The sequence below is a fragment of the Centruroides vittatus genome, unplaced genomic scaffold, assembly GCF_030686945.1.
Source record: "Centruroides vittatus isolate TY-2023 unplaced genomic scaffold, ASM3068694v2 contig_828, whole genome shotgun sequence".
Lineage (NCBI taxonomy): Eukaryota > Metazoa > Arthropoda > Arachnida > Scorpiones > Buthidae > Centruroides > Centruroides vittatus.
Genome location: NW_027122539.1, coordinates 111,631 through 162,515, shown reverse-complemented (window position 1 = coordinate 162,515; position 50,885 = coordinate 111,631). Strand labels below are relative to the sequence as shown.

The 50,885-nt window shown below is 35.1% G+C and overlaps 4 protein-coding genes and 1 long non-coding RNA gene across 5 annotated transcripts; 3 read left to right on the top strand and 2 right to left on the bottom strand.

Annotated features, from left to right (window-relative positions):
* Positions 1-5,717: 5,717 nt before the first annotated feature.
* On the top strand, positions 5,718-7,910 carry LOC136982434 (uncharacterized). The gene has a single exon (XM_067278920.1). The coding sequence runs from the start codon at positions 5,718-5,720 to the stop codon at positions 7,908-7,910; it is 2,193 nt and encodes a 730-aa protein (XP_067135021.1).
* Positions 7,911-19,639: 11,729 nt separating this feature from the next.
* LOC136982440 (uncharacterized) lies at positions 19,640-23,931 on the bottom strand. Its single transcript, XR_010881894.1, has 2 exons — positions 23,747-23,931; positions 19,640-20,000 (listed from the first exon to the last, which is right to left on the bottom strand). It is a non-coding gene; the product is annotated as an uncharacterized lncRNA (long non-coding RNA).
* Positions 23,932-32,175: 8,244 nt separating this feature from the next.
* LOC136982433 (uncharacterized) lies at positions 32,176-33,606 on the bottom strand. The gene has a single exon (XM_067278919.1). It carries the CDS (start codon positions 33,604-33,606, stop codon positions 32,176-32,178), a length of 1,431 nt encoding a protein of 476 aa, XP_067135020.1.
* A 1,336-nt stretch (positions 33,607-34,942) lies between these two features.
* LOC136982432 (uncharacterized) lies at positions 34,943-37,300 on the top strand. The gene has a single exon (XM_067278918.1). It carries the CDS (start codon positions 34,943-34,945, stop codon positions 37,298-37,300), a length of 2,358 nt encoding a protein of 785 aa, XP_067135019.1.
* A 339-nt stretch (positions 37,301-37,639) lies between these two features.
* On the top strand, positions 37,640-39,997 carry LOC136982431 (uncharacterized). Its single transcript, XM_067278917.1, has one exon. It carries the CDS (start codon positions 37,640-37,642, stop codon positions 39,995-39,997), a length of 2,358 nt encoding a protein of 785 aa, XP_067135018.1.
* The last annotated feature ends 10,888 nt before the right edge of the window (positions 39,998-50,885 follow it).

Sequence of the window (50,885 nt, the reverse complement as noted above, 5' to 3'; positions counted from 1 at the left end):
ATGGACAGAGTGAAAAGCATATTTCCCGTTAATTTTATGGATTTTATCCCAGACTGCTTTTGAGCTGGTGGAAGATGTTATGCAAACAGCGCAGATATCCTGCCGTAATAAATAATGACAATGTCGGTTTGCTAAAGGTTAAAATTAGGTGTTTAGTTGGAATTAACTTGCCTTCTCGACAAATGAAGATACGTCAAACAGCAGTTATACCTTGATCCAAAAAGCCAATCTGAATATCTGATTCATCTACAGACATTAAATCGATCTCTGATATCACTCCACGTGATAAGTTTAGACTTCCGTGTGGGGTGAAAGCGACTTCCATGTCTGCGAGGGTCTTTATTGCCAAAAGTTTTGCTGACTGTTGAGGTCAGGTTGTTTCTACAAGCAGATCTCCTGACCTCAATTTTTGTATTTTTTTCAGGTTTCCAACTGCAGATTCAAACAATTTCTGAATCAGAAAAGGGGAACGTTTTGATAGAGGTGTCTCTCCAGTAGCACGAACTATTAACAAGGATGGCTGACTAGCCATCCTTGTTAATAGTTGTAGTGTTTTTGTTAGTGTTTTTTCGCTTGTCTTTAGTTTTTGAAATTTTAGAATCCACGATTCAAAAATCGTGCTCAATCGTGCAATTATTTTGACTCCTAGTGACCCCACCCACCATGGGACCCAAAGAGGAAATGCTGTCACATAAGAGACTCCCACAAACTGTCACACCGAGGTTTCCCAGAAGCTATACCCTCACAATGCAGTCAAAAAAAGCTCATCATCTGATGTGTCCGCACGGTCTGCATCGATCAATTGACTCCAGGCCGAGTTCAAGAATGACTCAACAACCAGCCAACTGACTCAAATGGAGCCAGATTTGATCCTGCTGTTTATTCAAAGCAGGGGCCAAAGCAGAGTGTTAGAGATGCTATGTTGCCCCTCAACTACCAGGATCCCTGTTTCCGGCATACGAGTCACCACGCACGGCAAACACGTGTGGGGGAATCCAGATCCCAGGCATGGTAAAGAGGAGTTACTAAACCATCCCAGGGACGTCCCGACAACAAAAACCCAAAATCGAGGAAAGACAAAATGAAAACAACAGCAACAAAGATGTGAATGAGAGTGACAAGCTATCATTGTAACAGAACTGGATCACACTTTCAATTGTGTCTGCAACTGACCCAACTGCAATGGTCAGTCTTGTTTTCTAAACATGTGAATTAAATTGTCTAAATTATGTGAAATGTACCTAAGGCTTATTTCAATTGGAACTGTTACTTTGCTCAAAAAAATAGCAAAGTATGTCATACTTTCTATGCAGTGTTTAAAGCAAAAAGTGTTGTAAATATTCGTGAACTGGTTGAAATTATTAAATTGAACAAAAACTGTAATTTTCCGAAACTACTTGTATTATCATGTTTCAAGTGTCAGAAAACTGCAACTTGATCGTTCATAACTGTAAAATTTTAATCCAACTGTTAATTTAATTGCACACAGAAATTTCTTGTAGAACATTATTCTATATTATACAGATAGGACAATTGTTTTGTGATTGTTATATAAGTCTTGTAAAAATTTTAACTGTATAGGATAGTATTTATTATTTATAGTGAAAACTATGTCCTGACATGTATGAGGACATACTGATGACAAATCGAAAGATTAAAATGTATTTATGAGAAAAATAAAACAAAGTAATGGTTTTAACAGTTTTTTTAATACCAATTTATAATTATTTTAACATTCACCTCAGACAAAGTCAAAAAAGTGAAAAAAATAACTATGAATTTTTATCAAAGGTTCATCTAAAATTTATTTTTAATAAAATTTTAATTAATAATTGTGATTATTTAAAGCCAATCTTAATTGTTCTCATTATTAAGTTTTTTCTTTTTATTAAATTCATTCTTTACTCCTTGTTATGTCTCCATGTAAATAAATTTTACTATTATCATTTTTTTTTTTATTTTTCCACAATAACCTGCTAAGAAATTTAGATACGACATAGAATCAAGTAAACAGTGTTTCTCGAAATGCTGAGAATAGTATGTGAATTCAAGTCACAAACCCATATTACCTTAGAATACTCATGGAATCTGTGCATATATTGTTGTTTACATTTTTAAATCCTATGAAGCATGGCCATGAAGCTACATAGTCCTCAGCAATGAAGATCACTGCTTGTGGGTAAAGAGTGTAGTGAGTGCTCATTTTCTTTCAGTTGTCTATAAATGCCATGATGTAAAAGTGTTTTGGATTAGTTATATTCAAAAAAAATTAACTTGGAAAAGTTAATGTACTGTTTCATTTCATCCGAATTACTAATTAGGTTATTCTTTATTTTTCAGAAGCGATCTGGTATTAGTATTATACCAGATTACATGGCAAGTCTCATAGTGGACAACTCCACTATGAAAAAGGACAAATTGAAGACATCTAATGCATTGTTTCTTGAAAATTTCATAAAGTTTTTAACTTTATAATATATTATAAAATCTACATAGTAACATGTTATCATGTTACTAATGTGTTATTTCTGCTGGAAGAAGTTGAATAGTATCAACTACCTGAAGTTGGCTTTTCCTGCTCCCCAGACAGAAATATATATTGTAATATTAGAATTCACATTGTCAAACATTCTTCAATAGAATCCATTTTAGATACGATCGTAAAATAATAATTCTTCACAAAAACGATAATTTGATTCAAAACAGTTTTGAAATCACATAATCTGATCATGCTTTTGAAAGATACAAGTGTGTTGAATTTTAAATGTCAAAGAAAAACTACAACTTGTAAAGTGTTCAGTTTTCACTTTTAGTTCCATCTTCAGTTCTTACAAGTATTGAAAACATTCTAACATAATCGTTGAATTTGTTTCCTAAACAGAAAATTGTTTTGAAATCATATGTGAGAGTTGCTAAGCTAGACAAGTCTACACGAAATTGACCAGTGAAAAAGTTGAAAAATACACCAAACTTAAAATAAAAATAAACTATACCTGTCTTTTGGTGTTAAAATCATTACTTCAAAAGTTTTTAACTAGAAGAAAATACTTCTAACATTTCAAAATGTCATCTTTAGGCAGTATTAAATTATAATTCAATTATTATTTGAACAAGTATATTAAAAGATTCTAAATGAATGGTTTAAATCTTACCACATAGTTTTTACAGAAATTCAAACAAATCTAGAATAAATTTTTTAAAATAAATTAAGAATAATAGTAAGCATATCATCAATGAATACAAAAGAATGAAATAAAATTAAAATTTTAGCTATCCTAAAATATGAATGTTAAAATTATAACAACATATTTTCATGTATCTATGTTAACCTGTTAAAACAACCGGTTATATATGCATTTCCTAAAGTTTTCTAAGCTGGTAATAGACAAATACCTTCACTAAAACCTTTAAACTATAGCAGCAAAAAATGAGTTATGACAAAAAGTATTTAATAAGCTGGTAATAGTTATTTAATAATCTATTACCAGCTTAGAAAAATTCAGTACTCTGTAAGCAACGACGGCTAAGATACATCAAAGATTAGTGTTAGACCTTTCAGGGGTAAAGGCTAGACTCAACTTATTAGAATGCCAAAGAAACAAAGTTTTCCCTACATCTATTTTACGTATATGTCTACAAATGGGATTTGAATCTCTCCTTCCAAAATTAGGCGTATTATGGCTAAAGAAAGCCATTAGAACAACTAGATAAGAGATGTACACCATGCTCAAAAATTTGGTTATGTTTGAGAACAATCGCTTTGAGCAAGACCCAAACACACTGTATGAAGTCAACAGACTGACAATATGTCTTGTGCTCTGATAACCTAACACCCTATGAAATAGATATGGCAAAAAGCTGAGATGATCTACACAAAGCAGAAAAGAAACAGAAAAAGTGATCAGATATGCTGTTAATTTGTTGGGACAGTATCTCTCCTCTAAATTTTCTCACCAATACCATAAAACTAGGTTCCATGTATGCTACAGAATATGCAGCACTCAAGCCTTAATGTATGATACCAAATATTGATCCAGTATGAAATAAAGTTAAATAGAGTAGAGAGTCGTTAATCCGAATCAGTTGGAGACCGGGGTTGTTCGAATTAATGATTTGTTCAGATAACCGATTATGTACAAAAAAATATATTAACCTGTTCCATGTTCAAATTTTTCTCCGTTGCGTATAACTTCGTGTTGAATTTTCATCAATTTTAAGCCTAATAAAAATTTTTATAATAATAATCGAGGCTATTGTATCGTTAAAAATTATTTCTTTATTTCGTACAAACAAAATATATTGAAGAATATAAAAACATGAGAATTATACTTTAGAAGTAAATCTAGTATCAAAAACATTTGATTCAGCACGACACAGTCCGACTGAAAATCGTTTGAATAACCGGCGATTCGGATTAACGACACTCTACTGACTACATACAGCAGGATGTTAAACAAATACATTATCGACACAGAATGTGAACTAATCAGCGAAAAGTATAGAGACAGATTACAAGCATGGGTTGCCAAATTTACACATTCCTCCCTTCCCAAAATAAATTAAATTCGAATGGCACAAATATTATTGTGCTCCAGATACCTCTAGGTTGTTTGCTTTTGCCAAAACACAACCAGTAAATCGTTACAACCAATAGTAGACAAAGCCAGATCACCCACAAGCGAATTTTTAAAAATATATAATGTATTCTTTTAGCGTTCGGTAACTTCGCCGGTTCGAAGGAGATTTTAGATCGGCACGAATTGACGGTGCATGCGCTGAAAAGCTCACACGCTACGTGTGCGCTTGTCGGCGTGTTTGAGTGTTTATGCGCTTGTAAAGAGTGACCCAAATTTCGGGCAAGTCCAGGGTGGGGACGTTGCATGCCTCTGCTGTTATTGTGAGGATCGCTTCCCAGATGAATATTATTTTTCTATTGTTGGAGCTTTTTAGGAGCGCTGTTTCTGACCAAAGTGGAGTGTAACCTTGTTGTAGAACTTTTTTAGTCAGCTCTGTTGTTTGCCTTCCTTTATTTATATCATCCTGGTGTTCCGCAATACGGCAGGCGATCATTCTTGTTGTTGCCCCTATATATTTCTCTATTTCTCCTGTTGTTGGATTTTGTAGTGGCACCGCGTAGACCCCCGATTTTTCTAATGCGCTGATTTTGTCTCGGTCGTTGCATATGGTTCTGCGTAGGCTGGGTAGAGGGGTCAAGGGGAGCACGAAGCCGTACCGCCGGAATATACGGCTGATGAGTATGGACTGTGCTCCTAGGTATGGTAATGTTGACGGTACTATTGCCATTTCTTTTTTGTTGTGTAGCGTGGTGAACGGGTGGATGGAATCGTTCACTCTACGCAGTACATGCGTAAATTTGGCGCCTGTGAACCCAGCGTGTAATACTGCCATTCGTATGATTTCCAATTCATCATTTATTAGGTCCTGCGATGAGGGAAGCAGTATCGCCCTTCTGATGAGAGCTGCTATGGCGGCATTGATATACCGCGATGGTTGGAAGGCGTCAGCTGGAGTGATGTGGGGAATCATGTCGGACTTGTGGTATACCGCAAACCGTGGTCCTTCCGGCGATTTCTGTATCTGCATATCCAGAAATGCTATTGTCTGGTTCCGCTCCTTTTCCCAAGTGAATTTGATGGTGGGATAAACGCTTGATAGTCGCTGCATAAATCGGATAAATTCTTCCTCTGAATTCTCCCATGCTACTAGGATGTCGTCAACATATCGTAGGTATAACAGGGGGTAGAACCTATGTGGCACATCTGGGATTTTCCAAAGTCTGTGACCCCTCCAAGTTGTACACTCAGATAGGCAAAATACAAAGTATAGCTTCGGTCGCAACTCAAAAAACTAAAAAGAGGCTGAGCAAAAAACTCCAGTGGCTACTCAAGTTTTCGTATGCACAAAAAACAGTGGCAGTACCAACTCCGTATCATAACTACACAGAAGAAAGTGTGCCCACGATTGTGCATAACATGTTGCAACGAGGTCCGAAATATATCCCCCCTCCCTCAAGCTCCGATTTTGACCAGCTGGTCCCGGCCGCCCTAGCGGCCATAAAGTCCTGCCAACCTACACCCATGCATCAGCAAATGGAACTAGAGGTCTTCACGAAGCTTGCTACAACAAAGCGATCACAAGGTGCACCAAAAAACCGTGGAAACCACCAGGTAGTAACACGATTCTTAGCCACGAATGGTCTCAGGCTCTTAATGTCAGATAAGGACAGAAGATTTGTCTTATGCAGAGAGAACGATTTTACTTCTAGAGCGAATGACTTTCTGTTGCATTCATGCTCAGTGGAGATGGACAGAGATCCAACGCCAACTGTACTGCGAAAGGCAAGGAAAATTACAACACTGCCAGGACTAGCACTGACTTTATCTGGTCACCTTGAACCTCCATCAAATGTTGCCTGCCCTAGGCTGTTCTTTCAGCCCAAAACGCATAAAGAGAACTGGCCGTTACGACCTTTAGTAAACAAAAGGTCGCATCCAACTTACCACCTGGAAAAAGCCCTGGCAAAATTTCTACGAGAGCTGCTCCCGGAGTCACCATTTGTCACTCCCTCCTCCATAGAAGCCAAGACCACCATCGAAGCCAACATCACAAGAGCAAACATCAACATCTGCACCTTCTACAAAATGGACGTGATATCGCTATACCCTTCCGTCCCCACGTTTGAAGCCGTAATGCTAGCCAATACTATGCTCCTTAAGAAAGGTCTCACAGTTCAGCAGGTACTAGATATTCGCGAAGCGTTGATCTTCGTCACTGAAAACAATTATTTCCGCTTCAACCAGAAAATCTATCTCCAGAAACAGGGTGTCCCTATGGGCTCCCCTCTCTCTGCAGTCTTGGCCGAGCTCGTCATGAGGGACGTGGAGCAAAAAACTTTCAACGCACCGCTCACTATTTGCTACCCCCTGTTATACCTACGATATGTTGACGACATCCTAGTAGCATGGGGGAATTCAGAGGAAGAATTTATCCGATTTATGCAGCGACTATCAAGCGTTTATCCCACCATCAAATTCACTTGGGAAAAGGAGCGGAACCAGACAATAACATTTCTGGATATGCAGATACAGAAATCGCCGGAAGGACCACGGTTTGCGGTATACCACAAGTCCGACATGATTCCCCACATCACTCCAGCTGACGCCTTCCAACCATCGCGGTATATCAATGCCGCCATAGCAGCTCTCATCAGAAGGGCGATACTGCTTCCCTCATCGCAGGACCTAATAAATGATGAATTGGAAATCATACGAATGGCAGTATTACACGCTGGGTTCACAGGCGCCAAATTTACGCATGTACTGCGTAGAGTGAACGATTCCATCCACCCGTTCACCACGCTACACAACAAAAAAGAAATGGCAATAGTACCGTCAACATTACCATATCTAGGAGCACAGTCCATACTCATTAGCCGTATATTCCGGCGGTACGGCTTCGTGCTCCCCTTGACCCCTCTACCCAGCCTACGCAGAACCATATGCAACGACCGAGACAAAATCAGCGCATTAGAAAAATCGGGGGTCTACGCGGTGCCACTAAAAAATCCAACAACAGGAGAAATAGAGAAATATATAGGGGCAACAACAAGAATGATCGCCTGCCGTATCGCGGAACACCAGGATGATATAAATAAAGGAAGGCAAACAACAGAGCTGACCAAAAAAGTTCTACAACAAGGTTACACTCCGCTTTGGTCAGAAACAGCGCTCCTAAAAAGCTCCAACAATAGAAAAATAATATTCATCTGGGAAGCGATCCTCACAATAACAGCAGAGGCATGCAACGTCCCCACCCTGGACTTGCCCGAAATTTGGGTCACTCTTTACAAGCGCATAAACACTCAAACACGCCGACAAGCGCACACGTAGCGTGTGAGCTTTTCAGCGCATGCACCGTCAATTCGTGCCGATCTAAAATCTCCTTCGAACCGGCGAAGTTACCGAACGCTAAAAGAATACATTATATTTTTTAAAAATTCGCCAACGAAAATCTTCCGTTATTCGGTTTGGAACGTTCGGCACGTGCCTCTTTCAAATTTGTTCTTTCCACATTCGCCTGAAGACGACGATCGTAATTTTTCGTCGAAAGTGCTTGCAATAAAAAGAAGAATCTACGTTAACGCTGAACTCAGTGCTAATTATCAGAAATATATGCAACTTTGGCGTGAGTTAACTTTTATTATTTTCTACAAGCAATGGAAACTGCGAAAAACTGTTTCTTCACGTTGCTGAAATTACAGATAGAATGGCAAAAATTGCTCGCCCAACTACATTTCCTACTAACGTGCAGAGCCAAAAGAGTAGTTCCCAAATGCATACAACTTAAGCGCAAAAAGTTTCCGGAGTGTATTCGAGGAACGCTTCCGAAAGTAGAACAGTCCCTTTTGACCAAGCTAATTAGAAATAAACGTAAGTGCATCGCGGAAGCGGAGAAAAGAACCTATGTGGCACATCTGGGATTTTCCAAAGTCTGTGACCCCTCCAAGTTGTACACTCAGATAGGCAAAATACAAAGTATAGCTTCGGTCGCAACTCAAAAAACTAAAAAGAGGCTGAGCAAAAAAACTCCAGTGGCTACTCAAGTTTTCGTATGCACAAAAAACAGTGGCAGTACCAACTCCGTATCATAACTACACAGAAGAAAGTGTGCCCACGATTGTGCATAACATGTTGCAACGAGGTCCGAAATATATCCCCCCTCCCTCAAGCTCCGATTATGACCAGCTGGTCCCGGCCGCCCTAGCGACCATAAAGTCCTGCCAACCTACACCCATGCATCAGCAAATGGAACTAGAGGTCTTCACGAAGCTTGCTACAACAAAGCGATCACAAGGTGCACCAAAAAACCGTGGAAACCACCAGGTAGTAACACGATTCTTAGCCACGAATGGTCTCAGGCTCTTAATGTCAGATAAGGACAGAAGATTTGTCTTATGCAGAGAGAACGATTTTACTTCTAGAGCGAATGACTTTCTGTTGCATTCATGCTCTCATCAGAAGGGCGATACTGCTTCCCTCATCGCAGGACCTAATAAATGATGAATTGGAAATCATACGAATGGCAGTATTACACGCTGGGTTCACAGGCGCCAAATTTACGCATGTACTGCGTAGAGTACACGATTCCATCCACCCGTTCACCACACCCACAAGACATTTAAAGGATACAGTACACCATTTACTAACATCACATTTAAAAAATTATGAATTTACAATTCAAACGTGCAAGATCGTCTGGTAGAATTATGAAACATTGGACTAACTAATAATAAACACATCTCAGTTTTAGATTTTATATCCTTATATCCATCTATTAAATTAAAGCCTTGCTTCTGTACTGGGATTTCTTATTCCAGGTAGTGAAAAGCACTGTACACCACCATCAAATTTTAGAATTGGAACACACTATGCTACACCGTGTTTTCAATACGATAATAAAATTTACTTGCAGAAATGGGGAATAGCTACGGGCAGACCCCATCAGATGACCTATGAGAACGAGTGACATACAACTTGTAACACAATATATCAGGGAAAAACAAGCATTGTAAGCACAAGGCAAGAATTAAAGCAAATAAAAAAAATAGCGGTAGCGCACATTTTCCCTGGAACAGTAGTACAAGGTTAGGAAAGAATTATATTATATAAATAAGTGATCACCCACTTCCAATTTTAACAAGGGCAATAATAAGGGTTTGAACCGTACAGGAAAACATATACTAATTAATTACGACCAGAGATTAAAGGCTTTATACAAAAAAAATTGCTACTTATAGAGGATGTTCAATAACATACAGGCTAGGGTTTCTCAAACAGAATCCTAGTTGTTTTTTTAACCCAGGAAATATACTGGAAAATTCTTCTCATCCCGAGAAATGCCCCAAATTTCTTAAAAGTTCACTTTTTTTCTTATATTTATTATTTTCTTACTTTTTTTCTTCCTGTAATATCTGGAATAATTGTGCTTATGGCAACTTAATTTTTAACCATGCCCAGTACCTTCGATAACTGCATAATGCCAGGTTGTGCAAACAAGTACAAACTCTTCAAGTATTTATAAACCTGATTATTAAAGACAAACAACATGCCGAATTATTGGGTTATAAGCTTGATGTTTCTATTAAACGTTTTCTGTCCACGCTCGAACTGAGTTCGAGCAAGTTACATAACGTTACAAAAAAACGAATTTTTGGTCCCTGAGAAAAAAAAAATTTTTTTTCCATTTTTCAAATGTATTTTGTCTTCAAATTGTTTAAAAAAATTTTAAAAAAAGTTTAAAAAAGTTCTAGTGCACAGATTTTACTTCGGTAAAGTTATTTCAAGCTATTTTCTGATATCAAAAATGACATCCAATAGCTTTTTAATTTTTTCAATTAATAGATTTTATTATATATACGTTTAATTAAGTCAGGGGGTCGGAAATTTCAATTAAAATTGTAATCTTTTTAAAAATATTTAGAAATATACTGCCACCTAGTATTCGCCCACTTTTTACCTTTCTCCTCCTGAGACTTCTATGAAAATGTCCTGCGAAAGACAACACCAGCTGTTCTCAAGGTATTCTAGCTGTAAACACAATAACTCATCGATGTCAAATTTCACACAAAAGTGAGACAGGAAATTAAACTTTGAAGCTTTCTCTTCAAAATTTCTTTTACTTTCAGTTTACATAAAACTGAAAAAAACGCATTTCTTTCGTTTTTTTCAGTTTTATGTTTAATAACATTAAAATTAAAAATTCCTGAATCGAATCAAGCAAAAAGGAATTAAAGCAGCCAAGATAGACAAGTCAAGAAAATACTAGAGCAAAAGTAGTACTACAATCTTAAAAACAAATTAGAAATCTCCCAGGCTACAGGTGAAAAAACACATAACATTCATCTCTTAAATGCATTAAAGACGATTCCAAACATATGAATTGAATCAGAAAGGGCATTCTTGGTAGCAGAAATTTTCATTAGTTCAATCACTCGATCTGGCTGTTATTTGAGTATTGATCATCTTTACTTTTTAAAATCTTATTACAAAATACTATTGTAAATTTTTATATTATGTTTTATTTAAAAAGCAAAAATTACCTTTTAAGTTAGTAGTTTGATCTAAGTTTTTTTTTTAAGTTTTCAACTCAATTCAAAGCATTTTGTTGTTGTTGTATGCAGTTTCCAGCAAACTTTAATAAATATTTTTTTTTGTGAAAATTTCTACATAATTCAAAGTTAATTTTTAATATATATCTTACATATCATTATTAATATAATTTGGGAGGTTGCAGAACGTATTATATATCATTTTTCAAAGTAATTTAATTATATCACTTGATTTAAAGGTATTTTGTATATCTTAAAAATAATTAATTCTATACCAGGATTTCTCGCAATCATGGTACAAGCAAAAAATCAGGAAATGAGAAACCCTAATACAGGCATAACTAGTCAGTTTGTAAGTTATTAAGAAAGAACAAAGATGCCACTAATGCCTACAATGTACCGGGGGATGTAGTATACCTGTGAAAGATGACAGATTTTATAGAGATCTGGTGTACGTTGGTTCAATCAAGAGATTGCTTAAAAAACAAAGGAACATAAATATGATATACAAAACAAAAGGCAGACCACCTAGCAATATATCCTTCTGACACTGACATTGAAGCTAAACTATGACAAGCCAGTCTAATTAGACCCACCCTTCGCACCGATCAAATCAAAATTTTAAAAGCCCTGGAAATTTTTAAAACTGAACTAAAGGAAAAATATATCAATGAGCTGCTGCAAACTAGCACTTTGCAAGAGGAAAACGCAAACAAATGTGTACTGGCACAACCGATGACGTCAAAGGCTCTACCACTTTCTTCTTGCCTGCGCGGTTTGTCCTTTGATAGCACAGCAATACAAAAGTACGCTCAACTGTTACCAGAGTTCAACAGCTAGAGCAGTCATGCTAGCAGAAGAGAGTGGAGAAGATGGATGACTACATGAACATGTCACACGTTGAAAAAAAACAGTAGAATTTTATCTCTGTACGTAAATTACATGATCAATACATTCAATATTGAAAAGAAAATACATAGTATAAACGTTGTATATAAATAATTAGTTATATAAAAATAGTTTTTAGTTAGTTAAGCCTAACAAGGCTTAACTAGCCGAAAACTACAGTAAAGCATCGATTATCCAAATGTCAATCAACTGAAACGTCAATTAATCAAAAGCTTTCCAGTCAGCAAATCTAAATTTCCACTAGTGCTGTGGCACTGCAATGTTTGGCTATGTCTTGGGCCACTCCATTATTATTTTTGTTGGTGCGAGTGTTTTAGCTGGCAGCACTGACGCGACCATGAGAGGGTACTTAAGAACATGCCAGGATTTGAACAAATTTCAACCTGGGATAGGTTAACGTATTTTTTCGTACATAATCGGTTATCCAAAAAATCGATTTTCCGAACAACCCCAGTCCCCAATTGATTCCGATAATCGATGCTCTACTGTATTTTTATATAACTATTTCTTATCTAACTTATATTTTTATATAACTGCTGTTTCAAAATTTGGAACGAAAACTGACTGATTACACGTGCAGGTTATAATAAAAGGTTAATGTTATCTACAGTGACTAAAATGGCCTGCTTCTGACTGACCTCCTGGAGGGGAGCCGCCATGTTTAACGTCACTAGTTATTTATTCACGGTAGTTCTTGAAGTAAAAAAAAAAAAAAAAGGAAACATCTACTAAAAATATAGTTAATCAAACGGAAACGAGACGAACCTAACCAAAGTGCCTCCAGTTTAGTCACCATAGGTAACATTTACCTAATAAAATCTTTGTTCTATAGTGTAACGTTACGCAAGCAAACATTGTGTAGTTTGCAGCTGCTGCATGCTCGCGTGGCTTACCTTGCAAAAGCAGCTCATAGCATCATGTGGAAAAAGGCAGGGCATGGGAGCACGACCGAGCGTACGCTAGCTGTGGCTGCCTGTAGTTTGCAGTGGCTCTTAACAAGGTGGCAAACATTTCCCGTGCATGGCAGTCCTTTTTCAATGATCCAGAAAAAATTTATAAAGAAATAAAAAATAAATTCATTTCAGATGTATAAAAAAAATGTATTACTTAACCTTTATTTTGAATTTAACATTATCTAAATGTGAATTTTCACATATACTTGTTCTAATGTTTATGGTTCCTACTATTTGAAAATATTAAATTCAAACGTTTAGCACTCTCATAACAACATGACGCAAATCCTAAGGGGTTCGAAAATGTTTGTAACTTATTTAAATTAAATTATTTTTGCTGGTATAGTTTAAAAATTTTAGTGGAGTTATTTTATATGCATTTATCTTAACATTATGTAAAGTGTAATCATATCTCTGATAGTTCAAGAGTGAGTTTGTTACAGTATTCTAACATCGTTACATATACAGTGTGTTTGTTACAAAAGTATAGAAATACCATAAATTCTGTTTTTTCAAAATGTATTTTGAAATTATTATTGATAAAAAATAATGAATAATATTTCCATTATTTTACTTATTTTATCAGGATTTTTACATTTCATAAAGCAGCATAAACTTTTTATTTCCCACAAATACTCATTTTTTGATGAGTTACAGAAGTATAGGTAAACCACTTAAGTCTTGAAAATTAATTTTTTATAATAATTAAAATAAGAGTGGTTTAGGAAAGTCTCTGAGGCAAATTGCTGCAGCTGTAAATAGATCTATGAATGCTATTTGAAATCTTTTGCAACAAGGTGAAAATTATGGGCAAAAAAAAAAGTCAGGGCAACCTAAATGCAGTGGCGTAGCGTGGGTGTCAGCCACCTGGGTCGAAGGAAAATTTTGCCGCCCCTTATTTAGGTATTTTTACAAGATACTATTTACTGTGAAATTTTGCCGCCCCCTAAAAGTGCTGCCAAGGGCAGGCCTGCCGCTGCCACCCCCCTCTACGCTATGCCACTGCCTAAATGTTTAACTTTCAGAAATGATAAACAAATTTTGAAGCTTATAACAAATAAAAACATGTCAACAAAGCAAGCTGCTGCTGAATTACCAGTAGATTTATCTCATGTAACTGTTTGGAGAACTTTAAAAAACAATGACAACGTAAAATATTTAAAAATGACGTTTTAACCATCTTTAACTACCAAACACAAATCAATGCATTTAAACTGGGCTAAAGACAAGATGGAATGGACTGAAGAATGGCAAGAAATAATGTTTAGTGATGAGAAGTTTAATTTAGATGGCCCCCTGATGGGTTCGTATTATTGGCAAGATTTACAAAGAAAAAGCAGATTTAAAATGAGCCTGCAACAAGAAGATGGGTCTAACGATTTGAGATGGTTTTGGATGGAGAGGTAAAACTGATTTAGTATTTGTTGACAAAAATATGAACGCAGAAAAGTATCAAGAATTATTGTATGATAATATCATCGCATTTGGTGAATTAACTGAAGGTCATAAATAGAACTTTAAAAAAGATAACGCTCCCATCCATGCCTCAATGTCAACAAAAAATTGGTTTAAAAAAAATTTAAATCCCATTGAAAATTTATGGAAGATTTTATCAGCCATTGTTTATCAAAATGGGAAACAATATGAATCTGCAAATCAATTGAAAATTGCAATAATGCATGCATGGGATAAAATTAAAAATAAACAATTAAAAAAAAATTATAAATTCCATGCCTAACAGAATTTTTCAAGTAACTGTATCCAAAGGGGGTGAAACCAAATATTAAAAGTGTTAAAAGTAATTTTTAAATATATTTTAATGTAATTTTAGAAAGTGTACCTATACTTTTGTAACAAGTAAATAGTGAAAAGCTGTGATAACTTCTTTTATATTATTGTTTAAAAATAAGAAGCTTGAAAATGTTTTTGTAATTGTTTTAAAACATAAAACTGTTTCCTAAACAAAAATCTAAATAAATTTTGAAAAAACACAAAATTTGTGATATTCCTATACTTTTGTAACAGACTGTAGTGACTTTCCTCAGAAAAATAGAATTTAGACATCACTTAGTAGATAAGATTTAGCCCATAAAAGTGTAAACTATTTCCTAATACTATTCTGTCTACATCAGTAGTAATCCTATTATGTCCTAAATGTCAGAAAATTATCCAAATGTTCTTGAAAATCATATGCTAAGTCCCCTATATAAAAGGATTCGGATTCAGCAGATATTTGTTGCAAAGTTATCATGCAGACTCCTGATTTCTCTAAAAAACATTATTCTTATTGTTACAAAAAATTCAATGTAGAGATATTCAAGGTTCAATGGAAAGCATAATCCCTTGTTTCTTTAAAACAATAACTATAGAGTAATAGCCCCCTTAATATGAAATGGATGATTGAGAAAAATCATATTTGCACATTTGTCAGTAGTGTGTAAATCACTAGGTGGGACAGGTTATTTATTATCAACTCATGCAACATATGTTGTCTCTCAATTTTTACTACTAATGTAAATCCAATTGATTGTTGCACTGAAAATTTCTCAGGTTTCCAAGGTTCTTAGCCTCAAATGACAGACTTTCCTTATCAATTTTGCCTTATCCCAGATGATAAACACCCCAGGATTGCTCACATTTATTATATATAAGAAATTAATTCACTTAAAATGTATTTAAAAAATGCATTACTTAATCCTTATTTTAAATTTAACATTATCTAAATGTGAATTTTCACAAATACTTGTTCTAATGTTTATGGTTCCTACTATTTGAAAATATTAAATTCAAACGTTTAGCATTCTTCATTTGGTCCAGAAAGGGACCAAATCAGGCCCGAGATGTTGCTAGTTTATTATTAGAGACGTCCTGTTAGTGCTCTAATTCCACATGTCCATGCTCTCTTAGTAGAACCACTGTATATAACATCTTACGTACTTGAGCTCTACTAAGTATGCAATTTTAATTTGAAATAAGCATAAATAAGCTATACATTTATGTAATTTTCTTTATACATTCAGTCCAGTGTTAGGGGGTTACATTATTCATGCATTGCTCCCTGTCATGGCTAATAAGTCTGTCTTTCCATAGATAATTCCTGTATGTTACGTTACAGCTTCATAAATATCTAAGTTGGAACCACACATTCCGTATTTGCCAACTGCCAAATAATTGTCTATTTGTCCCCTTTGATTTGGCATAATACACCAGCAAGGAGTGGGAAACAGCAAATACTGAGTATTAGTTGGCAAATAGTCAAGAGTAAAACATCCACACTACTCACTATTCACCAAGATAGTGTTTGCTCAACATTTTGTAAATCCAAATATGTAGAGTCAACTTTAAGGTAGATTTAGTATATTTCAAAGCATAGTCATGCTAGACAACCTTATTTCCAAAACATATACATTCAATATGATTTATCAAATTCCCACAACTCTATTACCTAAATTATAATGTAAAATATCAAGCTAACAATACAAAAACAATTTGTACATGAGGCTAATTTATTTAATTTTATATATTATTAATTGCAATGTAGATTAACATCTACATTGCAATTAATAAAATATATAAAATAAAAATAAAATAATCTTTTTATAAAAAGACAAAAAAGTGTTAACTAGAGTGAACCAGTTGTTTGCATGGTACTCCCCACTGGAGTAACCAATTTTTATTAAACTGCTGCGCAATACTCCAGTTGGAGTAAGTGTCATTTTTCGTAATTAACTAGTTGGTGACGACTTAAGCACTGATTGGCTTTTACCTACAAAGAATAAGTCTGTTTCAATGAATAAGATATTTGTTACCACCCCGTATTTTTAAATTTACTAACAAAACTCCTCCTTTCCATGTTAAGTCTATGGGAGACCCTTGTTTTGTTCATTTGACAATCAAATCCTAGTTAGCATCCCCGTTGGGCTCTAATTGGTATATTATAGCTAAATGACTATCCTTTAACCAATAAGTGTTGACTTGGGTTTGTGGTGTGGGAACTTTCTTGGAAGAAGTTATACCAACTCAGAGCTACATTATCAGCTACAAATGTAAACAAACAATTATAAATCATTATTCTCATCTATTTTTAGCTTGAATTTAATAAATTTTTATGTATATTTATCCTATTTAACAGATAAGCATGTTTTTTAAACCATTCAGCCATAAATCTTTCAAAAAACAAAGTACTTCCGGTTATCATCGTACTTCCGTAATACATAAGAAATGCACGTATAGTCATTAATACAATAAAGTAATAATCACTTATTATAGTCTACAATTAGTACGATAGTATAAATAACATTTAAATAGAATCAAATACACATCATCAATAATAAAAGTGTATTGACCTAGATTTAGAAAGGCCACCACCCTTGCCGATCAGCTTTATAATCTATAGGCCATATTATTTCGCTACTTCGATTTAAAAAGCAGCAGTTTTTTTTATTTGACAGAATATAGACATATGTAAGTAACATATATTAATGGAATATTTATAAAAAAGGATTTTTTTTAATATTTTAAAATCTTAAATTTTATTAAACATACATAATATTTTGAAGTTAACAATTGTAAAGTGTAATACGTACGTGATAGAAAACCAAAAAAAAATCATATCTACAACAATTTTTAAGCGAGATATCGCAAATTAAAAAAACCACTTTAAAAATCACAAAACAACTATGCAATAACTGTGTTGTTTTGGATTATTGAGTGCACAGCTGACAGGTTAAAGAAAGGAAACAGATTGATGAATTAAATAAACATAAAATTAAAATTGATGGCTTTTAAAATCACTTATTAAAAAAAATCAAAATTAAATAATATAATCTAAAAAATTAAAAAGAAAAGGGGGGCACTTCAGACGTTCAATGGTGTTGGCATGATTTTTCAGCAAGTTTATCTTGAGAAAAAAGAAGGATTATTTAATGATGTTTTTGTGGCCAGCTCAGGCATATTTATTAATAATTACATAGATTATACTCATTATGGCTGAAATTGAACAAAACCCTGGGCCTTTACCACATTCTTTGTCAGAGAAGATAGCCTCCATTGACTAGTAGTAATAGTAATGCTGTTAAGGTGTCTAAGCCAGTAAATGTGAAAACTATGTTCCATAAACAACCTGTGACTTCTAAGGATACAGAGAGAAGTGAAAAAGTTTATGAAGACGACACGGAAAATAATTTTGAATCTGCATTAGTAGATTGTTTTGAGTATATGGACAAAGGATGATAGCCCAACTGCAGCTAGCTTATAACAGTTGTCAATTCAGGCCTCACATAGTTCTATAACTGAACAAATTATGGAAGTGAAAACAGAAATTAGCTTGATACATCAGGGATTTTAACACAAAGCTTGGTTCATTGGAACAGAAGGTTAACAAATTAGAAACATTATCATCTGATTTAGACAGGAACTTGGAAGCTCAACAGTATATCACAAATAATATTTTAAATATAACTAATCAACTTAATTTCATGTTATTTGGTTACCTGATGACTGATAATATAGACATTAAAGAAAGCTTAATAAACTTCTTTAAGGAAATGTTGAAATTGACTGAATTCAAGACACAGAAAATTACAGGTACTAGAAAACAATCTTCACTAGTGACTACCGGTACATATAAGATCAAATACAGCCTCTTCAACCTTCAAAATTCCGGTACACGACGACGAACGTTAACGAACTAACGCATGAGTCCAATTTGAGTCTTGACCAACACACTGTTGTACAATACGACAAAGATCTGCATTCCCTGTACAAGGAAATAGCACTAAAGAAGGGCATCAAGTTGGCATACTCGAGAACGCAATCTATCTACTTGCTCCTCAGAAACACTGAAGACAAACCAGATATTTTAAGAACACCAGGGGTGTATAGTATCTTGATAAGGGATCACAGGTTCCAAAGAGACTTGGAATATATTGGATCCACCAAGAGGTCCGTTCAAAACAGGATTTCTTAGCATAAGTATGACGTGGACAAAAAAAGATACTCCACCGCCCTGTCGACGTACACCACGAACCCCGATGTGAGAGCAGACTTCGATAACACCAGCCTCATTAAAAAGTCATTCGAAATGGACCACATCAGGGTCTTGGAGACCCTTGAGATTTACAAGGCAACCAAATTGGGGAAAATGTATTAATTTCAAGGACAGTAATGTCTTATCATATGCATGGCACTATACCTCTGAGGTGCATCCACATTGGTAGTTATGTATTATTCCTGAATAGATAGATTGCGTCATTATTACGATAGACTCCTGTCTATTAAATTTATTTTATATCTTTGATCGTTACTACACGCTGGAGATATTCAATGTTTTGAATTTCAAAAGCGTTCTATATTCATCGCATTCCATTTTGCAAGCGTCAATGAACCTGACGAAGATCTCGGTGGAGAATCGAAAACGTTAGTTCGTTAACATTCGTCGTTGTGTACCGGAATTTTGAAGGTTGAAGAGGCCGTATTTGATATTACAGGTACTTATAAAAAAGTGTGGGGGTCGGGAACCGTCAAAAATTAAATTACACAAGTTTAGGGTAGAGTACTGCCATGAGGTGTGTTTGTTGGACACACCTCCAATTGGATTCACTAAGTCGTCCAGGAATGAACCACTCAAGTGGATGAATGCTGAATCAAGTACAAATAACGAGTTTATTATCGAGAAAAAAGTTCTAGACAAAAATATAAAATCCGATTTAGGAAATTGGCCTATTCCTATCTATAAAAACGAGGGGGTACCTAATAGGGGTATCCAAAGTGCACAACTAACAACATACCAGGAAAAAATTTGTCTTCTCTTCTTTCTTCACTTTCTCTCTCTGTTCTCTTCTTCCTTTTTGTCTTCTCTCTCCTTTACTTGGCCCTTCACTAGGTCAGTTGTCTCGTCTGGTCAATCCCCTGAACGGCCAGTCAGTCAGTCTCTCTTAATCCTCTCTCTCTCTGTCAGTTTCGTCACTTTTCTACTTTATGTTTTGTTTTTGACCAATCATGCCTTAGATCTGGAAAAAAGTGAACAAATTTGTAAAATGTATAATTGGTCATCTAGTGGTCCTCCTCCTCTCTTGTCAACGAAGAATGATATGCGTCATATAACACCATCGAAAAAGAGGGAAACGACAGGCATTCCCCTCATCTTTTCCCCTCACATGTTAGATTTATAACAATTACTTGATAATTTTTTTGTTCTAATTTGTTTCTCTAAATTATTTTATGTCAATTTTACTAAAAATTTGGAAATAGGGCTCCCTAAAATTGGAAAAATTCCTTTACGCCACTGACTCATAGATAAGCAATCTCGATATCATGTTTACATACACATCTTTGCATCTTCCACATGTGGGTCTAAAGGGCATCCTGTCTGAATGCTAGCAGTTGTTTTTTCACACAACCATACAGAACAAAAAAGCTTAAAAAATAAACAGAGTTTAAAATACAAAAGAAAATGTGATTAATTAAAGCAAATACATACATTAGCAAAAAGATTAAAATAAAGTGACTAAAACTAAGATTATACAGATAATGTAAACAACAATTCACTTATATATATATATGTATGTATATATATATAATGACAATTTTTTTGGGGGGAAAAATGATGGGCCTCAAAAGAGGATGAACCCACAATCCTAAAAATCACTAAGTACTGTTCAAAGGAAAAATCAAATATCAGTCTATTACAGCTACAAAGAAGTATCCTGTGTTGAGAATTTAGCAATTTGCAACTATTTCCTAACCTCACTCTGAAGACTAGGGATTGTAGAGCTAAAATTCTTCCATTTTATATAGAAGCAAAAAAAAAGATATGCAAATTATAATAAATGATTATGTTATTTATAAGAATAAGAAAATTATAGCTTTATAAAGAACTGCTTGGTAAATACTAGATCTTTTTTAGATGTAGAAATCAATTGACTAATTTATTTAGTATTGTAAATACCAATAGTAACAACAACAATAAAAATATTGATGAATTAATTCATCATTAGACAGATATACTACGATTAACGTCATTAATTGGAATACCCAAAATACTAGAAATAAGTTTTCTTCTAATTATTTTAAGAAACTGAGACGTATGAAATTATAGGACTGGAAGAGACTTGGATTACTAAACTAACTGTAAAGGAGATCTCCTGCAAGCATCATTTAATTATCTTTTAGTTCCAGCAATAAAAAACCAGGAATTGGTACCCTGAAGAGAGAAATTATGTTGCTAAGAAAAAAATCCTTGGAAAATCTGGTTTATTCTTATTGAAGTACATACCGAATATTTGTGATGGTTAAATTGGAAGATTATAATTTTGATAAATATCCTAATGGATATTTAGCAATAATTGTTAAATTATACTCCTCCCTACGATACACTCCGTGGCCCATTTCAAGAAAATCGACAAAACTTTCTCAAACTGCTCACACTTTACATCATTGTGGTTAATTCTTGGAGATTTCAATGACAGAATAAGAAATGAATGTAATTCTAATTATAACAGGAATAATCAGATGGTTTATATTATAAGAATAAGTCAGGATACAGGAATCAACAAGAACAGAAATTTACTAATTAAATTTACTAATTAAATTTAAATTAAATTATCATTTTATTTTTAATATCTGTATGAGAGGATTATGCAGATAGACATACCTATATCTCAACAAAAGGTGCATCAGTGATTGACTATATTTTATGCTCTAAATTCATTTTGAACTATTGTGTTAGTTTCAAGGTCCTTGATAACGACTTATCAGATCACTTTCCAATACAGTTAATTATTAGATCAAGTACAAATTTACCAATTTTTAAAGAAAAGATAAGTAAAGGAAGAAATTTACAAACTAAATATAAATATCACAATAAAAAATTAAATATGTTATATTGTTCCAAATTATTGTTACAGGAAAACTGCTTCAAAAGTCATCACTGTAAATAAAAAACAGCATTTCATTAAGTACCAGCACTAATGATTTCAGAAAAAATATTAGAGCATTAATTAACAACTTTGATAAAAATAATTCAATTTCAACAAACGTTTTTGATTTAAAACTAGTAGTTGTATGTGTTAAACTATTCATCCAGCATTTGTAAGTAATTGTAGAAATGAATTTGTAATTAGAAAAAAAAAATGCATTTTGCAAGTAATTTTTCAGAAAATACTATACCCCACTTTAAAGAAATTGCAGCATCTTAACATCACAGAACAAAATAATAAAGAGTTTTTAAAAAATTTGAATACTCCCCAAACAATCATTCAGATGATACAGTAATTATGGAAAGTAATGAAGATTTTAAATATGAACATGAAAATTTTTGTTGTAAAAATAACAGCTCTTTAAAAAAGTATATGTTAGCATGCTGTCCTAATGATGCAGTCTTATCAACTATTTGCTCAGTTACTATAATATATATAGTTTTTTATATTAAAGAGATGTATGCTTTAACTCGGATGTCTAACCTTTTTTTCTCTCTAGGCCACATTGGAAGAAGTCATGGAGTTTTGGGCTGCAAGTATATTATATATACTTCTGGGCCAATCCTTAAATATACAAGTATATTTAAAAAATGTTTAACATGTCTAGAATATAGTAATAAGTATTAAAACTTAACACAAAAAAAGATTTTAAAAAATTTCTTCTGCATACACTTTCAATTTTTACTTAGAAATAGATAAATTAATTTACTTTTATAATAAAGAGACAAAAATTTATTTGAAAACACAAATATTTGTTTTATTTGGATCTCTAATTAATTAAAAATGACAAAACACCATTTTAAAGTGCATTTTTATTCGACTGATATATTTATATATAATGTGCGTCCCAAAAAGTAGCCAATGCACCAAATGATATTTTTTACGCCGAACAAAAAAAGGGTAGCCAAATCTGTCACAAAGTAGCCGAATCTTGCAATGCTGGAAGGAATGCTAAATAAAGCTGGAGTTGCAACTCAGGATTATAGACTCAAATTCAAGGAAAAGAGAGAAGGGACAAAAGATGGAGTGAGGAAGGTTGAAAAATTAAGGATTAAGGGTCAATATTTGCATAACAAAAAGATCTATTTAACATTACTCAATACTTTTTATCTTTTGGTCTTTCTCTCCTTTCCTCAAATTTGAGTCTATAATCCTTTGAGTCACAACTCCAGCTTTATTTGGTATTCCTTTCTCATTCACACATTTCTAAGTATTTGAAAATATTTCCTTTCCACTCAAAAATAAAATATGTATAAAGGCTTACGGCTTTGTGAATCTTCTTTATTAGGCCTCATTGGAACTTGCCTTGGGCCGCGAGTTGGCCACCCTTGATACAGAGCTTGTGCTCAACCATCATTTCGATGCAATCACGAACGTGTAAGAAATGTGTTGCTGCTCAAATCTGTTTACATCGGTTCACACTTGGAGATACGATTACTTTTTTATCTCTTACTACAATTCTCGACAAATGCGTTTAACAATCTGCCTTTTTTAAACACAGATACGCAGATTTTGTGGCGTAAGATAATTTAATTAGTCTCGTATCGTGTGCCTCAAACACGGCGTCGAAATGAAGGAATAACATGGACAACACCGCTTCAAATTAACGACTTCTCGCGTGTCCTTATTTAGTAACACCTCATTCAATGCTAGAATCTTATCAGGAATTGGACATTCTCCGTTATTTCGACAACTTTACGACGCGAAATAAATCCGTTTTATTCAAATTACTTTAAAATGTTACAAAAGTATTCATCTAGAAAGAGCGTAATACTTACAGAAAACGCATTTAGACTCAAGCAAAAGGTCTCCGGCTGAAGGTACAGTACGTCGTAGACTAATTACTTTAATTCATCATCTACAAGAAAAAGCGGCGACATTAAAAACGAAGTCTTCGTTCCTTTTTTTCTTTCGGGGTTTATATGGAGATTTTAACCATGTTTCGGCTTTTTCTCCCGACAAGCCCGCGTAACTAGGTGAAAAGTCCTGCACGGTATATGTAGTTTTCTAGGAGTTTCGTCACAGTTGCCAGATGTTTTTAGTGTTTCTAGCCAAAAATTTTCTAAAAAGTAGCCGAAAAGCAGCCAACACAAAAATTCTTTTTAAATAGCCCGAGATATGACAATAGAATAAAAAACACAGCATTCGTTTTTTTATCAATAACTTTAATCACAATAAATGTTTTCGGCCAATTTACAGGCCTTGTGAATTGATCGGATATTAGCATCGCAAGACTCAAAATTCAAGGTGTGACAATTTAATTGCAGGACTGGTTGTATAGCACTGCAGTGTCAGCGTGCTGAAACTTGTCTAAGCTTGTCATAATAGTTTAACCATCTGGCTATTTGTCTGCAAAGATTTGTTCGTGTCTCGTAACTCGTTCTTTTTTTGTACTCTATTCACATATTTCTGTGAGAAAGTGCTATCACGTTTTTTCATGGAACAAAAAGCGAACATTAAGTTTTGTTACAAGTTGGATAAAAGTGCAACAGAGACGTATGCCTTCATCAAGCAAGTTTATGGGAATGATGCCCCTATCCTGCTCTCATGTCCTCTAGTGGTTTGCGCATTTCAGGGATGGTCGGGAAGACCTTGAAGACGATGCTCGCGCTGGATGACCTCAATCAGTTCGAACACCAGAAAACATCGAAAAAATCAGAGACTTGCTGCGATATGACCGTGGAATGTCTATTCGGATGGTAGCGGAACTGGTATCAATCTGGAGACAACTCGCTTAATCATCACCGAAGATTTTGGCAAAAGAAAAATCTGCTCCCGCATCGTTCTGCATTATCTCACTGAGGTCCAAAAGCATCTCCGGCTGAAAATGTGTCAACAGCTCATTCAAGATGTTGATGTTGACCCCTTTTTACTGGATTCCATAGTAGCAGGTGACGAAACGTGGTGTTTCTAGTATGACCCGGAAACCAAGAGAGAAAGTATGAATTAGTGCACACTACAATTTCCACGGCAAAAGGTTAGTTGGTTGGTTAGTTCTAGTTTTTTGGCACAAGAGCCATACAGGCTATACTGCGCCATGACAAATGGTAAAATTAAACAAAGCTAAATATATATATCACAAAACGTCAATACAACACAAAAACACATACAAGTGCAAACAAACAGTACAACAAAAATATAAATATATACTAAATAAATAAAAAATAAATAAATAAATTAGTTAAATCTCTTTATTAATATTTATAACTTTCAAAAAGTTCAGTAACTTATCAAGATTTGACCTCTGGCCCAAAATCTCTCTCAAACTTGCATTTCCGAAATACTGTCCGCGACTCTGGTCAAAAGCAACACAGTTGCAAAGTATGTGTTTGACACTTAAAATACAAATGCAATACTGGCATACTGGCTGGTCATCACCCTTTAAAAGGTATTGATGAGTAAGCCGAGTATGTCCAATCCTCAGACGAGTAAGAATTACTTCAGATCTCCTATCATACTGTTTGTTGTGTGTCCAATTTTCTATTATAGGTTTGATCTCGTAAAGTTTATTGTGGACTTGTTCGTTCCACACATTTTGCCATCTCTCGGCTACTCGTTTTTTAACGACCAGCTTCAAGTCACCTCCTTCAATAAACATTCTATGCTGAGAAGGACTTGCTGACTTTGCAGCTGCGTCAGCTTCTTCATTCCCTCTTATACCTACATGGCCTGGGACCCAACAAAATTTTACAAGAATATTACTCGCAATAAGATGGCAAAACAGTTTGCGAATTTTAATCACTATAGAGTGAGAACTCAGGTTCATGTGAGATCAAAGCCTGAAGTGCACTAACTGAGTCAGTGTAAATAACACAGCGACGATGACCTTTACTAATTATATATTTTAAAGCTAGGTAAATAGCCTGCAACTCTGCAGTAAAGATGGAAGAATTCGATGCAATTTGTTCTGCCACGATCTCATCCTGGCAGACAAAGGCTGAGCCAACGTAATCAACCGATTTCGATCCATCAGTATAAATAGGAATTAAATTCCTGTCGTGGTGTTGAATTTCTGCAAAGTGCTGCCTATAGACGTAGTCCGGGGTGGATTCCTTAGGAAACTGCTTTAAGCTAAAGTTAACATTAATCACAGGAGTTGACCAAGGTGATATATTATCGACCTCGACCTGTGAAATGTTGCTTGTGTCCAGGTCAATCGTGCTGCTTACATTCTCCATTCTAATGTCAAATGTAGGGACACAACTTGGGCGAGCTGTAAATAATCTTTTCAGCTGAGTATCTGATACTCTACAATAAACTGAAGGTTTAGCCAGAGATTTCTGTTTAATGTAATAGAACAAAGACAACTGCTCTCTCCTGAGAGATAGTGGAGGCTCATAAGCATCCACGTACAAACTTTGAACAGGAGAAGTTCGAAATGCACCAGTGCACAAACGCAATGCTTGATGGTGGATTGGATCCAGCATCCGAAGAGTAGATTCTCGCGCAGAGCCATAAACAACACATCCATAATCCAGCTTAGAGCGAACGAGGGCTCTATATATCCTGAGCATCGAACATTTGTCTGCTCCCCAGGATGAGCAGCATAATACCTTTAAAAGGTTCAGAGATTTTAAACATCTACTCTTCAAATTGTGCAAGTGTGGTAAGAACGTCAATTTATGGTCAAACACGACACCCAAAAATTTTGCTTCATTGACCATTGGGATTTTAACCCCATTTAGGTGAATTTCAGGGTCCAGGTGCAAACCACGCCTTCGGCAAAAGTGGATGCACGAGGTCTTCTCTGCATTAAAAGTAAAACCATTGATCTTGGACCAATTGTCTATGCGATTTAGGGAGGTTTGCAGTTGTCTTTCAATAAAACTCATGTTAGTAGACTGACAGGAGATCTGAAAGTCATCCACATACAAGGAGTGTTTCACACTGGGAGGAAGACACTTAGCTATGCTGTTAATTTTGATTAGGAACAGAGTCACACTCAAAATACAACCTTGAGGAACACCTTTGTGTGAAAAGCCTAGATAAAGTGTTGCCAATCCTAACTTGAAATCTTCGATTCTGCAAGAAGTTTTTTATAAAAATTGGCAAATTACCCCGCAATCCGAATTTGTGCAGATCACGGAGTATCCGTATTGCCAGCAGCGATCATAAGCCTTCTCTATATCGAAAAACACAGACACTAAGTGCTGTCATCTGACAAACGCTTTGCGAATAGATGTTTCAAGGTTTACTAAATTGTCTGTGGTACTTCTGTTCCTACGAAATCCACTCTGATGTAATGAAAAGTAGTTCTTTTCCTCTAAGAGGAACATCAGGCGTCTGTTTACCATTCTCTCGAAAAGTTTGCAGAGACAACTAGTCAGAGAAATTGGTCTATAATTAGAGGGATTCTTGCTGTCTTTACCTGGCTTGGGAATGGGAATTATGATAGATAGCCTCCAAGAGTCAGGAAAAGTATGTTCTGTCCATATTCTGTTGAACAGATTCAAAGGGTTACTAAGGGAATTGTCTGACAGATTTTTAATCATGCTGTAATGGCAATAATCTCTAAAAAATTGTAAAATTTCTTAAAAATAAACGAGTTTCAAAAATTAACTCTTTTTTATCCGATTTCGAAAGAGCTAAGAACTGAGATGGACACCGTGAAATTAATAAATATTCCTTACTTTATTATTCATTATCCATACGTTGTTATTCAAATTATCCAACAATCCGATAACAACCAGCATAGATTTTGCCTCATCAGTGGATATTACACCTTTACAACAGTGTTACATTTATATTCTATCAAGTTTTCCCAGCATGCATCTACAGATAACCCGGTATTCAGATTGATGACATTTGCATAATTTTTGATACAATAATGTTCCGCGATGCGTCTTGTTACAAGATTTTCAATTTTATACAATTAAATATTATATAAATTGAAAATCTTGTAACAAGACGCATCGCGGAACATTATTGTATCAAAAATTATGCAAATGTCATCAATCTGAATACCGGGTTATCTGTAGATGCATGCTGGGAAAACTTGATAGAATATAAATGTAACACTGTTGTAAAGGTGTAATATCCACTGATGAGGCAAAATCTATGCTGGTTGTTATCGGATTGTTGGATAATTTGAATAACAACGTATGGATAATGAATAATAAAGTAAGGAATATTTATTAATTTCACGGTGTCCATCTCAGTTCTTAGCTCTTTCGAAATCGGATAAAAAAGAGTTAATTTTTGAAACTCGTTTATTTTTAAGAAATTTTACAATTTTTTAGAGATTATTGTTTTTAAATATACAATAACCGATCCCATTGCTTGATATTTGTTTATGCTGTAATGGATTTTATCCGGCCCTACAGCAGTATTCCCCGAGCGAGAGATTGCTGTACATAGTTCTACTTTGCTGAATGGCACATTATATTCCTCATTAGATGGAGAGTGGAAGTTTAGATATTGTTTTTCACTTTGGACTTTATAAGCCTGGAAATTTGTTGTATACATAATATTGCTGGATGAAGACGAAAATGTTTCACCCAACAAATCAGCAATACCTTTTATGACACTGATTATTGTGCCATTATTTTCCAGCATGGACAGAGAGTGAGAAGCATATTTCCCATTAATTTTATGGATTTTATCCCACACTGCTTTTGAGCTGGTGGAAGATGTTATGCTAGAAACATACTTCCTCCAGGAATCCCTTTGGCTTTGCCTCCTTATTTTTCTGGCATTTGCCTTTGCTTTTTTAAAAGCTATCAAATTCTCAGCAGTGGGGTATCTTCTGAAAATCCCCCATGCTTTCTTTTGTTTTTTAAATGCTGCCTCACAATTCTGATCCCACCATGGTTTCGGATGTTTTGGATATCTGGTTGACGTTTTCCCCATTGTTTTTTCGGCTGCCTGAATAATACTGGAAGTGACAACTTCTACTGCATCATTGATATCGGCAGTATTGACCATTTCCTCCGTGATGTTAGCCAAAGAGGAAAATGCAGGCCAATCTGCCGTTTCAAATTTCCAGCGTGGTGGACGGGCTGTTTCACAGCTTTCTCTGCCGCGATATTTTAAAAATATTGGGAAGTGGTCGCTGGAAAGTGGATTACATCCAACCTTCCATGTAAACGCTGAAAACAGATTTGGACTAGCTAATGTCAAATCAATGGCAGTAAATGTTCTTGTTGGGGCGTGGAAGTATGTCACTTCTCCAGTATTAAATAAATACAGTTGGTGATTGCCTATAAATCTCTCAATGGCCCTGTCTCGACGGTTTATGTCGGGACTGCCCCACATTGGGTTGTGGCCATTGAAATCACCGAGTAAAAGGAATGGAGTCGGCAGTTGTTCGACCAAGGCATCCAATTCATCTTCATCGACTCTGACATCTGGTGGCAAGTATATGGAACAAACTGTGACAGTTACTCCAATAGAGATTTTGACTGCCACCGCTTGCAGCTCTGTTGTTATTTGTACCGGTAAGGACGGGATGCGGTTTGAAACCAGTATAGCCACACCTCCACTGGCGCGAGTGTGGCTATCATCATCCTTACGGTAAAGATTAAATCCTTTTAAAGTAATTTTTTCTCCAGGTTTTAGATGTGTTTCCTGGAGTGCCATGCAGAGAGATGTGGTAGGTGATGTCATGTGTTTAACGTCAAAAAAGTTGTTGCGGAAACCACGACAGTTCCATTGGATTATTTTGTAATCCATTATGTGGTTGAGGCAGCATTCTTTATAAAAGTATCCCTCTTTAGTTTTACAGCCGATTTGCCTTTTGGAGGCGAGTTTGGTGGTGTAACCACCTTATTAGTCTCCTCATCTGAGAAGTCAGAGAACTCACTCATAGACTGAGTCTCTGATCTTTTAGATTTAGAGAGGGCTGATTTTAATTTTTGTTTGTTCAGTGGGTTCTTATTAGCTTTTTTAGAACCCACATTTCTGGTTACTATCCCTGCTTTAGGTAGGGGTGTTTTTTTCTTTATATTCTCCTTTACTTCTGTATCTGTAGATTGAGTTAACAAGCATCTAGCATGGCGAGTGAAAGATTCATTTGGTGAAACGGAAATTTCTGTCTGAACCGCACATGTCTTTGTGGACTTCAAAACAGAAGCAAATGTCTTTTGTTGTAATGATGCACTTTGAGTGACCATGCGCCGAGCCTCTGGGTAAGGTATGTTGTTAACTGTTTTTAGGCGTTGAATTTCTTTTTCTCTTTGCCATGCAGGGCATTTCCGAGAATAGGCAGGATGGGCATCCTGGCAGTTCACACAGTGTGGAGTACTTTTACATTCAGTACTGTTGTGGCCTTCAGTTCCACACTGTGCACATAAGCTTTTGCCTCGGCAGGAGGTCTGGGAATGTCCAAATCGCTGGCATTTGAAACAACGCAGCGGATTTGGAACGTATGGTCGAACTGGGCATCGAAGATATCCCGCAGTCACGAATGATGGCAATGTCGGCTTTCCGAAAGTGAGAATAAGATGTTTAGTCGGTATCAACTTGCCATCACGACGAATGGAGATGCGTCGGACAGCAATGACACCTTGATCTGCAAGACCGATCTGGATATCTGATTCATCTTCAGACATCAGATCGATCTCGGATATCACACCACGTGATGAGTTCAAACTTGCGTGTGGTGTGATGGTGACTGTTATGTCTCCTAGAGATGTCATTTTTAAAAGCTTTGCTGACTGTTGAGAGGAGGCTGCTTCTATCAGTAAGTCCCCTGACCTCAACTTTTGTATTTTCTTTAAATTCCCGATAGTTGATTCAAACAACTTTTGAATTAGGAAAGGGGAACACTTGGACATAGGTTTTTCAGTAGTACTATGTACTATTAGGTAGGTTGGTTGGTTAGATGAACTGACCTCCTTTGCTGGTAATACATCAGTCCTTGTAATTTTTGATTTTGTTGAATCCATGTTTAAAAATAACTATTCAGCTCCTAGTGACCCCACCCACCATGGGGCCCAACAAGGGGATGCCGTCACATGGGAGACTCCCATAGACCGTCACACCAGGGTTTCCCAGGAGCTATACCCTCACAATGCAGTCAGGAAGAGCACATCTTGCCTGACGTGTCCGCCCGGTCTGCATCGATCGGTTGACTCCAAGCCGAGGTCAACAATGACTCAACGACCAGCCGATTGACTCAAACGGAGCCTGATTTGAGCCTCCCGTTTATCCGAAGCAGGGGCCAAAGCAGTGTGTTGGGGACGTTATGTTGCCCCTCAACTACCAGGATCCCCCTTTCCGGCATACGGGACACCACGCACGGCAAACACGTGGGTGGGCGTTCAGATCCCAGGGATGGTAAAGAAGGGTTACTAAACCATCTCTGGGAGGTCCCCTCACCACGGACAGGAACCCACATCGAGGGGTCCACAGCAAAAGAATTTCTACTTTGAAAAATCGAAAACGAAGGTGATGCTGATCACGTTTTTTGACAGCACGGGGATCATTCACAAAGAATTTTTCCCTCAGGTCAGACAGTTAATAAGCATTGTTACGTACAAGTCTTGGATCGACTGTTGAAGAGAATTCGTCGGGTTAGGCCTCAGTTTGCAGCAAGAGGAAGCTGGGTACTGCTGCTCGACAATGCCTGCCCTGCACACTGCAACTGTTGTCAAGGAGTTTTTGGCCAAACGTGGCATTATGGAGTTGAGTTACCCAGGGCCGGATTTACCAATTCAGGGGCCCTGGGCACAAATTCGGTAAGGGCCCCTTTAAGAGTAGGCAAATTTGATGATTTGGAAAATTTACACAAAATACTGTACTGTACTTTCAAGTAGATTTTAACTAGAAAGTTGTAAATTTCATTTAAAAATAAGGTTATTGTGAACATACGTATATTTTATTGTGTAAAACTAATTATTTTAATTTAATTGAAAAATACCAATGTAAAATTTTTTAATCACTAACTCAACTCAGCTTCTTACTAAATATACTAGTTACATCTAATACACCTTATTGCTGAGAACATACATTTATTACGTATAACTAACGTTTTCGGCCCACTTTATGGGCCATCCTCAGGTTACAGTTGTTCGACTCTAATACAAAATCGAACACGTTCAAAATTAAATTAAATTAGAACATACATTTTAAATTTAAACAAATAGAACAAGTATAACACCAAATAATAAATAAGAAAATCCAAATAAAACACAAATGTAAATGAAAATAAAATACGGTGACTGGCCGTAAACATTAAGGAAAATTCTTTATCCTTTAACGCATATATCTATTGAGCCTCTGTATAAGCATTATTATGTGTGTTACTTTTTACCATGTACTTCCATGATGACGGTAACCCCGTCGCATCTTTATAATTTAAACATCTGCCAGACAAACCCGCTCTGTAAATTTCGCATTTCTCCGTAATGGATGATAACGTTGGCGAGTGTACTTTTGCAAGAATTTTGGCATCCTCCCATTGCACAACAGAACCATCGGCTTGCGCAATCCTGGATAACGCTGTTGAACACTTGTTTTTTGCGACATCATACTGGTGCTCTTTAATCCTCACTCTAAGATTTCTATTGGTGACCCCTACGTAGTCCTTATCAATTCCCAATTGCTCATTTTTGTATGGAATCGCATAAACTCCTGCCTGCTCTCTATCGCCAATTCTTTCTTTGTCATTTCTAATCAACTTATATACTGTGGGGGCCCTTTTACATAATATACTGGCGTTTTTGTGTCTCGATATTTGCTTCATAATAGGGAAGAGACATTTATTATAGGTAAACTTTGTGAAGTTACCCCCAGCTTCAGGTTTCTTCTTAGAGTTGCTCTTAGGCTTTACGTATGCTGTTATTAAACGCTCTATAGACCTTGTTTCAAACCCTAACTCCTTTGCCACCATTTTTATTCTACCTAGCTCATCCATCGTGTCCATTATATTCGAGCAATACAAAAATGCTCTTCTGATTAGGGCCCTAAATGCGGATAATTTATAAACGGTTGGGTCATTAGAATTTGCCGGAATATACATCGGATCATGTGTGGGTTTGATGTACACCTTCGTGTACAAAGTTCCATTCCTAAACTCAATGCCAACATCCAAGAAGTGTAGTTGCTTGCTACTAATTTGCTCAAGGTTAAGTTTTAAGCCATGCTGGTTAGAGTTCATTTGGTCTAAGAATCGTTGAATCATTGCATCATTATTCCAAATAATTAGAACGTCGTCTACATATCTTTTGTACATGATTATGTATTCATTATAGTTGAAAATCGTCATGCGTTCCATTCTTCTTACCACCAACTCACAGAGCAGGCCAGACATCGGGCTGCCCATAGGGACCCCTCTTAACTGCTTGTAAACTTTACCTTGGAAACTGAAAAATGACTGAAAGCATATCAGATCGACCATTGTCTCTAAATCTTTTTTGTGTTCGTATGCTTTTGGGTGCAACTCACATAACAGGTTCATTAACTCTTCAAAACATGAGGTAAGATTTATTGATGGAAACATACTCTCGAAATCCATAACAGTCCCAATTTCTTTGTCCATTAACGATATATCATGCAGGTTTTTAACTAAACTAAAAGCGTCTTTTGTGACGAATTGGTAGTCTTCAATTAATGGTGTTAAATGCCTATGCATACGTTTCTCCAGAATGTAGGTTGGTCCTTTACATTTCTCTACTACCGGTCTGACCTCTTGACGCATGACGATTTTCAACTATAATGAATACATAATCATGTACAAAAGATATGTAGACGACGTTCTAATTATTTGGAATAATGATGCAATGATTCAACGATTCTTAGACCAAATGAACTCTAACCAGCATGGCTTAAAACTTAACCTTGAGCAAATTAGTAGCAAGCAACTACACTTCTTGGATGTTGGCATTGAGTTTAGGAATGGAACTTTGTACACGAAGGTGTACATCAAACCCACACATGATCCGATGTATATTCCGGCAAATTCTAATGACCCAACCGTTTATAAATTATCCGCATTTAGGGCCCTAATCAGAAGAGCATTTTTGTATTGCTCGAATATAATGGACACGATGGATGAGCTAGGTAGAATAAAAATGGTGGCAAAGGAGTTAGGGTTTGAAACAAGGTCTATAGAGCGTTTAATAACAGCATACGTAAAGCCTAAGAGCAACTCTAAGAAGAAACCTGAAGCTGGGGGTAACTTCACAAAGTTTACCTATAATAAATGTCTCTTCCCTATTATGAAGCAAATATCGAGACACAAAAACGCCAGTATATTATGTAAAAGGGCCCCCACAGTATATAAGTTGATTAGAAATGACAAAGAAAGAATTGGCGATAGAGAGCAGGCAGGAGTTTATGCGATTCCATACAAAAATGAGCAATTGGGAATTGATAAGGACTACGTAGGGGTCACCAATAGAAATCTTAGAGTGAGGATTAAAGAGCACCAGTATGATGTCGCAAAAAACAAGTGTTCAACAGCGTTATCCAGGATTGCGCAAGCCGATGGTTCTGTTGTGCAATGGGAGGATGCCAAAATTCTTGCAAAAGTACACTCGCCAACGTTGTCATCCATAACGGAGAAATGCGAAATTTACAGAGCGGGTTTGTCTGGCAGATGTTTAAATTATAAAGATGCGACGGGGTTACCGTCATCATGGAAGTACATGGTAAAAAGTAACACACATAATAATGCTTATACAGAGGCTCAATAGATATATGCGTTAAAGGATAAAGAATTTTTCCTTAATGTTTACGGCCAGTCACCGTATTTTATTTTCATTTACATTTGTGTTTTATTTGGATTTTCTTATTTATTATTTGGTGTTATACTTGTTCTATTTGTTTAAATTTAAAATGTATGTTCTAATTTAGTTTAATTTTGAACGTGTTCGATTTTGTATTAGAGTCGAACAACTGTAACCTGAGGATGGCCCATAAAGTGGGCCGAAAACGTTAGTTATACGTAATAAATGTATGTTCTCAGCAATAAGGTGTATTAGATGTAACTAGTATATTTAGTAAGAAGGCTGAGTTTGAGTTAGTGATTAATTATGGCGTCACCGGCCTGTCTATATAGGAATTATAGAAAACTGGCTGTAAAGATTGTGAAGATTGACTCCAGATTAAAATTTTTGAAAGAGTGTCGGGTAAGAAGAGTCTATCCAATGTCCATTTTTAGAATTAAGTTGCCAGAAGAATGTATGTCCATGCGAGAAAGAGTAAGAAAGCTATGCTTAAATAGTTCAATTAAACGTGTAAAGAATATGAAGTACAGAACCATTAAAGAAATAGTGGAGCTTGAAGAGAATATATTTGAAAAGAACCCAGATATGTTAGCGAGTATCAATTTAAGAGTGGTTGGCTTAACTGACAGGATAACCATTAGTTTAAGGAAGAAATACAGAAATAAACTGCTGTGGATTACAAAAAAGCAACCGTCCAAGACTACGAGCACTTTGAAGCCAACCCCGTATATATTATGGGATCAGATTCAACTCCCGCAATGTGTGGAACGAATCCTGGAAAAAGGTCCTAATTATGTTCCGGACAGCAATAAGAACTGGAGAGGTGTGGTAGCCGAAATTGAAAGAGGAATTGTAGGTATGTGTGAAGTTGATAAAGACTATTACAGATGGAAGACGGTATTCAAAACTGAAAAATGCTGTAGAAGGCAGGGTAAAGAGTTGTGCATTAACCAAGCTAAAAAATGGTTGAATGCTAATGATATAGTGGTCACTAGGGCTGATAAGAGTAAGCATTTAGTCTTAATGAAGAAACAAAGGTACAATGAAGCCCTAGATGAATATATAAGGAAAACTGAGTGTGAAGAGGTGGACCGAACTGTTGTTGAAAGAATTGACAGAAAATTAAGAAGATTAGAAAAATCGCCCATAGCATCGTTGTTCCCTTTCCTAAAAGGGGCCCACATCACCTGCCCAGGCGTACCTAGGTTGTTTGGGTTCGCAAAGATACATAAAAGCGGTAAAGAGGTCAGACCGGTAGTAGAGAAATGTAAAGGACCAACCTACATTCTGGAGAAACGTATGCATAGGCATTTAACACCATTAATTGAAGACTACCAATTCGTCACAAAAGACGCTTTTAGTTTAGTTAAAAACCTGCATGATATATCGTTAATGGACAAAGAAATTGGGACTGTTATGGATTTCGAGAGTATGTTTCCATCAATAAATCTTACCTCATGTTTTGAAGAGTTAATGAACCTGTTATGTGAGTTGCACCCAAAAGCATACGAACACAAAAAAGATTTAGAGACAATGGTCGATCTGATATGCTTTCAGTCATTTTTCAGTTTCCAAGGTAAAGTTTACAAGCAGTTAAGAGGGGTCCCTATGGGCAGCCCGATGTCTGGCCTGCTCTGTGAGTTGGTGGTAAGAAGAATGGAACGCATGACGATTTTCAACTATAATGAATACATAATCATGTACAAAAGATATGTAGACGACGTTCTAATTATTTGGAATAATGATGCAATGATTCAACGATTCTTAGACCAAATGAACTCTAACCAGCATGGCTTAAAACTTAACCTTGAGCAAATTAGTAGCAAGCAACTACACTTCTTGGATGTTGGCATTGAGTTTAGGAATGGAACTTTGTACACGAAGGTGTACATCAAACCCACACATGATCCGATGTATATTCCGGCAAATTCTAATGACCCAACCGTTTATAAATTATCCGCATTTAGGGCCCTAATCAGAAGAGCATTTTTGTATTGCTCGAATATAATGGACACGATGGATGAGCTGGGTAGAATAAAAATGGTGGCAAAGGAGTTAGGGTTTGAAACAAGGTCTATAGAGCGTTTAATAACAGCATACGTAAAGCCTAAGAGCAACTCTAAGAAGAAACCTGAAGCTGGGGGTAACTTCACAAAGTTTACCTATAATAAATGTCTCTTCCCTATTATGAAGCAAATATCGAGACACAAAAACGCCAGTATATTATGTAAAAGGGCCCCCACAGTATATAGGTTGATTAGAAATGACAAAGAAAGAATTGGCGATAGAGAGCAGGCAGGAGTTTATGCGATTCCATACAAAAATGAGCAATTGGGAATTGATAAGGACTACGTAGGGGTCACCAATAGAAATCTTAGAGTGAGGATTAAAGAGCACCAGTATGATGTCGCAAAAAACAAGTGTTCAACAGCGTTATCCAGGATTGCGCAAGCCGATGGTTCTGTTGTGCAATGGGAGGATGCCAAAATTCTTGCAAAAGTACACTCGCCAACGTTGTCATCCATAACGGAGAAATGCGAAATTTACAGAGCGGGTTTGTCTGGCAGATGTTTAAATTATAAAGATGCGACGGGGTTACCGTCATCATGGAAGTACATGGTAAAAAGTAACACACATAATAATGCTTATACAGAGGCTCAATAGATATATGCGTTAAAGGATAAAGAATTTTTCCTTAATGTTTACGGCCAGTCACCGTATTTTATTTTCATTTACATTTGTGTTTTATTTGGATTTTCTTATTTATTATTTGGTGTTATACTTGTTCTATTTGTTTAAATTTAAAATGTATGTTCTAATTTAGTTTAATTTTGAACGTGTTCGATTTTGTATTAGAGTCGAACAACTGTAACCTGAGGATGGCCCATAAAGTGGGCCGAAAACGTTAGTTATACGTAATAAATGTATGTTCTCAGCAATAAGGTGTATTAGATGTAACTAGTATATTTAGTAAGAAGGCTGAGTTTGAGTTAGTGATTAATTATGGCGTCACCGGCCTGTCTATATAGGAATTATAGAAAACTGGCTGTAAAGATTGTGAAGATTGACTCCAGATTAAAATTTTTGAAAGAGTGTCGGGTAAGAAGAGTCTATCCAATGTCCATTTTTAGAATTAAGTTGCCAGAAGAATGTATGTCCATGCGAGAAAGAGTAAGAAAGCTATGCTTAAATAGTTCAATTAAACGTGTAAAGAATATGAAGTACAGAACCATTAAAGAAATAGTGGAGCTTGAAGAGAATATATTTGAAAAGAACCCAGATATGTTAGCGAGTATCAATTTAAGAGTGGTTGGCTTAACTGACAGGATAACCATTAGTTTAAGGAAGAAATACAGAAATAAACTGCTGTGGATTACAAAAAAGCAACCGTCCAAGACTACGAGCACTTTGAAGCCAACCCCGTATATATTATGGGATCAGATTCAACTCCCGCAATGTGTGGAACGAATCCTGGAAAAAGGTCCTAATTATGTTCCGGACAGCAATAAGAACTGGAGAGGTGTGGTAGCCGAAATTGAAAGAGGAATTGTAGGTATGTGTGAAGTTGATAAAGACTATTACAGATGGAAGACGGTATTCAAAACTGAAAAATGCTGTAGAAGGCAGGGTAAAGAGTTGTGCATTAACCAAGCTAAAAAATGGTTGAATGCTAATGATATAGTGGTCACTAGGGCTGATAAGAGTAAGCATTTAGTCTTAATGAAGAAACAAAGGTACAATGAAGCCCTAGATGAATATATAAGGAAAACTGAGTGTGAAGAGGTGGACCGAACTGTTGTTGAAAGAATTGACAGAAAATTAAGAAGATTAGAAAAATCGCCCATCGCATCGTTGTTCCCTTTCCTAAAAGGGGCCCACATCACCTGCCCAGGCGTACCTAGGTTGTTTGGGTTCGCAAAGATACATAAAAGCGGTAAAGAGGTCAGACCGGTAGTAGAGAAATGTAAAGGACCAACCTACATTCTGGAGAAACGTATGCATAGGCATTTAACACCATTAATTGAAGACTACCAATTCGTCACAAAAGACGCTTTTAGTTTAGTTAAAAACCTGCATGATATATCGTTAATGGACAAAGAAATTGGGACTGTTATGGATTTCGAGAGTATGTTTCCATCAATAAATCTTACCTCATGTTTTGAAGAGTTAATGAACCTGTTATGTGAGTTGCACCCAAAAGCATACGAACACAAAAAAGATTTAGAGACAATGGTCGATCTGATATGCTTTCAGTCATTTTTCAGTTTCCAAGGTAAAGTTTACAAGCAGTTAAGAGGGGTCCCTATGGGCAGCCCGATGTCTGGCCTGCTCTGTGAGTTGGTGGTAAGAAGAATGGAACGCATGACGATTTTCAACTATAATGAATACATAATCATGTACAAAAGATATGTAGACGACGTTCTAATTATTTGGAATAATGATGCAATGATTCAACGATTCTTAGACCAAATGAACTCTAACCAGCATGGCTTAAAACTTAACCTTGAGCAAATTAGTAGCAAGCAACTACACTTCTTGGATGTTGGCATTGAGTTTAGGAATGGAACTTTGTACACGAAGGTGTACATCAAACCCACACATGATCCGATGTATATTCCGGCAAATTCTAATGACCCAACCGTTTATAAATTATCCGCATTTAGGGCCCTAATCAGAAGAGCATTTTTGTATTGCTCGAATATAATGGACACGATGGATGAGCTAGGTAGAATAAAAATGGTGGCAAAGGAGTTAGGGTTTGAAACAAGGTCTATAGAGCGTTTAATAACAGCATACGTAAAGCCTAAGAGCAACTCTAAGAAGAAACCTGAAGCTGGGGGTAACTTCACAAAGTTTACCTATAATAAATGTCTCTTCCCTATTATGAAGCAAATATCGAGACACAAAAACGCCAGTATATTATGTAAAAGGGCCCCCACAGTATATAAGTTGATTAGAAATGACAAAGAAAGAATTGGCGATAGAGAGCAGGCAGGAGTTTATGCGATTCCATACAAAAATGAGCAATTGGGAATTGATAAGGACTACGTAGGGGTCACCAATAGAAATCTTAGAGTGAGGATTAAAGAGCACCAGTATGATGTCGCAAAAAACAAGTGTTCAACAGCGTTATCCAGGATTGCGCAAGCCGATGGTTCTGTTGTGCAATGGGAGGATGCCAAAATTCTTGCAAAAGTACACTCGCCAACGTTATCATCCATTACGGAGAAATGCGAAATTTACAGAGCGGGTTTGTCTGGCAGATGTTTAAATTATAAAGATGCGACGGGGTTACCGTCATCATGGAAGTACATGGTAAAAAGTAACACACATAATAATGCTTATACAGAGGCTCAATAGATATATGCGTTAAAGGATAAAGAATTTTCCTTAATGTTTACGGCCAGTCACCGTATTTTATTTTCATTTACATTTGTGTTTTATTTGGATTTTCTTATTTATTATTTGGTGTTATACTTGTTCTATTTGTTTAAATTTAAAATGTATGTTCTAATTTAATTTAATTTTGAACGTGTTCGATTTTGTATTAGAGTCGAACAACTGTAACCTGAGGATGGCCCATAAAGTGGGCCGAAAACGTTAGTTATACGTAATAAATGTATGTTCTCAGCAATAAGGTGTATTAGATGTAACTAGAATACCTGTAAAATTTTTTCCCGAAATTTTCCGATGTTTCATAGGTTTTACCCGGGTTTGGTTTTCTTTGCCTGTAGCCCTCATGATTAGACCACACTAGGCTCTCGCAGTAATAGGAAAAAAAAATTATGTTTAAACATAGTTTTGTGGGGGCCCTGGGCATTGACTCCAAATGTCCCTATGTAAATCCGGCCCTGGAGTCACCCTCCATACTCATCAGATTTGTCGCCTTGCGACTTTTTTTTGTTTCCAACAATCAAAATCACATTGAAGGGACGAAGATTCGACGACCTGGAGGACATACGCAATGTGACCAAGGAATTGAGAGCTGTCAACGGAAGTGACTTTACCGAGTGTTTTAAGAACTTGTACATGTACAAGCGTTGCGAGAAGTGCATTGCCCTCCACGGGATTTCTTTGAAACATATTAAAAGGGTTTTTCATTATATGTTCTTAGTGTCCTTTTATTACTCCAGTCCTGGAATTTAATTGTGACACCTTGTACATGCATACAATGTAATTTACTACGTCGAGAACACTCATTTTATCTGCAAATTGGATTGCAACGAATACGAATTATGCAACAAATGATCTTCCCAAGATACACTATAAAAAATTAATTTTTTAATGTAATATACTTCATAGTTATAAATTTCCTATTACAAAGGATTTATCAAACTACAGTAGAGTATCGATTATCCGACCCCCCGATTAACTGACTAATCGGTTAACCGACCGCGTTCTAGTCGGCAAATTCAAATGTCCGCTAGTGATGTGGCGCTACAATATTTGGTTATGTGTTGGCTATTTTAATATTATTTTTGTTAAATTTTTGCATGTTTTAGCTGGCAGCACTGACTCGACCATGAAAGTGAGGCTAGTATTTAAACCAGGCCTAATACACTATACTAATAATGTATTTTTTCATACTTTTCGGTTATCCGATTTTTCAGTTATCCGACCAACCCCAGTCCCCAATTGAGTCGGATAATCGATGCTCTACTGTACTATTATTTAATTAATTTGAAAGTTAACTAATTGATTTCTTTATTGAGCCAATACACATAGCATTAATTAATGATAGTAGATAAAGTGTGGGGGTTAATATTCTATAATTTTATTTCGAATTTTATGGTATTTTGTGAGCAAGAATTTTATAATTAGGAGACATTTTTAATAGACTTCTTCAAATCCTTAACTTTTATAAAAGATAGGAAAAACATATTTTCAGCAATCTTACTAACTAGTGTCTGGATTATTGAGAGTCATGGCAGAGATTCCTCGCCAAGTAAAAGGTCACTGACTGACTACATACATGGTATATAGGAATCAGAGTCGCCGATACTCTGCAGTTGATTTTTCCACCAGCAAACGCTTAATCTTTCAGACCATATCATTAAAAGCCGTCGGATCTTCGATAGAAAATGCGTTAATCGAAAGTTATTGCGAGTAAATGCGAGTAAATAACGTTAATGCTGGTCGCGGTTGAACATAACACTAACGCTGGGTAGAGTTAGACCACAGAATAGATACGTGTTTCTAGCACTTTTATACATACATGTTATTAATAATGTTGGTTTGTAAACTGCTAGGATAGGAACAATCTACTGTCGTAGTCAAAAGACATTTCCATGGATACTCTAATTCTAATAAGCTATAAATAAGATTTTTATAAAACGATTATAAAAAATGAATAATGGTTTTCCTACTAATCTTGCTACGTCGCCACTTGTCTCAGTGACTCGGTAATTGGCGATACGTAAATACTAGAGATAAACGAACTAGTTACTAGTTGTCTGTTCTTCTGTTCCTGCAGCGAGTAGAAGTGCAATATAAATGCGTTGAATGCAGTAATTGTTTTTATTATTGTTATATGTTCAGACAATAACGAAAAAGCATCATATAAAAATATTTTTCTTCTTTACAACAAGAAAAAATAAATTATTAACTTGTAATTAAATTTTATAATAAAATATTGAAGTTAATTATGTCGTTCAATATCGTAAATAATTTTTTCATTAAAAAAAGAAAACGTGAAGATTCTAATGATCAAGAAGTGGTTACTGGTAAGCTTTGCTACCAGTTACCAATTAGTAAATCATCAAAAATTGAGAAGCTCATTTTATCACACCAGATACCTTTATAATAATAACTTTTGTTTTGAATGTTTTTGTGTTGTTTGGAAATAAACTTACTTACTTTAAAAACTTTTATTTTTTTCAAAGACTTTTCATCCTTCATATCTTTACTAACCGTAAAAAAGCAAAATAATAATAATAATAATAATAGGGGTGCCGTGAATTTTTTTTAATAATTTCAGTGTGCCACCAGACAAAAAAGTTTGAGAAACACTGCTCTAAGGTATAATTTTACAGTTGTTTAATATATGACTGAATGAGTCACAAGTGCTTAGGTCCACCGAAATCCGTAACGAGCCAATGACGAAAATATGAAGATTTTTCAATTTTATAAGTGTTTTTATAGTCACTCCTCTACAAGAACAGATTTGGGCAAATATACTACTAAACATAGGTTACCAGGCATAGCATACCGATGTCTGCGGTAGGTAGGCCTGTGATCAGAGTGAATCTCGGATCAGGAAGCCCCCATCATCTCACAAGCAGAGCAAATGAATGCCTAATTTGGGTAAATGTTGTGGAACTAAACTATAAAAGTTTCCTACGACTTGCGGTTTAATATTGGTTAATTAATAATTTTTATATTAATGAATGTGATATTGCTGGGTGATGATTTCATGTTATTATTTCTGTATGGGCTATGTGTGATATTCAAGCATTTACATGGAGGGTTGAAATTTTCTAAAGCCAAAGTGTCAGGATGAACGCCAGTAATTTTTATGATCAACGCTTTTTATAAGCAATCAGTGCACCACATTATTATTACAAACTCTGATGTACTGTACGTAGATATGTTTTACAATAGTTTAAAACACTTTAAAATATAGGAATTGTCCATAAGTTACGTAACGCTATTTTTATACTTTTTAACAACTTTCCCACCTCTTGTAATGTTAATGTAGCATTACGTAATGTTTTTATTAACACTTAACCTCTTGTAACGATTACCTACATACCCACCCACGCATATCTGACTTACGTAATTTATAGACAGTCCTATGCAGAATATGTTATTACAATTATATAGACTAATTTACTGTAAACAGAAGCATCACTAGAAGCTCCATTCCCGGACCCATGTTCATTAATGTAAACATTAATGATTTAATCATCCGGATGCAAAAGTATTTTGTTGCGACATATGCAGACAAGATAATTACGACTAATAGCTCTGATACCAGTAAACAATTATACGAATTAACCATTAATGTCAATAGTTGGCGTAATTTATGCTAACTGTAGTTATCTTTTTAGCACAAATGTAGTAAAATTATTGGTAAACAGATACACAGTGTAACTGCTTTCCAAACAAAAACGTAATAGGCTGTAGAGCTTCCAGAGGTTTGCTTCTGTTTAACTAAGACATAATATAAATATTATATAATAAAATATATTTACTAGGATATTATTAAATTTATCATACGATAATGATGACTCCACAGGTTGCATTTGATCTCGATGCGTTGTCTTGCGTCATCGTCCTGAAACGGAAAAACATTAAAGTTTACATGATTCTTGACTCATAGGACACCTGTCATCAGAGCGAATCTTGGAGTAGAAAGTTCAACAAACCGACGCTTAGAATCGACGAAGTCACATTACTTTCTATGTGGATTCTAGAGAAGGCGATCTGAAAAACGGAGATTATTCTTTTCTTTGTATAATTAGGTAATTCACTCACTGTTAGAAGTTCTCTTTGCTTTTAATACTTTTTGAAATCCGAGCTGTGCGAATACTTGTTTTTCTTTCACCGTTAACAAAGAAAAATAAACAACGCTTCGAATACCATTTTATTGTGGAAAAATGGAATTAATGTTACTAAATTGTTGACTTTCTTCACATGATTTTTCAAAGCCGGATGGCCGAAAGTTAAGATGACAGCACAGCCCTCTGGAGATGTGCAATCGAATCTGGACGAGTCGAGAAACCCCAGGAAATATTTGACGGGCAGACTGTCCCGGATTGATCTGGCCCCCCTTCGCCATATTGTGTGTGTGATCGAAGTCGTAATGGTCTTGATAAAAAAGACCTTTTTTAAAAGTATTTCAAATTGAAAATTAAATCTATTCTATATATTGTATACATAAAATTGCATAAAATCGTCCCGACGCATTTCTGTCACGAAAAAGATAATAAAGACAGTGACCGCGGGAATCGATGAAATCGGCTCCAAATTTTTGAACAAGTGAGCAAAGCAATCCGGGGGTAGGAGAGTTCGGCCGAGAGAGGAGCGAAGCGAGTGAGGATGAGAGGGTTGGAGGTTGCCCCGTGGGCGAGACTTTGAGCGTAGTGAGCGAAGCCAGTGGGTGGGATGAATCGTCGCCAAATTTTTGTTATAGTCTATATTGAAGACAAGTAGGCGAAGCAAGTTGGGCCGCCTAGAGTGGTCGGGAGGATTCTTCCCTACAGTTTGTTTACTTTAATTCAGTGCATGGCTAGAAGAGATTCGGTTGCCTTTTCTCTCTGCTGGGCAAAATATATTTTTCCACGGTTTCTCATTCTTGTAACATGACAGGTCGAAAACTTAGTGAAAATGAGTAAACATTGAAGAAGTTTTACGTTAAGAGATTAATTAAAACTGGTTAAGAATATTATAAAGAAGTATAAACAAGTTAATTATAAAAGGAAGAAAAAATTATGTATCATCATGTAAATTAGAAGGTAGACGCGAAAATTCAGTAAAAATGTAATAATATAAATTTATGTAAAACATACAATAGATAAATATTTTAAAAAATATTTTATTGTATAAATGTTTTTAAAAAACAAAAGAAAATTTTAATATGTGAACGAGATTAAGAAAATCTGGTGAAAACTATCAATGAAGGCTAAGTGCCGTTCAGTGTACTATCGGAAAATTTTAACTGTAAATATATGTATTTTAATAAAGTATGTGTGCATATTCCCTAAGGAAAATACTATAGGTGTATAGTTTAATAAATTGCGCTTTCTCACAGTTATACTTCGCCGCTAATTGCCATTGTGATAAACCATTTTCACTTTCTTTGATAACACGATCTTCTAACGACAGCACTTGGCATTTTTTTCGTTTTTCCGACATTTTCGAACAAACTGAAATGAATTTCCTTTGTAGCTAGATTTATTCATTAACACTTGCACCTAATTTCAAGAGTGGGATTCGAAGTGGATTCGAACAAGAGTTGGAACTAATTCATTATATTAAGAGGGGAAAACGTTGAGATGGATTCGAACAATAGTTTATACCAGATACATTCGCGGAAGTGGTCGCTTATTACAGTTGTTGTATGTTGTTTCGGATCAAAAATCGATTTTCGGCGGTCGCATTACACGGGTGGTCGTTTAATACAAGTTACTTATACGAAGACTCTATGCATAAACTGTTCACTGCCAGAAATTTTTGCCTGTTTTGACAGGTGCCCATCGAATTCAAATGGTCGCCTAAGCAGTTTTTACTCTATATAATAAAATCTATTAATTAATTTACAAATAGTAAAAATTTCAATTAATTTACTACATTGAATAAAAGGGAACAGTGAACGCACTCACTAGTTTTCCTTCTTTCACACGTATTTCAAATATGTTCTTAAAAGATGAATAAATTAAACAATGTGGAAATTGATTTACCTATAAAAAATGAACAAAATAATCAAGCATTTCATTTTACATTTTACATTTATTTCTCTTTGCGATAACAACTGAGTTTTAAAAGCAGGTATAATAATGATACGAGATACATTTTGAGACGTCAATAATTTATTTAAAACATTTAACACAATAAAAATATATTAGATTTTAAGATAGGCCCAAATATCAAAAGTTTTTAAAAATAGAATTTTGCAAACGTTATATAAAGTTCTACTTGAAATTCTTAAATCGCTCGTCAAATACTTTACCACACAACTGCTGAAATTAATTAACTATAATGGTGGTAGAAGAACCCACATTCTCCACAAATGGTTAGACACTTCTCAAAATAGATTCCACTGAGTGCACTAAAATGACGAATTGTCTTTACGATCGCATCATACAGGCTCCTTGCGATGACGTAACAACAATACAGCTACTGAATCATTCACATTTCACTATAAATAACACGTCGCAATGAACCAGACGCATCTGCCAAATAAGCTTTCTGTCGTCACGACAACATACGTACAGCTGAAGCCATGAAAAAAAAAATTGCTACTGTTACATTGCATTCGGAGGGATATTCCAGAAGTAAAATTGCTAAAAGAATATCCTGTGTCCGTTTGCTACAGTAAACTACGGTTCTTTCTGGCACTGCTGTATAAAATTGTTCCATTTGTAAGTGCAAGATTGTCAGTTTTGTGAAGAGCATCTCTTCTTGTCCAGAACCCCCGTTAGTTTAATCAGAGATGAGAAAACAGAGTAAATGCCATTCGCCATCTACAAATAGTTCATAAGATTTTAAATACATAAATAAAAAAGAAAAATATAAAGTGTATACTTTAAAATATTTCACGAAAATTTATATTACTTATATTTTAATACAGAAAAGAAGTAAACAACTGATCAAATGTAAGTAGATTAAATTGTAAACACAACGAAATATAAAACGAAATAAGTTTGAAAATATTGTCTTGATTTTATATTTTATTTATCTTATTTTTGGTTAACAAATGTTGATGAATGAATCTCAAACACTGTATAGAAGAGATAACGGAGACTTATCACAATGCTACTGATGACATAGAAATAACACTTCTATTATTAGAATGCAACTTTATAAGTGGTATGCATTTCGGTACAAAGGATCCTTGTCATTATACATGAATATATACAGTTACAGTATCTGTTATAAATCTACACCAAAACGCAATGCACATTAAGAATTTATTGTGATAAGACATTGGCTACAATAATTCATAGTAAATTATTTAAGGCAGTTTATAATAAAAATTCTATCATTTAATGTAGTTCTATATGAGATAATTATGTACTCATGTCTGTGTGATTAGAGTCTTTTGTACAGAAATGCATGCTGGTAATAAAGTTGCATTCTGGTGATAGAAGTGTCATTTTGATGTTTTCAGTAGCAGTGTGATAAGTCTGTTATCTCTTATACACGATGTTTGAGATTCATTCGTCAACATTCATTCAGACAAGAACCTCTTATATTATATACTATAAATGTTATTATTTTCACAATATTTGCATTTTCGAACACGGAAAGAGCTCGTTGTTTTCACACATGGATACAATACTTTTGAGACAATATAAATTTTATAACACCTGGCTAAATATTCAAATGACAGATATTAATATATAATAACGTGTGTGGTTGACTACACCTATACTTATTGACTAACACTATACTTATGGAGCTCAAAATCATGTATAAACACAATGCTTTTGGCACCCGTGCCATAAAATTTTTCGTGGCACGGCTTTATAACACTGCGCGTATCATGATTTTGGGCTCCATAGGTATAGTATTATAGGTGTAGTCTAACCACAAAATACTATATGACAATTCGTTCATAATTAGCGATTATGGCATTCATGGAAATTGGCCCACTCGCTCTTTTCGTGCGCAAAACTTCTATTTATGCCATAATCGCCTATACTATAAACTAATTGCATAATATACTATTTAAATATTCTTCTATATATTTAACCTTATCAGAAAGTTTTCCTTTACATTAAACAATCCTGCCATGGATATATCAAAATGTCTCCCTCCAAATCTCTTCACGAAACAAATAATCTAAAATCAATTATTGATGAGATCTATTACATCGAATACATCAAACAATTAAAAAGAATAATAATAAATAATACTTTAAACTTAGATTTCGGAGAGAACGCAGAAGAATAGAATTTCCCAATTGAAATGAAATTATCATAGATCTGAAATGTACCAATTTGTAATTATAAAAATGACACAATATCAGTTAATAAAAGCGTTCTTACAAGTGATGTGTAAAACGACAATGCCCAAGACTCTAGTAACGTTGCAATTAGTAGACATACTGCAGTTACTGAGAAAATTATACGAAAAATTTAATCGATCTGCAGGAATAGAGCTATATACACATAAAAGCAAGTCACATTCATAAAAAAGATATAAATAAGATGGATCAGCATCTGTAATTTATCGTTTCCTTCTTGAATTAGTTTCCAAATTTCAATTCCTGTTTACTTTGCCATTGAATTTGTGCCATTTTGTAACATCCGAGTATCGTGATAAGGCTGAAATAACCAAACTATATAATTTTCGTTTTAACGTTCGTTATATTATAGTACAGTAGAGCGTCGTTTATCTGAAAGCCGTTAACCGAAAGCTTTCCAGTCAGGCTGTGTTGTGCTGAATCGAACGTTTTTGATACTAGATTAACTTCTAAAGTATAATTTTTTTGTTTTTATATTTTTCAATATATTTATTTTGTTTTTACAAAATAAAGAAATAATTTTTAACAATACAATAGCCTCGATTATTATTATAAAAATTTTCGTTAGGCTTAAAATCGACGAAAATTCAACACGAAGCGACACGCAACGGAGAAAAATTTCGACATCGGATAGGTAAAATTATTTTTTCGTACATAATCGGTTATCCGAACAACCCAGTTCCCAATTGATTCGGATAAACGACGCTCTACTGTATTTGATTTAAATAGCAACAAAGGTTATCTCAGTTAAGAATTTATCACACCGAGTGGCCAATCTGACACATCTTAAAAATTCTTTATTCCTCTGTACATAATTTAAAGAATTTTTAAAATGTGTTACATTGGGCACTTGGTGTGATAAACTCTTGCGGAGTATAACCTTTGTAAATATAAATCAAATACTATTATATAAGAGTTAGAAGTATGAAATAATCTAATAATTTTAATTTTTGCTGTTATTTGTTTTTGCCCGAGCAACGCCGGGTTCATCTGCTAGATATATATAATTTAATAACAATTTCAACTGATGATATTAAATTTTCGTCATTGTTTTCATGTTTATATGTAAACATTCTAATACTTTAATTAATGAACGATTTGAAAACTATTTATTAATTTTTGTAAATTTCAAATCGTTTTTATATAAGATGCAGTTCCACATCCAGCTTTCTCTATTCATATTCATTATTATTACGGTAAACTCCTCATTAGTTTGAGGGCCGATTTTATGCTGAACTATCGACTGAAAATTTGAATATCAGCAATAGAGCCATGTCAAGATATCATCCGCCTCGTAGATAAAGCTTTCGTCGACTCAAACCAACACCGATGCCTACTACGGAGAAGTCTTCAATTATCGAACCATGTTACAGGGAATGCTGTGTTGTACGAGGCACGTGTTTATTCATTTTAAGAATTATTTCATTCAATCAGAATGAAAAAAAGAAAGAAATTCTTTCTTTTATTGTGTATTTCTAATTTCTCATTTGAGCTTTTATTATTTCTTTTCTATTGACTAATAAAAACCAATCACGAATTTTCCAAGAAATGCGTACGTTTGCACTTTTCAAGTACAAAATTAAATTTTGTTCAGTAGATATTGTTTGAACGAAAATTATGTCAATATTTATAAATCAATACAAATATTACAGAGACTTGCGTTCGTTTTAAACTGTACGTTTAGTCACGAATAATATTTTCAATATTTTATTTTAATTGGTTTTCAATATATAGAAACAAACATTTATGTAACAAATTTTTAATCTTTAATCTTAAAATCTTTTCATATGTTTTTGTTAAATTAAAGTAGAAAATTATATTAAATAAAACAGAACTAATAATTAATGCTTTGTGAAAAAGTAAAACATGACACAAACAATTATTTAATTATAAGGATACCGAACTAATTGAAGAAGAAACTTAACAACTAAAGTTGTGAAAAAAATAAATGATTTTAAACTACCCACCAAAATAGCCAAAGTTTGTAGAAACGAGCTTAAAGATAAAATTTTAAAAATGAGATTATATATGCATTTAAATTCGTGGATGTTTTGCACGAACGAAAGAATGTTTTTCGCATGAAGTTATATAAGAAGACAATAGAAATAACTTTAATGTTTACACAACTGAAAGTCGTTGTGGTAATGATTTTTCTCCAATACACGCATGCTGTTTAAATTTAATTAATTTCCTAAATAACGTTTTGCTTTTATATATTAATCGATAAACAGGCATATGCTTAAATTACTAAATACAATATGTAATAACTAATCAGCTACATTCGTTCAGTTTCATTTGGATGAAGCCCCTTCCTACCGCCATTATCTGTAATTTTTACAAATAATTCGCTGTGGAAATAAGGAATAACTTTCAACGTAAGTTACGTTTGATAATTGACACAAATTTGCATGAAATAATTTCACACTTAATTTTATAGAATACAGAATTAAACAAACACGGTTATGGATAACAATAAACAAGTTAGAAAAATTTCCCAGAAGAATTGGAAGATGTTATTGAAGCACATGGCCCTATTTGGAATGAAGTTGAAAAACAGAA

Excerpts from the sequence above, each read along its gene's own strand:
- LOC136982434 (XM_067278920.1), top strand. The coding sequence starts at position 5,718 with ATGCTACTAGGATGTCGTCAACATATCGTAGGTATAACAGGGGGTAGA.
- LOC136982433 (XM_067278919.1), bottom strand. The coding sequence starts at position 33,606 with ATGCGTCAAGAGGTCAGACCGGTAGTAGAGAAATGTAAAGGACCAACC.
- LOC136982432 (XM_067278918.1), top strand. The coding sequence starts at position 34,943 with ATGGCGTCACCGGCCTGTCTATATAGGAATTATAGAAAACTGGCTGTA.
- LOC136982431 (XM_067278917.1), top strand. The coding sequence starts at position 37,640 with ATGGCGTCACCGGCCTGTCTATATAGGAATTATAGAAAACTGGCTGTA.